At 35.6% G+C, this 54,555-nt stretch overlaps 5 protein-coding genes across 5 annotated transcripts; 1 reads left to right on the plus strand and 4 right to left on the minus strand.

The window, feature by feature from the left end:
* Positions 1 to 2,835: 2,835 nt before the first annotated feature.
* On the minus strand, positions 2,836 to 14,288 carry LOC113238315. The gene is made up of 5 exons (XM_026475153.1): positions 14,001 to 14,288; positions 12,593 to 12,735; positions 7,738 to 7,816; positions 5,408 to 5,617; positions 2,836 to 4,311 (listed from the first exon to the last, which is right to left on the minus strand). The coding sequence occupies exons 1-5, from the start codon at positions 14,286 to 14,288 to the stop codon at positions 4,216 to 4,218; spliced, it is 816 nt and encodes a 271-aa protein (XP_026330938.1). The 3' UTR covers positions 2,836 to 4,215.
* Positions 14,289 to 19,390: 5,102 nt separating this feature from the next.
* On the plus strand, positions 19,391 to 23,149 carry LOC113238318 (general odorant-binding protein 19d-like). Its single transcript, XM_026475156.1, has 5 exons — positions 19,391 to 19,450; positions 20,198 to 20,374; positions 20,737 to 20,851; positions 21,276 to 21,361; positions 23,045 to 23,149. Exons 1-5 carry the CDS (start codon positions 19,391 to 19,393, stop codon positions 23,069 to 23,071), a joined length of 465 nt encoding a protein of 154 aa, XP_026330941.1. The 3' UTR covers positions 23,072 to 23,149.
* A 4,288-nt stretch (positions 23,150 to 27,437) lies between these two features.
* LOC113238319 lies at positions 27,438 to 31,035 on the minus strand. The gene is made up of 4 exons (XM_026475157.1): positions 30,841 to 31,035; positions 29,087 to 29,204; positions 28,079 to 28,167; positions 27,438 to 27,461 (listed from the first exon to the last, which is right to left on the minus strand). Exons 1-4 carry the CDS (start codon positions 31,033 to 31,035, stop codon positions 27,438 to 27,440), a joined length of 426 nt encoding a protein of 141 aa, XP_026330942.1.
* A 3,433-nt stretch (positions 31,036 to 34,468) lies between these two features.
* On the minus strand, positions 34,469 to 38,333 carry LOC113238264 (general odorant-binding protein lush-like). The gene is made up of 5 exons (XM_026475076.1): positions 38,217 to 38,333; positions 37,765 to 37,944; positions 37,188 to 37,302; positions 34,974 to 35,053; positions 34,469 to 34,606 (listed from the first exon to the last, which is right to left on the minus strand). Exons 1-5 carry the CDS (start codon positions 38,271 to 38,273, stop codon positions 34,598 to 34,600), a joined length of 441 nt encoding a protein of 146 aa, XP_026330861.1. The 5' UTR covers positions 38,274 to 38,333; the 3' UTR covers positions 34,469 to 34,597.
* Positions 38,334 to 43,630: 5,297 nt separating this feature from the next.
* On the minus strand, positions 43,631 to 47,832 carry LOC113238269. Its single transcript, XM_026475081.1, has 6 exons — positions 47,702 to 47,832; positions 45,463 to 45,648; positions 44,811 to 44,925; positions 44,273 to 44,352; positions 44,055 to 44,175; positions 43,631 to 43,742 (listed from the first exon to the last, which is right to left on the minus strand). Exons 1-5 carry the CDS (start codon positions 47,756 to 47,758, stop codon positions 44,170 to 44,172), a joined length of 444 nt encoding a protein of 147 aa, XP_026330866.1. The 5' UTR covers positions 47,759 to 47,832; the 3' UTR covers positions 43,631 to 43,742; positions 44,055 to 44,169.
* Positions 47,833 to 54,555: the final 6,723 nt, after the last annotated feature.

Here is a 54,555-nt window from a genome sequence, read left to right on the forward strand (position 1 = left end):
ACAGAACTAGTATAGAGAGGATGGACAACTGAACTAGTGGGAATAGAGGAAATAAAATCTCATTAGTTCAGTCAGGTCAACTGAACTAGGAATAGAGTATATCTGACGCAGCAAAGTAAAGCAAAAATTTTGAAGATATTTTATTAAGAGATTTTATGTAAAAATTCCCTTTTATCTTGCTGACTGTACCATTTTTTCAAAATCTGTGAATGCCAATCAAAATATCTTCGAAATTCATGGAAAGTCTTATAGAACCATTATCCTGTAACTACAACGATTTAGGTAGCTGGCCTTGCTGCCCAGTCTCAAATTTACACCCTGTATATATATATTATTAAGGGTAAGGGTCGTTAGATGCCGTTTTGTCGTGTATTTTATATATAGAGAGGTACCAATTTATTTATAGACATCCTTTTAAACATATATTTAGTATACGATACCATACTTTTAACGCAGACTCTAGGATGAAAAATAACAATAAGTTGTCACATAATGAATGTTACTCGACGCTTGTTTCTTTGTTTTATTTCACTATTTCAATAATAAAACTTGTTTAATTTCATGTACTAAATATGTCCTTGAAAAGAAGTCAGTTAATAAATTACAATCTAAAACATTAAAACGTTGACACATTTCTTGGTCTTGAGCGATATTTTAAAGAAGTTTACTATATGAAATGGGTTCATATATGTGGCAAATTCAATTTAAAATTGGTTTCTCTTTTGAAGGTACATTCTATATTGTAACGAAAAACTAAAACAGCAATCAGCTCATAGGATAGTTTTCTTTACACCATTACACTCCACAGGAAGCATTATAATTTGTAGGTATTAATTATTTTATTGATTGCTAGGAAGTAAAGATGAAATATTATTAAGAATAAGTCCTATACCTTTCAAAGATAAGCGTTGCTAAGCGTAACTATAAGCGTTACTATGCTGGAATAAAAGTATTCTTAAATCCGTTTCCGTACTCACAAAGCACAGTTTCACAAAGTGGTCCCCACCTAGTGGGCGTTGAAGTCCTAAGGGGCCGGTAGAGGCCTCGGAAGCAATTGGGGGGAAAAAAATCTGAATAATCTATTATAAACTACAGTACAAATACATTTTTTTCCTTGTGGTTTTTTGTGACAAGTTGTAGTCGATAAGCTGAATTTTTTTATCTTGCCTACGTCGGCGGTGAGCCAAAAACTTGGGAACCAATGCACTAAAGTGTTTAAATATATGCTGCTTGGGCTTAACACTGAAGCGTGACAACATTCGTAACGGAGACGTTTAGGAGGGGCACTGTGCTGATACGTGTTTTGCTAAAGTGAGGTCGCTCACTAAGATTTGTAAAAACTGGTGATTTTTCTTATACAAAATCACTTCTGCATTTAGAGTACGTACCAGTTAAAATAGACACCCCATGTCACGTATAGAATGTTAAATACGAGCACTTTTTAATTAGTCTATATTTTTCGCTAAACATATAGGCACCCATTTGATATAGCGAACTACCTAAACATATTATTATTCTGTTTAAAAGATATATAAGTCAAAAGAACTTAAAAAACTAATCTAACAACACACAATAAAACAGAATAATAGAGAATATAAAAATTACGTAAAGAATGAAAAACAACTACTAATTACAAAATATTAAATTCACACTAAATCTGGCATGATTATGTAAACTAATAAAGAGTAATGTACTTCCTATTACCGTAATAATAATTCAAATATTATGCCGCTGTTATTTCCGATCGGTCGGTCATGATAAATCTATTAATGTCTATGTTAAGACGAAATTAATCGCTTCAATTATTAAATAACAATTTATTTTATACTGCGATAAAATTATTGCACAAATTTTCATGAAATATTGTTTTCATGGATCCGAAATAGTTTACTTTAGATCGACCATACTCAACCTGCGGTCCACGGGCCGCATGCGGTCTGTCAAGCTTTCACGTGTGTCCCGAAACACTATTAAGTATTTAATAAGTGTTGTTTTTTAAACTGTGTGTTTCTAAAAATAAAATCTTGAGCGAAATATACTCAGGTGATGTGTTTTATTTGTTACATGGGGATTTTATTTGTGACGTCAGATCCCTACCAATTTCAAATGGATGACCTAAAACAAAAATGTCGTGGCCCGTATAACATAGCAAGCATCGTATGTGACCCGAACAAAAAAAGGTATATTTTTTAATAATTTATGAGTACAGTGAAAAAATACTATACTCCCGACCAATTTATGGGTATTATGCCTAGTTTTAAAGCAATTGAAACTTTTAAATCGAACGTACATGTACATTATTATATAAGCATGCGTTCAAATCTGGTGAATCTGCATGTGCGCCTCAATAGTCATGTCTTATGCAAAAAAAATCAAGCATAGACTTTGAACGCGAACGTAACGCGAACGGCACGCGAACAGATCGCACTACGTAATGCACGCGCGCAGCTCGCGAGCCTTTCGCAAACAAGCACATTCGCCAGATCTGCACGCACCCTAATACAGAACAAAACAATACATAATATATTAAAGTGTAGATACACACGTGCCAATTTTATTTATATGTGACATTCGTTGAGAAAACGTTCCACGTTCGTGATCTTTTTTAATAAACATTTTCTTTGCTTATTAGGCATAATAAGTTTCGAAATTCGTGACAATTTTTCGCAACTAATGCAATCTTGCTGGAAATACGTCTCAGACACGCTACAGTAGCCATCTGTCTGCTTCTTTAATGTAATTAGGTAGAGATGAATCTGAATTATGTTTTTTTTAAATAAATGCAAATCTACAGAATATACATTGGATTTACATTTTTTTTAATAATAAATTTAAGAGTGGAGGCTTACTATTCGATACTGATAAAAGGTCGCTAATATTCGGTAAAAGAACAGGTAGTACTTTAGGAGACCGTTATAAATATTTTCGTTCTGATAAAAATGAACGTACATATAAACTAATGCCTATTTCAATAATTATTAAATATAATATCACGTACATTTACACACTATCCAAATGTAATAATATTATTTACTATAAACGAAAATTCAAATGTAATATACAGGATATAAGAAAAGTTCGGGTCGTATTTAAGGTGATTGGCTCATGATACCTACCAACTTTAGCAAAAATAAAAAGTTAAAAGTTGTAAAACAAAATATGAGTTCTCCGTATTACAAATAAACGATTGTTCAAGCCACGTTTTCTAAAAGGGGAATACGTGACTGTATATGTAAACCATTTAGTTCCATTACAAATTGACTATGAGCTTAATTATGACATAGTAGTAAGGGCGTGCAGTCCTATTGATGACACTTCAAAGTATAAGTTTGGTATAAAAATATTTTAAAGGTGCAATGTCACCAACTTAACTTTCATATAGAAAAATAAGAAACTACCGCTTTCTGGTTAAAATAATAATAACGCGCACACACTCATAGCCCCGTTCTAGGGAAACACTACAGTGTTCGCTACAGTATCGCGGGTGCCATAGACATACACATAGACAACCAGAAATTACACCCAAACTCACGAGAGAAATAAATGTAGGCCATACATATATTTTACATTATACAAATTTATAAAAGACATCAAACGAACTTTTATTATGGTAAATTAACTCCATCATGAGTAAAGATATTATCGTATCCATTATTTAGAACAAAATTTGTAGATAAATTCATTACATTACACACAAAATACGAGAAGTGGCCATCAAAAGGTTGTTTCGTGATTTAATTACATTAAGAAAACAAAACGTGTTTTCCAAAATATCGACAATAAATTGAATAGTGGAGAAACGCAAATCTTAAATTGAAATAATTACAATCGACTTACTTGTAAAAATATCATTATGTGATGAATTTGTAGAGGCTTTACACATTGCATTGAATAGACTACTACATCCAAAAGTATATTTATAAAAAGCAACCCCTAGAGATTCTTGCTCATTATTCTCAGGGGAATGAGAAGTAGAGTTTAATTAATATGACGTTTTCAAGTGGAATTTATGTACCTATGAAAAGATTATTTGAGTTTAAAACTTAGTTTTGACATTACAAGGTACCATTATCCGTAGGTTGACACATTTAAGAATTTAATTTAAGTTCAGAGTTATTCATATTCAGATTTCTCCCTACCACAATACTAACACAATTGCTGTTGTATAGGGTTTCACTCGACGAGAACGAGTTGTCCCTCGGACAGATCCCGATGTTATATGCTGTCGTAGCTGTTAGGGTCCGGAGAAGTCACGTGACCCGATGCTCGGGGTGGTAGCTTGAAGCCGGAAATAGTGAACGCCCAACCGTCCTGCAAATGTAAATAACTGTTTTAGAATTATAGCTATAATAACTATAATTTTTAATAAAAAAAAAACCGACCTCAAAAGTTCGTGAAATTACATCCATTTGCCAAGTTTTAATGAAATCGGTTACCGGAAACCGGATTCATCCCCTAGTTTGCCACCCTTAGAGGTGGAATATGTTCATCAAATTTAAAAGGGACCAATACCGAGATACCTTCTTTCCAACAAAAAAAATCATCAAAATCGGTTCACAAATGACGTTATCGCCTAACATACATACATACATACATACAAAGAGAATAGTGGAATTGAGAACCTCCTCCTTTGAAATCGGTCACATCCAACCCACACGCACCACTCACAATTATCAAGACATGCACACACATACAGTACAATTATCTATCTCTACAAACAACTTCTGATGTCTCAGACTGAGACGAAACACGTGTCAGGTATATTTTTGGTGGTAAAGTTTGTAGTTGCCTTTGTGTTAGTAATTTTATTAATGTTGTACCAGGATTTAACGTAATTTACGTTAAGCAAAGTAATTTACTTTAATTTTAGTACATTACCATTTGAAAGATTAGAAAAAATTTTCGGTTCAGCGTGGCAATTGAAACTAGTTTCTACGCTCCTCTGTCAAAATTTAAGACAGTGTTGCCGTTTAAACCACAATTGTTCTACTTAATATCTATGAAACTGTTTAAGTTACTCAGAATCTCAACTATATATACACAAAGTTTTGTTTATATTTACTACAACAAACATCTCAAACATAAGAAAAAAATATATATTTTCCCATTTAATTTTTTATGTATTATCATCACCTGAAAATGCTCAGTTTTTGGTTACAAGCGGTGTATTAATCATTTAAATATATCCGGGATGACAATACACTCCCAAACATATAATTCGAGCCACCTGTATTTTTATTTTAAAGAATTAGAACACAATAATTAATCATAGTAAAAAGTTTTTGAACAATCAAACATTGTTTAAACTTAGGGTATTTGATACTGAAAGTTCAAAGCGGCTCGAATTATATTTCTGGGACTGTATATATAAATGAAATAAACAAAAACACATTACAATTAGGTTCACCTTAATAAGATTAGGTAGGTCCGTCCAAAACGCGAGATTTGGCACGACTTCGAGTCCTGTCGCTCCCATTAGGAATTTCTTTGTACAAACTCCGAGAACGAGGTAGAAAATGACGCACGAGAAGAACACTATTAACAGTGTTGATCCCAATGACCGACCGGGTGGTTCAATTTGCTTGAGACACGCATTTCTTGAGTAGAATGAAAGGACCTGGAAATTCAAAAAGTGCATATACCGTCCAATGAAGGCAAAAAGAGAATTTTCGTGTGGAGATCTTAAAGACCTAAGTAAGCGTAGTATTAATATAGTATAAATGTAGTAAAAACAAAATAGTGTGATTCAACAAATCGACGGCCGCGGTGACCCAGTCGTTTAACGCTATGGCCGCTAGGTGAGGGAATCCCAAGTAAAGGCTTTCGAAAAAACTAACTCTTCTGAATTGGTCCAGGGGATCTACTTCTGTTCTCCGTCCAACATCCATCCGAAACAATTACTAACATATTCAACCAAATTAAAAGGCGCATGATGCGAATGAAGCTTGATACTTTACATTGAATAGAACAGAATAGAATAGAATCATTTATTTCATAATATCACAATTCGAAATATAATATCAATGGATAACATGATTGTCATTAAGGTAAATAATAATTTTAATGTTAATATATATTAACAAAATAATTAAAATAAAATAATTAAAAGAAATAAAGGAAAATACAAACTACAACTGTAAAAATAAAAATTCAAATATTTTTACAATCCAAACGTCCAAAATTAAAGATATAATTACAATTTCTTGAAAGGAAATTCCTCTACACTGTAGTATTCATTATCCAATAAAAGGTCTTTCAGTCGGGAACAAAACACTTCATCATTTGTAACACATTTTGGACTTGTGGGTAGGTGTTCGTAAAATCGGGGCCCGATTACTCGCGGATTTTTAGTTGCAAGTTCGGTTCGATGAGCAACGGGTTTCAGTATTCCTATGTTACGTAACAGTCCGCCTCCGCCTGTGCATCGCTCGTAAATCTGTATGTTTTTACGCACAAAAACACTAAAAAAACACGCACAAAACACATTGTCTTTCAATTTGGTAAAGTATTACTTATAATTATTAATACAAATATCGAACACTCAGAAAAAAATCCTTCGATTCGGCCGGATTCGAAACGATCTTCGTTCGTCGTTCGTCTTCCAGCATCTTTGTATTAATAATTATAGCAAACTAGTGACGTTATTTCACAAAAAAAAATTGAATATCAATTCAATAAAAATTTTAAGTATTACTTATTTGTCAGTAATTGTTTTGGACGGATGTAGGACAGAGAACGAGAGAAGACCCTTTTGGTGTGGGTGGTTCGGGTGTCTCGTAGTGCAAATCCGTTGCTCTGGTGTTTATACTGTGTGACCAAAGTGTGGTTGTCTAGCACTACCTAAACGGCTAACCATGGACTCTCGACAAGACTGGATTATCACCCCACTGACCCTTGCATTGGTCAAGTACCTGTCCATAACTGTGCTGTCATCAGCATACGCGAAGGTACCTAGTATTAACATATCATTGATATGCATCAGAAAGAGAATTGCAAACAGAACGGAAACCTGAGGAGGCATCTATCGCCCGATGTTCGGAAGAGTAGCCTTCTAAGGTCACCCGAATCGAACGTCCCCTTAAGAAACCCGAGATCCAATTGCAAAGGTCATTGGGAAGCCCATAAGAGGGAAGCTTGCTTAAAAGGCTTGCGTGCCAGACCCTGTCAAAGGCTTTAGAAATGTCCAAAGACACTGCAAGTGCTTCGCCTTGCTTTTCTATAACCTCGCTTCAAGTGTGACAGGCATATACAAGAAGATCGCCAGCAGATCGCCCTCGTCAGAATCCGTACTGGCGATCACTGAGGAGGTCGTTGTCCTCAAGGTACGACAGGAGACGGTTGTTAAGTACACGTTCCATAGTCTTACAGAGTGTAGAAGTGACTGAGATAGGTCTATAGTTAACAGGGTCAGATATGCTTCCTTTTTTTGGCACAGGTTGCACGTTTGCAAACTTCCACGACCTAGGAACTACACCAGTCTCAAGTGACAGGCGAAACAGTCGTGTTAAGACAGGAGACAACTCTGGCGCACAGTTACGTAGGACTTCAACTTGTTTTTACACTTCAAATTATTTAATCTGGTACGTGTAGGTAAAATTGCTAATGAAAGGTATGCCACAGTTCGTAACTACGTTTAGTTCAAATTCCTTGAGCCGCATCGGCGCGTCGTCGTTGAGTAATTAATAACGAAACATTCTCGTTTATCGTATTAGTGTAATGTTGAATAAGAAAACTTACAATTGCATTAGGTTCCAATAGCGAATATATGTGGAGGTCATCTTCAGTATCAGCGCACACTAGTAGGACTTGCGTAGATCTGTAAAATAAAAAAAAATAGTTTACAAACTACTATGCTCGAAGTGGAGTTTTTTTTTTGCTGAACAATATTAAGCAATGGGTCGCTGAGAATTTTTATAGAACAAAAATACAATGCAATAATTCGGAGAGCACGGAAGGAGCCTTCCCGCACGACGTATCATTCCTTTCCAGTACGTCCGGGGCACCTTGGGACAATCAGCAAGCACCTTACGCGGATTGGCAAAATCCTTTAGGCCTCTCCACCCTCGCGCGAGATTCACGCGCGAAATCACGGCACGAATCGCGGTATGAACTGCTACAGTTCCACACTCGCAGAGGTTCACAGTATAGTTCGCGCGCTTGACGAAGATGGACGCCGAAGTTACTGTTGCTACTGCGACATTACTTTGCGATTTGCAATTAGGTATGCTTTCATAAAGAAAAAACGGTTACTAAAAAGAATTGCTAGAACAATGTAAAAAGTTAGTTCTACTTCATGGGACAACCCATCCACGGCCATTTTAAGCACGTTCAAATCGTCAACAATAAACATATAAACACAACCGTCCGCGGCACTTACTTATCGGCACGCGAATGTGGAGCCTTGTGGCGGTCACGCCAAGTTTCAAGCATCGCGAACCCTTCATTGTGGACCAAAATACCGACAACAATCGGGAACGAGCTGCGAACGCGATGCGAAGCTAGTGGCTTCGCGCGTGAATCGCGCGCGATTGTGGAGAGGCCGTTTCACCACGGTGACAAACATTACAGTGTATGCCATCGATACAATAAGAAGCTGGGGTTTTGGCTGCGTCTCCGGACAAACAGGCGAACTAAAGGCTCTAGTATTTCGCGAGGAATACGATTTCATTTATACAAAGTTTTTTGAGCTAAATGCACTAAATACCACGTGTACTTAAATACCACTTGTGAAAAAATGTTATAGTAGTTCATATATTTATAAAGTATTATTTCAGTATCTTACAGTGAAGGAATTTTCTTTGAAGCGTTTATTGAGATCTATATAGTTACATGTAAAAATAACTTAAACTACACGTCGGAAATCTTATAATCCATTACAATGACCTACCAACAAACCTATTATAAATATATGTACACACAAACGTGCACCAAATGAAAGTGTTGGGAAGCTACGTTGTATTAGCAGCTATCAAACCAGTTTACAAACCCGGTTATTAGTTTTTAAACTGCGGTCTCATTACACATTTTTTTTTATTATTAATCTCTGAATATACAATTTGACTGCGGACAATATGAGCCGTCTAACAAGTTCTTAGATTAGGGAAATCCACTGATAAAAAATAAGAAATGAAAGACTTTATTCATATTTATCTCAAGTTAGTAGCAGGCCGAAAAGGGTTAATTATCAAGTTAAAGGGCCAAAATTAGTAAATATACTAGATATCGGAATACGCAAAGAACATTTTGTATATACCACTATAATATACCACAATATATTGTGGTGAAACTTTGGTTTATGGACAGTGTCATTTCAGAAAACGTGAGTGTAATTTTGAATCCAGTAAAGCCTATTTATTTATCTGATTGTACAAAAAATGTATTATTAATAGGTTTTTGTAATACCGTATTATATATTTTCACTTACTACCAGCGATGTCAGTTATAAATAAAACAATAAAAGAAGAACTAAAAAACATCATTTTAGCCTTTTATTTATAATTATACGGGATTTTAGAGAAAATTATTATCTCCCCTGTGGGTTTTACTTAAAGTTCATGGAAATGATTTCCGATCGATAGTAATCACAAACAATAATACAAACAACCCAAAGTGATGGATGGATAGATTGGTCGAAATTGGGGGAATAACAGTGAAATTAAAAAAAACCCGATACAAAACAATTTAGTACTACAAAAAGCCAATAAAATCACCATCTATAAACTAACAATTCAGTGAGACCATTTTAATGTGCCCAAATACAATATACGATGGTTCTACTGTTGATAATTGAGGGGTTGGGTAATCTATAGACTGTCCTGGGGGTCGACTCCCGTCTTCCGTCCGACATCCGTCCAAAACAATTACAGTCATATAACAGTCGGCCAAATATGTAATACTTGAGCAAATGAAAAGGCGCATGATGCGAATGAACCTTCAATCTTGACATTGTCCTTTGATTTAGTCAAGTATTTGCTCATTTGACAGTAAGAGAGTTTGCACACTACGTGGCCCTGTAATCTCGTTCACCGTCCGACATCCATCCGAAACAATTACTGTCCAATATGTAACACTTGAGCAAATTAAAACTCTCACTGTCTGTTAATTTGGTTGCGTATTACTTATTTGACAGTAATTGTTTCGGACGGATATCGGACGGAGAACTAGAGTAGACCCCTCCAGTCCCAAATCCGAGAAATGACGTGCTGAAACGCACAGGGATTATTTTATCTCTAAGTGTACAAGTGATACTCGTATTTTCTCGAATTCGAATCGGATGCAGTGCGCAAAACGCGGTAATTGGTTGGAATGTCGAACGAGAGTAGAGTAGTCCACTGATTGCAGCATGAGATCAAGGTTTATACATATATTGTAATGTCACTGGTTGATCCACAATATAACAAATTTCAAGTCATTGCAAGTCAAAAAATATTCATTTTATAAAAATTTCAAACATCCCTGCACTTCCTGGCCAACGGCTGATAACCTTTAAACAGCTGAACAGACGTTTATCACATATAGCTAAGAAACGTCCCGATTAAATTAGCCTCTTTGACATCAGTCCACCCCTTTGGGAGCTACAATGGGCACAGACAGGCTGTGTAACAACGGTTTTCAAACTTATTTTTCGCACACGAGCATCAAGATCAACGCCATAGAAAAATGGCAAACGTCAAGTAAAAATGTAATGATTATATATTTGAATAAATATACTACCGATCAATCGTTAAAAGTGTTATCAAAGCTAACTTCAGACAGAGTATAATATTGCCTCATTTTTCTACCGAAAAACAAGAAAATGTCTGCACGCGCCCGTAACAATACGTAAAAATTATAATTTTTTTAGTGATAATGATAAAAACGTATACAATCATAGCCCCGTATTAGGAAAACCCTGTATCGCGTGTGCCATGGACAACACACATAGACAACCACAAATCACACTCAAATTCATGAGGATATTTCTTCCGGCCCAGGTATTGATCCCGGGTCCTCTGTGTGGCAACCCAGTATGGTAACTGTACGGTAAGGCAATAAATAGCGACATATTTCAAGCTTGTGTTCTCGCAACTCACAAACTTAAAGTACTTTTTAACCGACTTCAAAAAAAGGAGGAGGTTCTCAATTCGACTGCATGTTTTTTTTTTGTATGTATGTTACGCGATAACTCCGGTATCCATGATTCTTTTTTTGTTGGAAAGAGGGTACCTCCATAGTGGTCCCATTTAATTTTGAAGAAAATCATCCACCTCTAAGAGTGGCTGTTGACGCATGAAGATTCATTTTTATGAATAGCGCCTATTTATATGTATTTCCACGTACTTTTGAGGTCGGTTTGTTTAGTACTCTGTATTTCATAAGTACTCTTAAAATTATTTAAAATAATAATAAGTTAGCATAAGTGATATTTGTGAGTTTTGCCTGTGTTGTAACATGTTACATGGAAAATAAATGGAGCAATGGTTATGCAATTTGTACCCAAATATTTTAAATTTATTTCTATTATATTGTATAGTTAGTAGTAAGATCTTAAGATTAACAAGTGAAGAAGTTATTTTGTAGAGATAAAGTTCAAAGATATCCCTGGAGAGTTGAACAGACAAGAAACAGTTTGTTTAATAACAAAAATATAGTCAAAATAATATGTATCGTACCTCGATGTTTCCAGGGAATTGCTGCATAAAGAAAATATAATCATATTAATTACAGATTCAAAAAAAAATTGGAAAAAAATGTGAATTTTCAACATTACAGGTCTAGAAAGGTTTTATTTAACTTACATTTTCAAGTAAGTTAATAATTATGGAATTCGACTCATATTTAATAATGTACTAAAATAATATCTTTGACTACATAAATAAATAAAATATAACATCTAAATAAAAATTATTTTATTGAAATATGTACATATAATTAATCATATGATGACAAATCGCACATGATATTGTATTTTATTAAGTTACACGTCTACTACATGCCGTGCAAAGTACACATGCTTTCTTAAAGTGAGTTAAGAACAAGCTGAGTGGATGATGGATACACAGCGTACTCTGTTATGCTCATTATTTATTTGTTAAAAAATTATTTATTTCAGTTAGATATTTACATTGATTATTTATTTATATTAACTATACTATAATGAGGCAGGCCGTGCTTTTCATTTGTTTTAAATATTGTGTTTAGTCTAAATTATATAATATAGTGTTTTACAGTGCAGGAGCAGCTAATAAAACATGGTCCACAGCAAAACTTGTTACAGTAATAATAAATGAAAGTAGGAATAGCTATTTTTACAACTTGCAACACATGATCATAGTAGGGATAAGTCCTTTTCAACAAATCTTTGGATTATGAGAAATAAAAATGGCACCTTTTTTACATCATTTGTGTTTTCATTTGAATGTTTTATTAGTTTATAAAATTTATTCAAAATAAGTAAATTATATTTTACTCATGTTAAAATGCAAAAATATCCAACAGCTTTAACTGAATTCTATTACTGTAGTTGAAATTGACATTCTTCTTAGTTGGCTGCTCAATTTAATTGGTGTTGTAGCTCTATTATAACAAAACGTAAATTGTAAATTGTACTTACGATGGGCCATTCATGTATTTAATTGAGCGACCATCAGGCAAGAACTCTGAGACATTAGAAGTTCCCATGAAGTCATTGCGCCCTCCATCAGAGCGATATATCCCTGTACCATTTAAAACTAATGTTTCTAGGCTTCGACATATCTGTAAAAAATAAAACTTAATTTAATATTGACCAAATCTCCAACACTTATATGGACACATCTACACACTTGGACATATTTAGAAGAATGCTGAAAATGGTTGCATTATAATAACAATGTTCATATAAACCATTGACCACATATGCCAGAACATTTAATTTGAAAAAAGAAAGACTTTAATCAACATTTTATTTAGATTAAAACCTCCATGGCTCAAAATATACATGTGGTCAATGGCTTATATGAAATTTGTAAACATAATTCAACCTTAATTTAGCATTCCTCTACACGCAAAATAGGTGCCTTGATGTCGAGTTGCAGGCACCAGCCCATTACACTAAGTACCAAGTAAGTAGCATTCGTCTAAAGCCCATGAGTGTATAAATGTATTAACTACGACCCCTCCAACAAGTACCAGATCATGGCCAGTTTTAAATTCAAGCAAGGTCCAATTATGGTGCCCACTCTTGCTTCCCTGCATGCCAAACATGAAACCTAAAAAATCTCAAGAAGATCTTAAGTGTTTGCCTATTAGTCATGGTTATTGTGTGAAAACATTACTGTCAGTTGGCAGTGCACCACCTTACACAATAAGGTCATTCACATACAAGCCTTAAACTTTCAAGCAGAAAATCAAAAAGTGAAGAAAAAGTTGTATTTTTTATTTTATTTTGTCTTTACCACTGAGGCATCACCATAGACGAGTGCCTGGAGTAACATGTGCTTTCACTCCTTGGAGTTGGCCAAGTCTCCACAATTATAAATAACTATACAAAAAAGTCATTTATTTAAATTATTATAGGCCAGCAGCCTAAGAAACGTGTATTAAAATTTGCAGTAACACCATCTATACAAATATATTTTAGTACTGGCACCTTACCTATTCCTACAGCCAAGAGGTAATGTGAGCATTACTGTGACCTGTTTTAAAGGGTAAGGGCGCTGGTGACAATACAAGCACATGAGGCTTGTCAATTTATGTCTCAGGGTGACGGACACAGTGGCAGTGCCCCTCAGATATTTGCGATTTAAAGCTCTGAGTGGCACTGCAACTGTTATGCACAGGCGTGTCGCTTAACACCAGGCACAAATTGTTCGTCCTAATACTTGGTATTATATAAAAAAAACAGAAAAAAACAATGAAAAAAATTCCAAGTGAAACTGAGTTTCCTGTTACAATCTATCGACGTCAAACGTGCAATTTAGACACAACTTAACTAGAAAATAAAGTAGAACCTTGGTTCTAGTTAGCTACTTGTAACTTACCGACAAAGGAGCTCCACACGTGTCAGTAGGTTTACTCGCGTTTATTTTTGGAAGTATATCGTAGCACGGGTGGTAATAATACGTGGACAACTCGAGCTGCGTTCCATTCATTTTAGATTGATAAATTTGCGCCGTAAAAAACTTATTATTTGCTGTAGGCGTTAGGTCGAAACCAGTGCCATTGGAAAATTCGCATGTACAAGGCCCCTTCTTCACACACTGATCTGCTCTTAGAGGAGAAAATATAAAACCTAGATAAATAAATATAAAGCCCACAAAGAGACCCATCTTCACAAAATAATCGAAAATATCACCCTCGAATAGACAAACATGCAACAGCTGTCAAGCCAAGGCTGTCAACAAACCACATCATTTTTTAAATTATCCTTGGGGAATAGTAATGAAAACTGTGTACATACAGCCATGTCCGTAGTACATTATAATTTTTTCCGGAAAAATTCCAAAATGGAAAAAATTTAAAAATATTATTTCGAAGGCTCATTTTCTGATTATAAATATGTTTTGAAGCTTTATTTAGCATGAATTATAAAATAAACTTCATTTTCATTCAGTATCTTCAACTTTTGACAGGTATCAACGTCAAATATTAAAGGAAAAAAATTAGAAAAATATCCGGAATAAAATATTTATTTTTCTGAAAAATATGACATTTAAGTGTTTTATTGAATGTCAAGATGTTTCACCACCACGATATTCAATTATTTTTATGCGAAATTACTCCCTAAAATTTATTGAAATTATTAATACAAAGATCGCGACATCTCTAGCCGTAGCTGTAAAGGTAACTGGCTGACGAAATACTTTCATAGATTTCTCATAGATGGCGCTACGGTTAAAAAGACGTTAAGAACTAGTTACAAAGATCATCATCATCATCATCATCAGGCACATGGAAAAAATCGTGAGTTCCGCTGGTTAATTCCGTGGCTTAGTTGGCATAGCGTCTGCCACGGTTTGCTACAACACGTCGATTTCAATCCAGCCGGATCGAAGGATTTTTTTTCAAGTGTTTAATCTTTGTATTAATAATTATAACAAAATGTGATTTTTTCAAAATGGAAATTTTTCAGTGACTTCTCACACTGTGCTATACAGAGATATGGCAGAGATCAACATAGTATTCCATTCCAAAGAGAAACTTTTTTTTTAAACTTTTTGTACTTACAATGATCTATTTTTAAGCTACAATGATCTTTTATACGTGTATAATAAAACTTAAGGATGGAGACTAGTGTGAGGTATAGGATCATTGGTTAGCTATGGTAATACATTTTTATTACTTATTCAATTATTCTTCTTCTTATTTAATAAAAATGAAGATAATATACATTTCTTAATTGGAATTGAAATTGCAACACTCTTGCAACGAAAAAATAGTGCTAATAAGTTTATATAGAATCAAGAGTACGATACGATAATGTTGATACTCGCACTTTATTAAATTCAATTATATACCAAGAGCCCAAAACCCAATGTTCAAGATGCTGCGCTCTTGACTGTCCAATTTTTATTTAATAAGAAGACAAAGCAAATTTTATTCAAGCTTGTAATATAATAATTGGAAGAACGTAGTACAGTATACTGCTAGGTATTTAAGAACTCTAGCCCTGCTACCTTCGATATGACAGGCACACTACTGCTTAAACCGGCCGCCCTCTCCTTAAAGGAGATCCATACCTAGCTGTGGAACATATTATAAATATATAATTTTATGATGATTATGTTATTTTAGCAACATCAATTCAATATTAGTACGGGCCATAAGGGGCCTTCAAATCTGGATAGTAGATCCTCATATATGTCCCAAATATGGAAAGACCATGATCATGAACGTCATGACGTTCAGGGCTAAGTAAACCCTACGCACCCCTCATGGAAGAATAGAATAAGTGGAGTTATGTGAAAAACGTTCATTGCTCCATTAGATACAGAAAAATATAACCTACATCATCTCCAATTCTTGTAAATTTAGCGACTAGTATTGTAGATAGATCAACAAGAATTGAAGAGGATGTGGGTCATATTTTTCTGTATCCAATGGAGCAATAAACATGTTTGACGTAACTCCACCTTGCTGTTCTTCCATTAGGGGTGCGCGTGTCTTACCGAAAGTAGCAACTTGTACTTCACACCGTCCTTATCAATAAAAATGATAACATACAAATAAATGTTATTGAAAAAGAGCTCCGCTTCAGTTGGACCATACTAGACTCTAGCCCCGTGTCACAGATTACAGAATATACAGATACACGGTCCCATACAAGAAAATGAGTCCCTGCTAAGTTTTTAGCTTCCAGGAGCTATTTTGATTCGTTTATGGTACACTAGATGGCGACTATAACGCAACGTCAAAGTAGGAGGTAGAAAGCTTATTACCCTGCATAGTAACTAGATGGCGTTTTTATTTATCACTAGCTAGATTGATTCGTCGAATTGATTTAAACTTAGGCCTGCTGCGTCTTAAAATTTACGTAGATATACTTACGTAAAACCACATAGTAAGTTCTGTCACATATTGTGTACGGAAATAAAACCACGTTACTGGTTTTTACTAAACTATTGCTTTTTATTAAATAATGTGTGTAAAAGATATCAGCTGGGTACACTATCTAGACGGTGCGTGACGCAATATTTTACCCTTGTTTTTGAAGTCAAATATCACAGTAAATTAAAGTTAGGAAGAAGATAATATTTTAGGGCATATATTATATAACAGAAACTTCATATATTTTAGTACGTACCAATTGTGTGTTATTTAGTTAACTTTTTAAAACATTAGAGTGAACTGTTGCACGCTCACACTCTCATAATGTGAACTCTGTTACGGCATTCATAAAATAAGAGTAGTTCAGTAAGACATATGTGGTATTTATTATCAATGACTCTCGACATCACATGGCACTTCTGCCAGTCTTGGTATTTTCAAATTTACGTCTGTGGCTATAGCATGATCAAACAATTACAATTTACCCCTGGACTCGTGTCAATTCGCAAAATTTTGCTTCCAAAACAAACAAACAAGTAAACGAACGATTGCGCGTTTTGTTCAATTCAATAAAAAAATCTACGTTTTAAAATAATAAATAATTAAATAATCAAAACGTTTTTAAGTACTAAAACCATTCATATTGTTAGATATTTAATTTAACAACTTTAAAATAAAAAATAAATAAAACAAAATTAAGAAATAAATAAACTGAAGAAACGTTTCAAAATAGAGGAACAAAACGCGAAGTGTATTATGTTTTTTAATAACAGGGCCATCAAGCGTGACCCGCAGGCTTATTACCGAACTTTAGCAACCGGTTGTTAATTGTACAATAGCAACGCGATTGCTACCAGTTGCGATTGCTAAGTTGGTATTACGGTTCGGTAATACGAAAAAGCAACCGGTCGCTTTCTGTCAAAGCATTTTCATGCAGTTTTAGTTTATTAGTTGCTCGCGGGAGGCGCTGTAGTCGACTGGTCGCAATTGTTCGATCCGTAATACGAATTTATGTTTTGACAGCGATAATCGTGCAACTATTGCTAAAACGACTGGTCGCTAAAGATCGGTAATAAGCCTGCAGGTCAAAATAAAATGACAATGCATTAGCTAAATGACAAATCTAATGATAATGATCCATTAGCTAAATCAATAGAGCTGACGGCGCGTATGGACCATAGATGGCGTTGACTTGATAAACAATAGCTGTGTTAAAGTTTATTAGTTGTGTATTTTTCTTTTAAAAAATGTGTTGATTGAGAGGAAATATTCATTTTTATCATGAAATATTTTAGTTTTTACTTGTAATTACGTAACTATGACTTAAATTGCCATTTTCGCTTACTTAATATCCAACAGGCTATCCATGGCGGCATCTATGATTATTTTTTTGTACTAAAAATATTTTGTATGAGTTGGGACCCCATGCCCGTGTGCTTTAGCGGTTCATCGTAGACAGAAGCTTTTAAAATTTTCTTGCCTCGCTGCTAGAGAAGCTAGCTTTTATAATGAGGGAATTTTCATATCCCTTTGCAAACCTTTTTTATTTTTGCCGAAAATTGGACGACAATAGCAGAACTGATTTTTCCCAAATCTATTGTAATGGAGGCGGACTTTTGGTAAGTAAGCGAAATAAAAGTGGCATCACATAATTCTAAAGAATGCTTATATGCAACAAGGCACTAACAACTGCTAGCTAATGATGATTATACTAGTTTTTTTATTTATTATTTTTTATTATGTAACCCAAAACAGCCTATCATGCGTCCTATTACGAAGCGCGGTGCCTCTAAGTGCAGTTGATAAAATACAAAACAAGTGAAGTAAGCTAGCATATTTTTATTTTTTGTTAAAATCAAATCATTTAGGCGTTACAAGAATACCTACATTCCGAATCACTGATCCGCCTTGCAGATATTGTGCGGTCTGTTGTTGTAACATCGGCAAAAGTTCGTCTTCATTGGTGAAAACGGCTCATTTGACCTATTTTAAAGCCATTTTCCTATATTAAAATTCTTCGTATTGTTATTATTGTTTTTTATCCATAAAATCACACAATCTATAGTTTTCTGCATGCTGTGTATATGTGTGCTACACGCCTGTTCATAACAGTTGCAGTGCCATTCACGAGCTTTAAATCGCAAAGGTCTGAGGGGCACTGCCTCTGCGCCCGTCACCCTGAGACATAAGTCGACAAGTCCCATGTGCCTGTTATTTCACCAGCACCATTCAAAATCGGAACCACGTAATGCTGACATTACTGCTTAACGGCAGATGTCAGTAGTAATATACAAAAACAGGGTGAAAAATATATTAATAAAAATATATAATATAAAAAATAAGGTGGCGTGGTTATATACAGAGCAAGACACAAGAAATTGGTGGTCGTCCGCGCCGTCGGGGAGGACGCTTGCACGTTTGAATTTCCAACCAAATATATCTAAACAGTGTCAGGTAATATCTACAACAAAAACTGAAAATTTATTTTTGGTAAATTTATTATATTGTAAATTGTCATAGAATAAAAGTTGTTGCTTATTTGTAATGTAGTTGTGCAAGGTTGTTAGAATTTTACAAATAACCCTGTATTATGTAACATCAAACAGATGACTTTATGTACCAAACACTTCATGCCATTAAATAAACAATTTACTGTACACCTTTTTTCCTTAAAAACAGAAACAAAAAAATTGATGACGCCTTGTTTCTTTAAATTGTCACTGTAAATTGGCAAATCGCTTACGGTTCTAATCGAAGGATACAGGATATTGGCATTTTATGCGACACCATTGTTTAGTATAAAATCCTACGAGGCTTCGATACTACCATCATTATCATTGAAACCTCTATAGTGTAGCAAAGGCATTATTAATTATTCTTTAAAATGTACACCTTGAGAGTTTTCTTCGTCGCCTTCCTTGGAATCCTTGTCAACTCTACTATTGTAAGTATCAATGCTATGTGTAAAAGTTTCTGTCTATGTACCCGACCGTGTTAGGATATAGCGACCACTTTGACTCCTAGTTGGGTTGGCGCTGATATACTCAAAGAGTACTAATCCTCGTGCACATTGAGGGCACGTAAGTATACACCGTCTGCGTAATTATAGTCAATGGCAGGTGGGCGGACCTTTATCTCGTCACGTTTAGCATCGAGTTCAGCTTTACGCTGCTCTTCAAACTCGTGGACTTGCCTATTCACAATCTCCCGCCATTCAGGGCGCAGTGCTGCTAAATCTACCCATTAAGACGGCTCAATATTCTATTCTATTTCTATTTCCATAATGGCGGCCACTAGGCTTGGGTCAGTGTAAGTTACGATTAAATGATGTCAGTTAATATTGATCAATAACGTCAACGTTTCGATAGCAGCAAAGTATTTATTTTTAGATGAATCTCTTCGACGGAATTCTGTTGTGGAGATTATACCTGGGGTACAAATAAAAACAATCATGGACAAACAACGGACTAAGCATCTTCTAATACGTCGCTTGTAAATGTCATAAACCAAAATTAAAAAGTTTTTGACAAACAATATTGAAAATGTTGAACATAAATAAAAAGGCCTTTTTATGGCGTTTTCGTTGTTACGTGCACATTGTTAACGGTTAGCCAGGATGCTAAATATATTCTTGTTATTGCACGTCTTGCTTTATATCATTTTATAAATGTGCACGTTTGAATAATTCCAGGCCATAACTGACGAACAAACTGCCGAAATCCAGTCTAAGTTTGTGGAAGTAAGCAAGGAATGCCTCAATGACAACCCCTTAACTGCTGATGACATTATAGCCTTCAAAGACAAGAAATTCCCTGACGGAGAAAATGCCGGCTGCTTTGCTGCTTGCGTCTTTAAGAACCTTGGCATTGTAAGTAGTTAGCTATCACTATCTCAAGGATTGCTGAATACTTTCTGAGAATCGTCATGCTTGTGTTTAAAGGTGATCATGTGAAGCTGTAATCTAATTAAAGAAAAAAATGCTATCCGTCTCCTGGATTTATTCTTCAATAGCTTTTAGTTTTGACGACCTCAGTGACCCAACGGTTTATACTGTGGGTGCTGGATGAGGAGGTCCCAGGATCGATTACCGGTAAGACCAATATAGGAAACTTTTGTAAACTGGTTCTGGTCTGGGTATTCGGGGAGTATCCCAAAGTGAATTTCGTTGCTCTGGTACTCAATTTTGTTATTAGGCAGTACACGAATAAATACTGTCCAATGTACTTTTAGATGGATGAGCAGGGACAACTCTCACACGCTGGTGCTCTAGAAGAAGCCAAGAAAGTGTTCAGCGATGAAGAAGAATTGAAGAATATTGAAGATTTCCTCTCCACCTGCTCCAAAGGTATTATTAGTATATGAAATTTCCAAGTTTCAAAGTCATTCATTAGTCATTAAAGTCTAAAAGAGAGTTGACAGCGTAGGTACCGGTCAAGTAACTGGCTCACTAGCGCATATTTATAAAGTTTGTAAGTTTCTTCCTAAGGCATCTTCAAACGTCAACTGAAAATAACTAAAATCTTTTTGAATAACAAGCTGCATTTTGGTAATGAAACTATTTTTAATTCGCGTACATATGCTAATTTGTTTTTTTTTTTCAAACAAACTAACGTTTCCACCATGATGTTAAAAAAAGTATTTCCAATGTGTAACGATCGCGAAACCTAAAAACGCGATAAGATGCATTTTGTCAGCAAACTTTTATATTTGTTTGTCCATATAGATGGAAAATAATATGAACTAGTAAACACCGACTTTTTTTTGTTCAGTAAACCTTGACGACGTGACAGACGGCGAAAAAGGTTGCGACCGCGCGAAGTTGGTTTTCAACTGCTTAATTGAAAACTCTGAAAAGGTAAATAATAAACTCCTTACAAATAAACCGGGTCATTTATATGGGATGGCAGTACAAACTATTTGTATTAGTAGCAGTAGAACTACTTCTGAAAGAGTCCGTTCAGGGCCACTGCCACCTCACCTATTTCTACCGACAAGCAGTACCGTGAGCATTAGCTGCGTCAGTTTTAAAAGGTAAGGTAAGGTGCTGGGGAAATTATAGGCATATGAGATTTGTTACCTTATGTCTCAAGGTGATGGGCGCTGTGGCATTGCCCCTCAGATCTTTGTGATTCAACCCTCTGACTGACACAGCAACTTTCATGGACAGGCATATCGTCTACTACCAGATGCATGACTTATTCTTTCCTTCACTTGGTATCAAACGAAAGAAATGAATTAACGTCTCTTGTCTCGCCACCTCAAGGGCTATCCACACATATCCGGGCCATGCCCGGGACGTGGACGGGGCGGGCTACTTTGTATGAACTGCGGGCCCATCCCGGCCCCGGCCCGGACACGGACATGTGTGAACGAGTTCATACAAAATATACACAACGATATTTTTTTGAGCCCCTGACGAGCACGGCCCGTCCACGTCCCGGCCACGGCCCGGGCACGGCCCGGATATGTGTGGATAGACCTTTAGCTGTCATTCGATTAGAGTCAAATATGGTATAATAAATTTTTACTCTAAAAGGGGCTCCTCAGAGTAACCTCTTCTGGGTGGAAAAGATTTACTATTTATAATAAGGCAGCCTTTTGAAACTATTTTGTTCTGTTGCTGTAATGTAACGTCTCTGTTCTTTTTTTTTATACATATAAGAGCTAGATTTTTGTCGGTGAAGTAGTCGCCAATCATCTCTGTTGAGCGCCGTATAATTAGAGTTCCTGATCATCATCAACCCAATTTACACGTCACAAGGCTTGGGCCGTAATCCGTCACGCAGGCCCAATGCGGTTGGGGCCTTCACACGTTTTCCGAGGTTCGTGAACCTTCTTCGACGTCAAGATGTTTTCCTTCACCGGAAATTTCAAATTAAATTTCTTTATCTCGGATTCGAACCAGGACTTCGGACTGCTTGAAAGGCATTAGTAGTAGCGGGTAGAGCGGCAGAGTTCCTGATGTCACAAGACAATAGCTTTTTTGATTATATAACATGTGTTTATGTATGTATGTTGTATAGTTGTATACATATGTGTGAATCTTGTATCGTTTAAATCTCGAAGGTTCTTCTTTGTCTTCTTCTTGGGCTGTACAAAATAATCCACCCGGCACGATTTAGCATTCCTTCCCTGTCCGTCCTGAGCAACTATTGAGTAGTCTGGGCCTGGATTGGCTAATCCTTTCAACACGATCGATGGCAAGGATTACATATAGTGTATGCCGTAGATACTTTAGTAGTTAGTAGCAGTAGCTTGTGAAAGAGTTTGTCCAGGGAAGTACTGCCACCTATTTCTGTCGCCAAGCAGTAATGTCAGCATTACTGCGTTCCGGTTTTGAAGGGTAAAGGTGATGGTGAAATTACAGGCACATGGGTTATTAATATTATAACTGTAATGGACAGGCGTGTATCTTACCATCAGGCGCACGACTTCTTCGTCCCATCACTTAATATTATAAAAAATAAAAGATATGTTATGAAGAATCTCACATTTATTTTTTATATTATTTTTATAAGCATTAGTCTTTATTTTTCAGCACGGATTCAACCTGGACTTCAACTAAAGAATATTAAATTTGACAATCGCAAAATAGAGAAAAGGTTATAAAAATATAAAGTTGCTACGTTTAACGGACTATTCGATTTATTAGTAAATAAGTGGCATATTGGATTGTGGACAATAGTTTTAATAAGATAAGATTATAATACGTTAAATAAATATGATTCATGATATAATACCCTGTTTTAATGGGATTGTTATGCCTCTACATCACCCAAAAAACTAGATACAATGCAGTCTTTGGACTACCTACTTTGCCTTGACTTTAACTATAGAGTCATTATTAATACATTAGAGATTCAAATTAAAACGTATGTACAGCCGATACCCTAAGAAACCTAATCCCCCTGTAGCGGACTGTATCAATGGGTGAAAGGGTAAAGGGTGGAAGCTAACAACGAGTGAGCAAGGCCAAAAGAATGTACTTACAGCTTTTAATAAGTTATTAGAAAAACACCACGTAGTTATCAAAGCAAAACAGAAAACAAACACTGGCTAAAGTCAAGAAAAAGGCGCCAAAAACAAACATTTAAATTTAGAATTTAAATATAAAACTAAAACTTAAAGAGACTACTATAAAACATATACGAAAAGAGAGTAAGTGTTTTACTCCCTAGGGAGTAAAATGTATCATTTAATCCCTAGGGAGTAAAACATGCCCAGATTTGTAATTTATTTCGAGTAACTTAAACAACAATATCTCCGACTTTTACACTACAGCCGACATCAGACATCATACCAAATTCCCAGATACAAGCAACTACTCGTGTTAATTTTCCCCGAAAGGACCGCAATGTATAATATTAAAAATAATTCTAATTGTACATTTATTTTTAACTACAATATTGTATTCGATAAAATCTTTTCGTACTTAATTGACTTATTTTTTCTCGCAATCGAAGTGAAAAGTAAAGTTTTCACCTCAAGACTAAAAGCCTAACCAATATAAACCCTCGGAGTAATAGACACCTCGCTAAAGCTCGGATGATTAACTAGTAAGGGTATATTACATTGGCTCGTTTTGGTCCCTCGATAAAAAAATTTACTATTTCGTATAACTTCCTTTTTGCATCATGTGTGAATGACATTTTAAGAAAGTTTTTAAGCCAATTTGGTCTGTAATTACATTACCTAAATGCAAACAACCAATACGTTGGAATTCTTTTACTGTTTCCTATTGAATGCTTAAGAAGGTCCTGAGAACCAAAAGATCGGCTAGAGGGTCACTAAGGCATCGACTGTACAAATCGTAATAGAAATATAGCAAAAAAAAATAGAATGTTCACAAAATTTAATGAATTCCATTTGTTTTACACGCCATGAGAGCGTACTGTAACTGTAGCCTATGAAAGCAGCATTGAATAAATAAATTATTATTATTGAATGATACACAATAATTGTTTTTATTGTCACTGCTTAAAAAAATTTAAAATTCATAATATTAACTTTAAGTTATTTAAGTATGTATCATAATGTCAACCGTGACCATGGGACCTGTAAAGGGCCCGAAACGTCGGTTTGTTTGAAAAAACAAATATACGCGATTTAAATCCGGAAAAATAGTTTCATTCCTATCATAATATTAATTTAAGATTATCCTTTGGCTTGGTATTTCAGTATTAGTGGTCGTTTTTTTTTTAATTAAAATTAGGCTGAAGAGGTTGTAAACTGCTAATGTGACAAAGATCACGTCAATAAAATACAATACTCCGATCCACATAATTTATTTCTGTAATATCGAAAGAAAAAATGAAGGCTTACAGCAAAATTACGTATAAAAAACAGGTACAATCATGGTACAACGCTATAAAACACTCCCTACTTAAGTACTAAAAACGTGAGACAGACTTACCCCGAAAGGGCCGAGTCATACAATATTACTAGGTTAGATTGGTATTAAAATTGGCACATGATTTAGGTTGGTAAACAAGTGGCCAGGTACCAGAGAAAAGGTGACAAAAAGGCGGAATGACGATGGAAGGAGGTCACATCATCACAAAGCTACTACTGAGCAGGAGTACTGCAGAACACAACCATTCTCCTTTGACACCATCACTTAGTTTAACGGTGAAAGAAAACATCGTGACGAAAAGGCCAGAGCGTGGTAGATATGGAACATCGAGTATATAACCAGAAATAGAGACGAAATGTCATTTAATTTGTTTGAAAACTATTCTGCCATATCATTACTGTGACAACTGCGCTCCGATTGGCTAGCCCGAGTTCGAAACAATTGACGGGTATCGTCAATGGGTGTCGTCAACTGTTTCACTTCAAATCGACCAGTTAACGTGGCCTTTGTTATAATAGACGAAAATTGCAAAATTACATATTTGATATATAATTACCGATGAAATGTAATTCCGTTTGTTAAGTAATTAGATGTTTTGCTGTTTTTCCTACACTACCGAATAGAACAGCACGGCATTGTTAGAGATATTATCTTTGTTACAATAAATACAGAATATTTTTTGGAATATACGGAGACGTACACATAGGTCAGTAGTTGGCCTGTCTATATTTCAGTGCAAACGAGAGTTGATATTTATATGAGCTGTATCGCTAATGTGTTGCCAAGAATATATGGCCCTTATTTCGTCTCTATTTCTGGTTATATACTCAATGATATGGAAGAACCCCTCTCCAGACGAGACTGCACACTTTACACAAAGGCCAACTACACTATGTAACATGTAATACGATTTTTTCTACGCTTCGTTATCAACATAACGAAAAGTTGAAATTCACAGATTTTCGGGTTTCTCTTTCTTTAAAGACAAAAAGGGAACATTATATTTCAAATCAATAGTGCATGTCATCTAGAATTCTACAAATTGATGACAAAGAACCTAGAAAGAACCTAGATTTGTGAAATTATGTGAATACCACTATGCAGCTATGTAAAGAGGCAGCTACATAAATACTACTGTGACGGAAACAAAAGCAAAGCTTCCGAGGTGTAGCTACCCTTTTCGACATTCTTGCTGTGAGGTCTACTCTTTTTCAACGAAAAACGAAATTTCGATCGAAATTTCGCATGTTTCTTACCACAATTACATTTTATTGCGAAATTTCGTTCGAACGAAACTAGTTTGACATTTAGTTTTTCCTTACCTTACTCCTTGAACTTCCTTTCCTTCATTTTTTCCATCCTCTAAGCCTTATTCTAATTCATGAAACGTCCGAACGAAAATTTGATTTTGACAGATTATTCTTCGGTATTATAATGTCAAATTGACATAAGTAAAAGTTCTACCTTTTGATTTTCATAAACGTGATTTTTTTTTAAATTCTGTACTGCAACACTAACAAAGAAAGTAACAAACAATTTCAAAAGTTATTGTATATCATATTGTACATTTCTATTTGAAGTGTACCTATTGCAAAAAAATAATGCCCTCATCACCTTTAAAAGAAAAGCGTCATGGAATCGAGAAGATGAACTCCAAGCTGAAAGAAGATTGCCCCTAAATCAGCTGCTTTTTCAGCTCAAGGCTCTACATGCCGGCCGAAGAGCAATAGAACTGTTAGTGGAAATTTTGGAAAACATATAGAAGATAAAGTTCTACCTAAGAAAATAAAGATTATAAACGACTGGAATAAATGATATTGTGTAGGTGTTTTTTGATATCAACTACGGTAAATTACTGCTTTTACTTTGACTTAAAATTAATACAATTATTTGTAAATTTTACACTGCGCGTCGTCTGCGCGTGTAAAATATATACGTTTTGCACGAGAAATATACATTCCAATGCTGTACTTGATAGTCATAAAAATAATACCAACTGTAGGTCAATGAACTACATAAAAAAAATTGTGTAATGAAATCAAAAAACTTCTAATTAAGAATAAAAAAGTTATCATTTAATTTCGTTTGTGGAGTCTTTAAACTCCTGAAATGTTGTCATTTCCCCTCACTAGGGAAACCCTGTGTCGCGGGTGCCATGGACACACACATGGATAACCACAAATTACACCCAAACTCACGAGAGGTATAAATATAGGCCATGCAAATACTTCTCCCGGCCCGGGAATCGAACCCGGGGACCTCTGCGTGGCAGTCCGGTATGGTAACCGTTCCGCCACGAAGGCAGATATTGCCTTATTACAATAAGGGTGCGTATTTTAAATTACGTACGTTATGCCATTACAATAGCGGGGTACGAAATGGCGAAGAACAAACCCAATTAACAAACCCACGTTTATTTACACATTTGACAAACAACTGAAATAATTTACAAAGAGTCCACTACAATTTAATTACAAGTTATTCTAAAGCTATAAGTACACAGTAGGTGGAATCAATCAATGAATTAAGATATGGTATACTTCGCAGCTGAAGCAATTTAGTTATCATGGGTATTCTTCTAGAAGTTTACATCAAATCCAAACTGAAACAAAAAAATAATTCTGTTTTAATTCATAAGAAACACATTTAAAGCTAAGTACAGTAAATATGATTAAAAATGAATAAAAATCAACTGTTAATGAAAATTATTTTACGGATATATTTTCGGATCTAAATCACGTATTTGTGTATAAAATGAAAAAACAATATACTATATATATATTGTTTTTTGTTCAAACAGGTAACAGGAGAAAATAAGGCATTAATAACTTTTATAACTTTAGGTATGAAAGGGTCCGAAACGTTTCTTTGTTTAAAAAAACAAATTAATTATTAATACAAAGATCGAATACGAAGAAAAGGTTTGAGTCCTATCAGATTGAAGGAATTTCTCTTTGTAATAATAATTATAACAAACTAGTGGGGTAATTTTATAAAAAAATTAATGAGCATTATGAGATTAAAACATTATAATATTCATTACAATACGCGATTTAGACATGAAAAAATAGTTTCATTTCTGAACAAATAAAAATGTTTATAATTCATCTTCCGTAAACTTAAAAGTCCCACAAATGACTGAAGAAGACAATATTATTGTTTCCATTCTTTTATATAGGTATTGTATTACATATAAATATAAAATTAAATTAATCTCACTTTAGGCGCGTTCTCTACCAAGCAGTCAAAAGCATGTTTCGCTCTATCGCAGCTCTTCATAGCCGCCTCATTCAAATCCATGGCATTCACTGTAAACGGATTAACATATAATAAAACATATTTAGAACTGTACCCACTGAATAAACTAATGATCAGATGTAGGTACGGGGAAGCTCGAGGGTACAGGTGGCTTAGGTCCACATTTCTATGGCATTAAAGACTTTCAAGTGACAATATCTAATAAAGTATAATTGGCGAAATATTATTTGCACCGATTCGTATTGTCGCTTCATCTTTAAGAGTACAATAAGACAATTTTTTTTAAACATTTGCACTTCATTCTATACTTGTGAATCTTTATGCAAAAATAACTTGTTGAATAGGAAGAAAAGAGTCATCAGTCGGTATTTTAAGACTTACCTATTAAAAAAACATCAACCTGTTGTGTAAGGAAATAACTCGAAACTAGAATTCAGAAAAAGCATATAGCGCACCGATGCCTGGTAGGTACTATGGAGCAAGGTCGTTAAATCCATGTTTGTTTTAAGTAAAAGAAGTTTTAATGGTTTCATTACCCTATTGTAATAGAAAGAATAAGCCGTTCCAAGAGACAACATTTATCGAAGCAAATAACATTTCTTCAATTATATACACTTCATTCATGACTTTAGGCTACAGTATCTACCGCTACAGGAGGGAGAGAGGCTCAGAGTTTCTCGGTATTTATGTGCGGAATATAATTTGAAATTTATCATGAGCTTTTCGGCGAAGGAAAACATCGTGACGAAACCTGCTCGTCGTAGCAGGTTTACAATCCTCGGGAAATGTGTGAAGTCCCCAACCCGCATAGCGTGACGGACTATGGCGTAAAGTCTCGCCTGAGAGAAGACTCGGCCCCAGAAGTGGGACATATAAATGGACTTATGATGATGGAAAAGAAAACTTCTCAAAGAGACCAAAAGATTATTCTTAAATCAGGAAAGATTTGATTTGATTATTATGTTTCACCTGTTGAACAAGTTTTGACGAACTCTTCAACTTTAGCTATATGTTCTTCACTGTCCTTGAAAATATGCATCGCATTCTCTTTAGCACCAGAAGATGACAACTTTCCCATATCATCCATCTAGAAAGTAATTACGATTGAAATTGGACGTAGTTAAGCAAATAGGATCCAATCTACAAAATTATCAAAAAATAAGTTATTTATGTACCAAATGGTTCCTAAAGTCGTAGCAGATCAGCAAAAAAATCCAATATACAAACATAAATAAATATCTCTGAAGTTACATGACATTATGAGTTTTGACAATAAAACGAGAGTGAGAAACACTTTTAAACTTCTTGAAACTGGACGTACATTGGATCCTTTTTATTTAACTACGGGAAATTATCGTGCTCTTTCTTCATCCTCTTGCTATTAGTTAGCGTTGGTGCAGAATACCTTTGGATCGTACTTACACGGACTAAATTACTTTTGAAGAATTACATTATAAACACGAGAATATCAGCTACGGTGTTTCACACTATCTACAATCATCACAATCAACCGTTTCGCATCTAATACTTGTGATTTCCCAGAGAAACCTAAACCCAAATAAGCCGTGGTACTCGTAGCCAAATGGTGTCACCAACCGCTTCTCAACTTCTGACCTCTGAATTTTTCGGAATGTATGAAGGAAAAATCCTGAGGAAACCTGCACACATCTACAAAACAATTTAATGATGTGTGTGTACTTCCGAATCCGCACCGGGCACCGGGGGAACCACTTTACAAGTACTCCAATGTGAAAGTGAAAGGAAGCCTATGCTCAGCATTGGGACTTATGTATAGGCTATCAATTATTATTATAATATTTTATAACCTAAAATCGAAATATTATATTTGAAGCTATTGAGATAAATATGCTACAGACTACTTAAAACCCTTAATGTTTAAAGCAATATACATCTGTAGGTGAGAGGTAAATAACTTTAAGTGCCAAATAGTCATTTTTACTACAGAACGTTTTAAAGAGAATGAACCCATCTATTTTTATTTATTTCACCTTAATAAAATATATTAAATAAAAAACAAACGACGATACGACTTAATGTCTTTTACCAACGCGTGATTTAGAGTATTCTAAAGCAATGCTTGTAAAAATATTTAAATTTCGAAATATGAACTTAACGTTTTTTACTTCTCACTAAAATTGAACTGGTAATTTCAACCCTTTTATTGAATAATTAAAATTTCACGTTGTCTCTCTGTAAGCAGTTTCATTTCTCATTGGCACAATAATATTCCATCAATGTGCTCCTTTAGAGTCGGTACTGCCTCAGCTTTTTTTCCTTTTTTCATTTTCTTTGGGTCGAGCGGCAGAGACACTGGCTTTATTTCAGATTTTTTTTTTTTAAACCGAAAAAAACAATTTGAAGAATGCATATCGTATACTATACGTATTCTATTAAGTTCAGTTTTAAAAAATTCTATTTAGTCAGTATTAAAAAAATCATTGGTGTATTTAAAGTACCTATTGAATACAGCGGTTTTATAGTAAAATTTCGAGGTGTGTTTTTTCTATCGTGAAAATTTTTAGAAATCGTGTTTTCACGCCGTACTCTAAACCGTGTGCTATCCTCAATTTTACAATATTTCTTTTCCAAAGTGATTGTGTCAACACTTTCACTGTTATGCGGAATCAACCAAAACCATTTGAGGTAGAATCAACTCTTAAGAACTAGTAAATTATAGTGCACAGTACCACCTATCTACTTACAAGTCCAAGTTTCTTAAACAAGCATTCGGCGAAACACTTAGCGTTTTCTCCATCAGGTAACATCTTTTTTCTCAAAGTATTTATGTCAGAAAAAGACAAAGGATGATCCTTAAGACATCCCATTCCAGTTGTAATGAACTTCGTTTGGATCAGAGATTTATGAGCATCGTTTAGCGCCTGGAGAGAAGATTTCATTATACCCTTTTTACGATTCTAAGTGACACGACGAACAAGTCGTGCGCCTGGTGGTATGCAACACACTGGTCAATAACAGTTGTAGTATCGCAAAAATCTGAGGGGCACTACCATGTTTCCCACACCAAATTTGACGCCCATTCGTTGAATCTGGCAAGCATGGCCAATGCCATGTACCAAGTGACGCGATCCGTTTTTTGAGCCTCAATCAAATTGTGTGGGATCCACCGAGAGCACAGCTTTTTCACACCAAAATGTTTGTGTAGTGTTGATTGTATTTGGCTCATGCCTATGCCTAAAGACGCCCGAATCTCATGGTATGTCACTATCTGTTTTGATCATACGGCGCACAGCATCGATGTTTTTGTTGTTCACAGCAGTGGACGGGCGACCATCACGAAATTCGTCATTGAAATTCACACGACCGCGTTTGAAATCTGGAAACCATCTATAAATAGTCGTCTTGCATGGTGCTTCATCGCCAAAAGCAGTTTGAAGCCGAGCGAAGCTCCGCTGAGCCGTTAAATGACACTTAAAGTCGTAGAAAATCATGCTACGAAAATTTTCACGAGTTAAATCCATGATGATGTAGACAACCAATTTCTAAAATGACGCCACAATGTAAAAACAAGTGACAATCAGATGAAACAAACTATTCTACAGCCAAAGAGTTCCGTTTTCAATTGTTATAATTACTTTTTAAAATTTGTTTATGTAAGTGGCCAGTTCCGGAAACTTATAGTGCACCCTATGTATAAACAAAACAAAATTATAAAAGCCTTAAAAAAACAAGTACACTTAAGATACTAAGAAAATATTGTTGGAATTAGAAATTATTATTCTTATATTAACAGGAGGGTAGGGGAAGTGTCTCAGCAGGTGCTGCTGTAGGTACAGGGCAGTCGCCGCGCTGGTTTTCAATAAAATTTAATCAGAACACCAATATATCTTGGGTACCATGCCATATATGTTGAATGATACTATATTTTCTCAAGTACCAAAAATTTGCATAGATAGTAATTTAAAAACATATACATATACTTAGAATAATAACGCATAGAATGATAGTTTCATATCAAACGAACTGTCACAAGTGAGGCAAAAATCAAATTCATGTAGTCTAGTTTTATTAGTAGGTTAATTTTCGGTTTTAGTGAATATTTAAATAAAAATACAAGTTGAAACGCGTTACTTCCTTGTGGAATGTGATGTTAGTATCTATTTTATGTTTGTCTGACGTATTTTTACACTCATTTACCGCACATTTCGTCATTTTTAGCTAAAATTCTTGATCTGTTCGCGGTGCAAGTTGACCTTGAGCACTGAAGGCCCGCCCGCTCGTGTAGGCCCATTGGGCGCGCTTCAATTTGCCTCACTTAGCGTGTGCGGACTAGGTTTCTATGCGTTATTATTCTAAGTACATATATATGAGAGAAAGTTTCATGTCGGTACGTGAGGGATACTTACCAAAATGTCCCTCACAACGAAGCCAATAAAGGCCAAACAAACAAATTCAAACTTTTTCATGGTACAAATACTTTTTCCACGTTGGTCTAAGTACAAACAATCAATTGCTATTGATCATTGTGCTATTTGTATTGCGTTTTATAGCTAATCCAGCGAACTTCACATTCATGATGAATTGACCATGATGGGTATTGATGAAATGACCTTCGATTAGTCCAGGAAATACGGTGTGAATTCCCATGCGGATTTTGCGTTGAAGGTGAGACGAATGATTGTCAATATTGTACTACAACTACATGTGTTTAGGCGTACAACAGGATTTGAACCTTAAGTAAATAAATAAATAAATAAAATGTTTCTTCACTTATGTATACACACATTAATAAATGTAACATCACTTATTACATTACGTTACATAACAATTAAATATCAGTATTTAAGTATTTATTTATTAGCGAACATGCAATAAAATTACATTACATGTGCCCTGTAAGGCGTAGCTAAGAATTAAAAATATACTTAGACATGCAAATTATTGAACCTAAAAATAATTAATAATTGAAAAATAAATTAAATAATAAAAGTATTAAATTCTCCTAAATAATGAAAAATCTTCATAAAGTAATGCAGTATCAATTAAACAATTAATCTATATAATTAATATTATTATAATTGTAGAGCTTAATATATAGAAATCAGAGTTCGTTGTCTTTAACAAAATCTTGTATTGCATATTAGCACATTTGTATCAGGAGGTTTTTCAATTTGTTAAAAAGAAAAAGTTCGGATGCATTCTGAATTGACACCTCCAGAAATTATTTTAGTTCTTAGACGAATCAAAATAAATTAATAAACACAATTAGTTATTATTGTCAATTTAATGTCAGCAATAATAAGAATAAAACATGCCAACGGATTTATATTACTTATTACTATAATGTGAGGTGAAAATCATATTTGTAGTGTAGTTTACATGTATAGGTAATTCAGTAGGACAACTGGACAGCATCAACGCCTCCTAATTACCGTCGAGGACCCTACCCCGTAGAACTCTTCAGCGCCCACTGGGGGCGGTAGGGACCACTTTGGGTAACTATACTCTAGAGATTTGAAACTCTTTGTAAATGACATACTTCATAATTCTAATTGAATGTGTTCTGCCAAACATATTCAAAATACATTACACATTTCAATGGACTGACGAGACATCGCCATTATCCATGGGAGTTTGGCAGTACCTCGCGCTTTGTGTCTCTCTCGCGCAAGTCGCACCTTATCATGCTATTCCTACAGGTCACTACATAGATTTTTCTCATCCAAATATCCAAAAGCTATACGAACCTAGGTGTAAAATTTATTTTTGTTTCACAGTTTAACACCTCGAAAATAACAATTTTTAAACTCACGTTCCCAATCTGCATTGAGCCCGCTTGAACTTATACAACTTTCAAGTTCAAGAACAGAACGGACGTGTTATCGGCCAGTAAAATATGGCGAATGTCTGCAACTGGAGCTCACCCTGACCTTCACAATCGAACCCGAGACCTTGTCAAGCGTCCACGGTATAAACCGTTGGGCCACCGAGGTCATCTACTATGGCTTCAAGAAAGGGATGAGGAGAAGTTTCTTATTTACCATTCCCCGTTTGGTTAGTATTTATTTAAACATTTGTGTGTGAATGTGAAGAACAATGATGAGCATGCTTTATCTGGGCTGTAGTAAGCACTGTTTATCCATGTGACTTTCACTTAGATTGAATCCTTTGAGAGAAATTCAAGTATCCAAGGTTCAAGATGTTGTTGCCTTGGGAAACGGATCCTATTTTTTTCACTGATTGTTAAAACAGAATGACCAACGAATACAATTTTGACATAGAACTAAGTGATGGTGTCAGTGAAGGCGATTAAGATTCTTAGTATAAGAGATTTGTGTAAGAGGATCAGCAACCAATAAAATAAAAGCGTACTTAGAGAATTCATCATCCATTTTTATATTTATTTTTACATAAACTACAAATACAGTTTACTATAGTATTGTAGCCCATCGGGTGCATTGTATTGTGCGCCTTGTCAAAACGGTATAGTGAGCCGCATTCTTACTGATTCTGAAAAATTAACAATACTATTTATTGGAAACGAAACTATTTTTTCCGACACAAATATTTGTTTTTTCAAACAAACCGAAAAAATATATACAGACATTTTATATACGCAAAGTTTCATTTTCAATGTGTAACAAACGAGAGAACCTAACAAGTGGATAAATAAAAGATTCATAAATGGGAAATATGAGTATTCTGTTTCTCTTAAGAAAAAAGAATTAAAATGTGACATTTCTACTTTAGTGTTAAAGATAATAGTGGAATAAAAATTTCACACCACGGAAAGAGACGCAGAAGCATATATGTACATATATTAAATTATTTAGATAATCAACAATTATATTAAACGAAAATGTGTGGCTATACATACTTTTTGCTTCCTGATGCAAATTACAAGATTATAAGCTCTTTCGCATCCCTTGTCCCCGTCACTCACTGCTTGGTCGTTTACTGCAAATTAAATATTGTCATCACTAACAACTAATTCGCTTAATTTTGTGTAAATAAATATAAAACGAGATTATGACAGCTACGTTGTGATGTGGGTAAAAACTAAGATTTAGACATCGACACGAAAGTTACACAATTATCGAATGTTACTTTGATAGATTTATTTATTTTGGTTACAAATTTATGTCATTTATTATTAGTTTATAATAATAAAAATAATACATTTATTTGCCATAATAATAATACAACATGCATAGTGTACAGTAAGTAAGTTATATGTTATAACATATAATTTATTATACAGTACGTTGTACCATTACAGGCATATACAGCATTTACGAAAAAAAATGTTAATTTAAAAAGAAAATAGGAACAAATATACTGTATAGAAAAAAAAAGAACAAATACTACTATCTAAAAAATTATTAAACAATATATGACAAAACCCCTGACACGTGACGTCTTAGGAGTTTAAAGCAGTTGTGACGTTCCGTTTAAACTTATTTAATGAGTCATGGAAGATGTCGAACTCGTCTGTAGTTCTCATGCTACGGTAAAGTGGAGAAAAATGGCCCATATTAATACGAAATACAGGAACCGAAAATATTTTTCGCACTGCGTAACGTGGAAGCCTTCTGGGTATCACCAAGTTAACTTGTGACCTTACAGAGGAAAGTTAGGTCGAAAACTTGTCTCCGAGTCTTTGATGTCTCTAACTTGAAATGTAACAGACGCTCGCCGTGGTCAGCTCTATGCGGGTATTGTCTATTTTTATATGCTAGAAAGCGAGTAATCACGTCCTTGATGTCGTAAGCTTTATAGCTAATTTTAGTATTTATGATTATAATACAAGCCGTGTTAGTTAGGCTAACCTAACCTTTTTTCTTGCGTGGGGAAATCCTCCGAGGATACCTCTCCGCCGCGGGGGCAGCGGGAGGTTATGCCGACTTCTACCGGCTAAAACCCCACTGTGGTCTTCTCGTGTGCTCTAGTGGGAAGGATCCGGCAGCGACTTTGCGCACCGGAATCACCCCAGCACCTAGGAGGAGCTACGTCCTCTCCCTCCTCTCCTCACGACGAAGCGGGGCACACCGCCCCGTCGTCCTCCTCGCGGCTGCCTAACTTACTGGCGAACGAAGCCCCCGCTCCGATCGCCCGCAGCCGCGAAGGTACGCCGCCGCCGAGCAGGATCGGCCCTCTCCCGATCACGCTAGGGAAGAAGGTGACCACCACCCTCTCCACGAACGCAGGGTCGAAGCTTGTCGTCAACGGAGGGACCCATGGCCGGAGCTTGCCCATAACCATTTTGTATGGCTAACCTAACCTAACCTGCCTTGATCTACCACCTCTCAAGCCAAGGCCGTGGGTTGGAATCCGAGCTCGCACCTCTGAATTTCTCGGAATTTATATATGAAATTTAATTTGAAATTTGCCATGGGCTTTTTGGTGAAGGACTGCACTATAACCCTCGGAAAACGTGTGAAGTCCCCAACCCACATTTAGGACCAGGTGGCGGACTATGAGAGGAGACCCGTGACCAGCAGTGGGGCGTATAACTGGATTGATGATAATAATAATAACGATTCTAATATTCGACGCGGATTTAAAAAATCCATAAGTTCATATTATTATAGTTCGTATCAATCCATAATACAACTTATGTAACGACTTGCTTACCAAAAGTTCAAGAATTAGAAAAAACATGTTACAAAGTTGACATTCCGTAACTTGACCAACTCTATCTAACATTCGTATATTCATGGAAATCTGAAATGGTTGCATTTGTATTAAATTTTGACTTCAATCTTCTTGTTAGCCAAATAACACCGCAATGTATCCCAAACGATACTTAGCAACGTTTAGTAAAGTATTGTTAACACGAATGTGAAACATCTTATAGATGAGACTCTCGTGAGATTTCCTGGTCTTAAAAGCTTGCAATAGAGCATTTGAGAAGTCATGTTTTTTATAAACGTTATGAAATATGATTACTTTAATTTGGAGACCAAATGTGAAAACAAAATGGAAATGTTTTGAAAAATACGGAAGTTATTGTCAGCATAAGTCTATACTCCACAAACTATTAAAACTTAGGTGGCTATGACAAGCAGATAGAAATTTAAAGCCAACTAACCCGCAAGACAAGTTTTTGATGCGGCTTCCATAATTTTTAAATCGTCTTCGTTTTTAACGACTTGCCTCAATACTTCAAGTGCTGTCTCCAAGTCAAATTTGCCTTCTTTATTTATCTGGAAATTCAAGTTTAACACGCTTCATTTTCTATACCGACAGAGGGATCAGTATTTAGTGCGATATTAATATTTCGAATTCCTATGCAAAAATTCAAAATGCCTTCAGTTGAAATTTCGTCAAGCAAATTTGTAACAGTGATATTAAGGGTTGCTTAATTCATTGTAATTATGACCCTTTTAAATATCGCACTTTTTACTGAACACCTTGCACATTCATTATACTTGATGACGTCTAGAAGCAGGCGCGGGCGTGTACTGCGCCCATTCCATACACCCAATCTCAAGCTATTTATTTAACATTGAAAGAAATTGTGATGTCTTCTGTGAAACCTTTGTGCAAGATATACTTTTAAGATAGTATTTAAATAATTACATTACAAACTAATTATCACAATTTATATAAATCTTGGCATTGAAATTGTAAGGCACACGTATGATTAAGACACTTAAATAACTTACCGTTCCCTCTTTCTTTAAAACGCAACTAACAAAACATTTGTCGATGCCTTCAAGTTTGCCATTAGTTACATGCAGTTTTTTAATTTCCTTCGCATCCAAATTTAGCTCCTTACCGCACTCTTCCATCCATCCATCCAAATGCGCCAAAAGCGCCTGTTCGGTTTCGTCAGTAACTTTGGCCTAAAAATTAAATTCACGACTTCAGTCCTAATCGCGTAACGATGAATGAAAATTGTGGGTAATCCTATTGAGAGGAACATGTTGAGAATTATAAAGAAAACAGGAATATCATTTTCCTGGTTCGTTACATTGGCCTGATCACAATATTTCCATGATTACTGGTTCCAACGTGGAAGGTCTATACAAATGATAAGTCACGCACTAGATACTTTTACACAAAATGACAGAAGAAACAGTTAATAAATTTGAAACTACAAATTTACAAGACTTACTCTAACATGACTGAGTGAAACAGTCAAAACAGCCAAACACACAACGAATTTGAACATTGTAGTTTTGCAAAAGGTTCCCTTCAAATTGAACTCCAAGGTACTAGGCACCGCGGTAATATGATCACGAAGAGAATCTTACATCCTTATATATATACGACTACGTTCAATATTGACTAATGCTTACTGAATAAAGAAGTCATTTTCGGTAATTACTTTGCACGGTAGATGAGTTTGTTCCTACATTTTATACGACTAAGTACAGGGTCATGTCATTATTATCAAGTAATAAGTAAATATGTATATAACACTTTGAGCCAATACATTTACGAATATAAAATAATAATTATAATAATGAGTAGGTAGCTAGGAATTGCCGGTTCTGGATTACCATAAACACCTAAGAAGTTTTTTTTTATAATACCAATTGACGGGACGAACAGTCATGCGCCTGGTGGTTAGCGACACGCCTATCCATGACAGCTGCAGTGCTTCTTAGAGCTTTTCATCCTAAAGATCTTAGGGGCACTGCCATTGCGCCCGTCACCTTGAGACGTAAATTGAGAAGTATCTGTGCCTGTAATTTTACCAGCACCCTTCCAAAACCGGAACGTAATAATGCTCACATTACTGCTTGGCGGTAGAAATAGGTAAGGTGGCAGTACTTACCTGGACGAACTCTTTCACAAGGAGTTCTGCTGCTACTTATTCTATGACATATGGTAGTGATGTATGTCGACAGATGAGATTATGTGGGTTTTGAGATAAACCAGGCTCAAAAACCACATCAACTTGAACCCGGCTTGAACTAATGTCGGTGTAGTAGGCAGCATTTTATATAAGATGAGCTGATCTCTGAGTGTTATATGTGACTGCGGGTTTATGGTATTTGTGGATATTATTTCGCAAACTTGTCTGTATAAAGTTGTTTTTTTAATAGTAGTTAGAGGATCTATTTATTTTTACTCTAATTTCTTATTTATTAAATTAAAACGACGATTTCCTGTTTGGTACTAGATGTCAAAACTTGAGAACAACCATTTATTTTAATTTGCTTAAAAACAGTATGTTTATCTTTATTCAACAAGGTTATTAAGAGTTGTGAACAGGATGTAGTGGTTAGGTTTTTTACACAAGAACTACATAATATATGGTACGTATAGTTGTTTTAGTAGGGGTTGTCAAGAAGACATCACGTGACACTGACGACAACAATGCGAGAGAAGTGTTCTAGAGACGGCATCGAGTGGCGATATGTCAATGAAAAAGGGGAGCGAAATGTTATAGAGAAGCCAAAAACAGCTTGATTCGTTGAAGTGTGTGGAAAACGATATTCCCATTATCACTCTCTCTATATGACTATCTATTGTTACCGACATCGACATATAAATAGAGAAACTTATTTGTACAACGTAACGAATGAACATTATGGAAAAGCAATAAATTTGTGAGTACTGAACATTCGCGCAATAATAATGCGATAAAAGTAAAAGTCCATTTGATCACATAAACTTCGACCCTGGACGTTTACTTGTCAGTTAACAACATTATCCGTACGAATCATTTGCTAATGATTTTGAAAAATTCAGCTCATTTTAACAGGTTGTTCGACAAATGCTCTTGGTTCGGGTTAGGTGGTGCTATAAGATATATAAGTCGATATCTAACGATACAACTGGTTGCTGCTTCATCATCAGTGACTACAGCTTGATTCACAATCCCAATTCTGGCAATATATTGCCGCAACTTATCGCGTGACGCGATGATCTTGAGTTAACCAATCAGGAGCTGCAACTTTAGCTATATATATTGCCAGAATTAGGGCATTTGTGAATCCACCTAAATACCTTAAATTTAGCGTTGCATCTAACCAATAAGTTAAAAAAATAACCAAGTAAATAGGGCTGTTCTGTTCACTCCGTTCCTGCTACACCCAATCTATTCAACATCTCGCACCTATAGAATGATATTACGACGTTGCATCTTCGAGATTTATTATAATTTTACTAAGTAGTTCACTGTTCAATGTACTAGGCGTCACACAATTTTAGAGCAAAAAAAATTTTATCCTACCTATGAGTACCCCTCCCAGCTATCACCCACGCTCACCTGACTTGATGTTTCATTCTCTGTTTTTGTGCGGGCGTCACAACATCGTTTTAAAATTCAAATTATTTTCTGTGTTGTGTAGTGCGATTCTTATTAATAAGGATAGTTATAAAATATCGTATTAAGTATGAAAGCATGGGTAAGAGAAAACGAAAAGATAAAGACTCGGAATTACGACGAAAGATTAGACGTTTTGCAAAACGTTTAAGACGATATTCGTCTTAAACGTTTACGCCTAGGTCGTCGTCGTAGCAGCGTGCACGATGAAGATTGTTTAGTGAGGCATTTAGTAAGTTTTAGGATTTAGATAGGACAGCTAATTAATGAATATATTTCAATTGTTTGAGTAGGGAGTGGTCATGGTCTGTCCTTTTAGATAGGTTTTTGGCAGACGTAAGCCACAGCCTCCTCGGTGGTTTGCTTGCTGGTAAGGTAGTAGCTTCCGAGCAGTGTGTGGCTAGCCTATAGTAAAGGCTGATCACTTATGTAAGTTGCCTATCATAGGTAGGGCACCAGCTAGGGATGTTCTCCCCTTCAGTTGTGAGGAAGAGGGATGTAGGCTAGGCTCTACTCTATGAGTAGAAGTACTGGCTGAATGAATATAGATTTGTGTTTAGAATGTATTTAAAAAAATAAGATAGAAAAAACAAGAACATCTTGGCAGATCTAGAAGTAGCTCCTCCATAAGTGAATATGTGAAAAACACAATAAATATCTAGTTATGAAGATAATCCCAGTTTGTATTTATAAAGTACCTCTCGCTACGCGACCTGAGCTACGTCTTATGCTAGTAGTACCTACCGCTTCATATTAAATTTATAATCAGTAAATAAATTTATACAACCTCAACAATTTAAGATGGAGGGAAACATATACATTCGTACGGCCATGAAACTGGTTCAAAAAAATTGTTACATGGGAACAATTGATACAAGGGAAGCTTACTATTCTGTGCCAATTGATAAATCATCCAGAAAATACTTACGTTTCAAATCCAAAATCATACTTATGAGTTCCAGTGTCTACCTTTCGGGCTTTCTTTAGCACCTTTTGTGTTTACAAAAATTTTAAAACCAATTGTTTTCCATTTAAGGTACAGAGGTTTTTTATTAGTTATTTATTTAAAGTTCGAGCTGAAAGCTCTCGGGGTTTTGGAGTTGTGCAGGTATTGGTCGGAGCGTAGACTCTATCAGTCGAATTCTTTCCAGCCGGATATTGATATTCAATGTGTCCCGTACCAACTGGTGATGACTTCTTGTTTTAACGGTTTTGATCACAGAGACATCATTGAATACATGCTTTTTCGTCGACATGATAAAGTCAATCTCATTTTTTACTTTACCGTCCGGACTCATCCAGTTGGAGTTGGAGATTTCCTGAAAAAAGTGTTCATCATATAGAGGTTCTCCATGAAATCAACCGACATCCGGCCTGTGGCGTTCCAATATTGTAATAATAATAAGATAAAATAAAATAAGAATTATATTAATTCAAGTCAAGCCTACCTGTGCCTACCTACGTGGCGATTTCGAGCCAACGGGTGTATATTGACATGGTAGTCAGGCAAGCAAACATCTCTCGAATTGTGCCATTGCTATTCCATCCAAGCCTATCCATAAGAGGAGCTATACGGCGTCTCACGATGGCACAGAACGTGTCAATACAACCACACAATTAGCCCTACAGTGCCGCTCCAGTCCCATCAACTGTCTGAATGTGTTATTGTACCGAACACGTAAGGCATCGTGAGACGCCTTTGTGTAGTATATCCAAAATTGACAAGTATAGAACAAACAACTTTAACAAGAGGTCTTGAACAGGAGTATTCTAGCCACAGATCACATTGTAATGTCTGCGGTACATTTTCTAAACCTTCTGGTGATCATGTTACCGACTATAGAGAGAACTCGACGCTGTCTCTCCAAATCCGTTATATGATACGATGTGGCCAACGTATTTGAAATTTTCGACCACCCTAACAACTTGATCTGTTAAATATACAGGTGGAATTACATAAGTACCTTTTCCTGACCTGAAAACGAGCATTTCAGTCTTTTTCTGTTTTTAATTATACACCAAGCGATGAGCTTGGGCGTATCGTTCACATATAGAAATTAACTTCCTCATACCTTTGATCGACAGGCTGAGCAGCACCATATGATCTGCATAACTGATGTTGTTAACAAATCTATCACCCAATCTCAACCCTACCCTAGCGCTGCTCAGCTCCTCAATCAAATCAGTGATGTATTATATATGATATGTTGTATATACATTCAACAGATCAGGCGAAGTCAGACCACCCTGTCTTACACCGCATTTCAATTTAAAGCTGTCAGACAGGACAGCTCCCCACCTAATGTTGCTCTCCTGATGACTCTACCAATAAGCCAACAAATCAACAAGAGCATTTGGTACACCCTGTCTAGACAGCTTCTCCCACAAGATGGAATGGTCCAATGTAACATGAAAATACGCACGCATGTAGTTATCCTGTCAAAAATATTGCCATGTCCGTCGAAAGCCCCGGCCTAAGCCCAAATTGTGCATCGCTTATTTTTAAGCATGGTTCCATTCTAGCCTGAATAAGTCTCTCAAATACGTTGGCCACCACAGTAGCTAGCGAGATGGGTCTGTAGTTGGCTGTATTCTCATAGATATCTCGCGCTTTATGTCGCGCCCTATCGTGCTAGCCCTACTGTTCGGCGCATCGATATTTGCAGCTCTCTCGCGTAGTGTTGTCATGTGACGACACTCCGTTATTATTTCAGGTGTCCATCACTCGTGCTATATAGAAAAGTCTTTTGTTAAATGCAGTACATATAAATATGATTATACGAAGATCGCATACTAGTATCTCTATTATGAAATAGAAATGAAATGCTGAACAATTCTGAGTTTGACTCACTCTTATTCTAACCACTGTAAACGCAGCAATAAACACGTGTACATATCATTTTTTAAACACCGAGTGAATGCTTCAATTCTATAATCAAAGGCGCATGTATCAACCCTCGCTATACAAAGTGAGTGCACCTCGAGATTATACGAATGTGTGCGTCTGTACTAGCCACGATTTTATGGAGTTATCCTACACGTCTTATTATTCTATGGTTTGAGGAAAAGAATGGGAAAATATTCCATTGAGAGGATGCTCTTAAACATTTATGTGCAAATGTGAAGAACAATGCTAAAGCATGCTTTTTCTGGGTTGTTGTAAACGCTGTTTATCCAATTGATTTTCATTCAGTACGAAACTCTTGAGAGAAAACCAAGGCTTCCTCGTGCGCCTCTCATCAAGGTTCGGGATGTCGTTGCAGCCATTAATATGCTAAATCCAATCGCAAAAGCTCGTACATCGGTTAAATACATGTTAAATCTAACGGACAATCGTCGACCGTATGAAACAACACATCCGACCTGTAAAAAAACAATGCTGCACAGAATTCAGCTATAGCTATAGTACAACATTTTACATGGATGACACTAACCACTGGAGCAAGCTACATAGCCCCCAAGTACTGTTGACAGAACGTTGCTACTGCCACTTTTGGTACGAGAGCCATCGAGATCATTAGTTGCTAAACGTGCTATCAACTACCGCTGGCTAGTCCGTGTCGTGAAAATAAAAATAAAACACCGTGGTAAGAACGTTGTAATTAACGATAATCATTTAGTATTTTGTAGATCCTAAATTAATTGGGTCAACAATTACTAAAACAAATAACGTACTTGTAGATTCAACATGCACATTATTTATTTTTGCGAAAACTACAAACTAAACTGTAATATTGTAGTCAAGGGTGTGTTAAATTGTGCGTATTATCAAACCAGGAGAGTATTCTTACTATTTCTGAAAAACGAAAAATTTTCAAATTAATACTTATTAATAATTAAAATTATCGTATTTTGTTGAAAATGTGATACATTTTTCATGCTAAAGTACTTACTTTTTGCATTGTCATACAATTTACGAACTTATGAGCTCTTTCACATCCCTTGTCCCCATCACTCACTTCTTCGTCGTTCACTACAAGAAAATTGAATGTTATTAACAGTAACAAGTTTTTCGTTAAATTAATAAAGTAAACTCTCATAATAATTAGGAAGAGCTGGAAAGTTATTAAGTTTTTAACACCGAAATGGTTGTGTTGAACTTTGAAGAAGTGACTTTTCAAAATTTCTGCAACACCAGCCATTGGTCAATAGCAATAACTATGTTTCAATAGGCAGTAGAGACATTGCTCAATTTGAAAATGCACCTCTTGCTGATTCTCGTGAAATTATCTGGTCTGAAAAGCTTCGGTACATCATCTATTTTTATATTATAGACTTTATGAAAATACTTCAATTTGAAGATCAAATGTAAAAAAAAAGTTAAACGTATTGGAAAGTAAGAAAGTTACAGGCAGCATAGGTTCATACTCTACTAATTGTTACAACTTCCGTGACATGATATGCAGATGAAAATTTTGATGGAAAACTAACCCGAAAGACAAGCTTTTGAATCTGTTTCCAGGATCTTTATATCATCTTCGTTCTTAATAACTTTCTTCATGGCATCAACTTCTTTGTCGTAGTCAATTTTACCTTCTGCATTCATCTGGAAATTTAGATTTATCACCCTTTTTTCTCTAGTTTCAATTAGTGAGATATTTTTTTTATTTAAAAGAGTTATGATTCGGATGAAAAACCACATTTTCATTTATTGGATTTCATACAAAAGTTTAGAATGTCTTCATGACAAGTCGAAATTTTGTCAACTTTTCTAACAGTGATACTAAGAATTTCATAATTCAGTTGATGTAGATGTTGCAATCAATGTTTAGTACATTGCGCCCATTCCATACATCCGGTCCCAAGCCATTTCTTTAGCGTTAAATAAATGAGTAATGTCTGCTGTGAATAGCATTACAGATGATCCGCTATCTAAATGTAGAGCACATTTGTAAGCAATACGTAAGTACAAAGTAAATGTAAAGAAGATTCAACCCCAAATAAAAATTGGGAAAATGGTGCAAGAATCAGCTGATTCTAAATTTCTATGGATTTCAATTAAAAATTAATTATCACAGCTCACTAATAACTAAGTACAGAGATTATAAGGGCCACTTATAATTAAGCCACTAAAATAACTCACCAACCCCCCTTTCTTTAGAATGCAAGCGGCGAAGCATTCGTCCACGGCTTTCATTTCATCAGCGGTAATATGCTTTTCGTTCCAAAGTATAGGTCCCACATCCAAATTTAACTCTTTGCGGCACACTTCTACGAATCCCTCCAAATGCTTTAAAAGTATCCGTTCGGTTTCTCCACTAATTTTGGCCTGAAAATTAAATTCACCATTAGTCCTGACGATGAATTATAAGTGTGTGCCCACACTTCTGATCATCCTACGACAAACGTGATTAGAGTTATAAAGAAAATAGGAAAATGTTAAAATTATCGTTTAGAGTGTCTGATTTCTCGACACATTTTAATCCTCGATTAACCAGAATTCTGCGACCCGCGTTTCTGAAGTTGTTTGAGAAATTTCTGAAACGTTCCAAAATCATTCAACTTTAATAAAATGGAACATAATATACTTAATCGAGTTCTTCGGTTTTTCTCGATTGTTACCACTTAGTAATTAAAACTATTTTATCGATTTGAATAGCGTTTTACCTGCCATTTTACATGTGCCATGATCACAACCAAAAACGTTGGTTCGTTTGAAAAAACAAATATACCCGATTTAGATCCGAAAAAATAGTTTAATTTTCTTTAGAATCAACATGTTTTATTTATTTAAAAGAGCTACATCATTCATTATTAAATCAACCAGACTTTTAACTGCATGACTCGGTGGAACATCTAGATTAACATACATAACCATTAGAACCATCTTGTTTGGTACGTCAAGATTATTGAAAAGTTTAAAAATTAATCAACTAGTTATTAAAAAGTCTAAAAAGTAGTAAAAAATTAGAACTTATAATTATATCATGTCTTATATTAATGAATCTTTCGCAATTACAATGAAAAACAATCGAAAATTAATCGCATTAATTGCTTAAACCTAGCCTGTAACGACGTGAACGTATTTTCGAAACAATATAATTGTAAATCTTGAAAATGCTCTTTAAATTTCTGTTGATGTTGGCTTTGCTTCCATTAAAACATTGTATATTTGTTTTTTTCATATTTTAAGTTTGTTTTCAAGTTGCTTCCAAAAAAAATATTGCCTTTTTATGGCATCTTGCAGTTTTATGATTCTTTCAACAATAATCATGGCAGAATTTCAAATTATTGTTATGTCTAATAATGGGCTTGTTTTAGGGTATACGTTTATATATACCATATACGTTTGCAAAATGTAATTTTTACGAGACTTTTTACAGTGAAGACGTTTCCTTCTTTTCCTCGCTCCCCGTGTCTCATAAGGAGAACGATTGAGAACCAAGAGTGCAAACATGATGTAACTTTTAAATCAATTTCTCTACTTCTCGGTGATATTTTTCTCGTCTAAAAGTTGCCCCAATTTCTCGAAACTTTTCTACTTGAGAAATTTTGAGCGGAAACTCTTGTTACGTTAGCCCGATCATAATTCTTCAGTTAATTTAATCCCAGTTAATTCCCAGTGATCAATGGCTTTACAGGCCACGAATAAGCCACCCTAATAACAATGTACTCCGGACATGTTCTATTAAACAATTGTTTTTATTGGATGAGGAGAGTGAATTCTCCAAATTGCGAAGTGTATGGAACTCTTGAGAATGTACATCATTTGAAGACCTGAATTAACCTATCAGAATATTTAACCTGAATGAATCTACACAGCGCGGTTATCTGCACAGGTAGGTTTTAGTACACTTAATGTTGTGTGGTTTCAATCTGTCTGAACCAACAAGTAGGTGCTGCGAAAATTTCGTATACATGTTAATTTTTATGATGCTAAATTAAGGGACGTTTAAATAGCACAGAGCTTTAAATCGTAAAGATCTGAGAGGTACCGCTACTGCCCGCGCCATCCTGGAATATAGATTAACAAGTAGACTTGTATGTGCCTGTAATTTCACCAGCTCCCTTGCCATTCAACAACGGTACGCAATAATACTCACATTACTGCTTTGTGGCAGAAATGGGTATTCCCTGGACAATTGGACACACTCTTTCACAAGGAGCTGTTCTGATACGAATGTTTGGTTAGGTTTGATTTATCTGTTTGGATTCTACCAAGTGTTTTCTTGATGAATTGTTTTTGTAAAGGGGCTAACATGTTCGTGTTCAATAATGATCAAAGCCCCTGAACAAATAAAGTATTTAAAAAAGTGCTACATAAGTAGCTACTTTCTGAAAAAAGATCGTAAATAAATTTGAAAGAATAAATATAGACTTACTCTAACATGACTCAGTGATATAGCCGAAACAGCAAAACATAGAACGAATTTTAACATTATATTTTTTTATTGCTATTTGAAAGAGCAAATTATTTTTTCCAAGGTACTACGGGGATAATCTGGCTGGTTACAAAATCTTACATTCTTATATATATATATATATATGTATGTATATACAACAACATTATATATTTAAAATTACGACTAATGGTCGCTGAATAAAAAAGGTAATTTCGGTAATAGCTTTGCACGGTACACGAGTTTGTTTAAGCACATTTTAAACAGTGCTACAGGGTCATGTCATGGTTATCGAGTAATAGGTGAATATGTGATAACACTTTTTGTCAATAAGTATTCTATAATATAAATTATAATAATAATATGCACGACATCGTTAAGTACCTGCTATCAATTGCTGCACTTATGGGATGATTTTGCTATATACCAACTGGCCACCTTGGATTCCATTGAGGGATGTGCCAAGAGGCTTATTGGTGACTCGGATTTGGTAGAGACGAAGCTGCAAAGCCTTGAATACTGTATTGAAGGTGCGTCCTTATCAGTATTCTATAGGACATATCAGACTACAGGATATATTACGGAGAGTGTGCGACGGAATTGCATGAGGTAGCGGAATCGCTATCCCCTTTCTACTTTTTTTTTGTAATATCAACTGACGGGACGAACAAGTCCGCCTGATGGTAAGCTGCACGCCTGTCCATAATAGTTGCAGTTTAAATGGCAAAGATCTGAAGGGCACTGCCACTGCGCCAGTCGCCCTGAGACTTAAATTGACAAGTCCCCTGTGCCAGTAATTTCACCAACATCCTTACCGTTCAAGAACGGAACACAGTAATGCTGACATTACTGCTTGGTGGCAGAAATAGGCAAGGTGGCAGTACTACCCTGGATGAACTCTTGCACAAGGAGCTCTACTGCTACTAAATAATATAATAAGACAGGGTAATTCCATACAATCGTAGCAGCGTGGCTTGTATGTGTACACACCCGTCGCGTGCTTATACAGATGCACAGATTTGCATAATTCGTGATGCACTCACGCATCCTAGTGCGGGTCATCTCAAGCCACATTCATAATAGAATTGAGCTCGGTTCGCTCGGTATTTAAAAAATGACTGAATGATGATGAATGGATTCGAACCAGCGTGTTCCAGCAAACCGTGCTAAGTACGTGCGGCAGAAATAGGTAAGGTAAGGTCTACAAGACGTAGACTGGGGTTCCACCCCAATACTGTGGATATTGCCCAAGTTTCGCAAGTGTTACGCTGCCACATTTATATATTATTGAAGTGGATTCCTAGCTTGCAGATTTGTTCCCTGAACACTACTTGCATCTAGGGCCTTTTCAAGGCAAGAGTGAATAGACATAATATAGGTGTGCATGTGCATACTACAACGTCGACCGTGTCGTCACTTTCCATCTTGTTATCGAATCGTGACATTAATTCTTCAATCAATCCTTTAATGAAGGCGTTTTCCCTTATTTATTAGGCTATAATACAACTTCTATTTAAAAGAATTCTAAACCGGATCCTAATAATTATCGACCCATTGCTCTTTTACCCACAGTATCAAAAAAACTTGTATTATAACATTATGGTATGCAATAAAGTATTGAGTATTGAGACTTTATTTTATTTTGTAAGAAAACTTACTTTGCTTTAAGAATTAGTTTTATCGAAATAAGTTAAAAACCCGTATCAAGGGAACGGTGATGAAGGGGGCGGTCACATTTTTGAAAACTATATTTGACGAGAAAGGACGTGGTTTTCATTGTTTGCATTTATAGTCAAAAGACATTATAAAATAATTTGTAACAGTCACTGGAGTCTCATTTCTATGTTATATTGTATATTCTCACAATCGGGTGAGATGGGGATCATTTAATCCAACATCTAAAATCTAAATAAAAAAGGCAAACTAATAATGTGCCACTGCCTTGAATACCTCTGTGGCTTAACGGTTTACATTGTGAGCTTATAATAACTTTAATGAAGTAACTTAGAAGTTTTAAGAACATTGGAATAATATAATGAAGGAATATTTCTCAGTTACACACTGTAGTTACTCTCTCAAAAAGTCGTAATCGTAAACATTTATTGATTTGTAGTCAATCAGCATTGTAATCAATGACTGTTGTAAAAGGTTTTAACAAATATTCAGGGCTGACTACGCACAGGCACGTGCCATTAAACAAACGGGGGCTATAACTTTGGCCGGTTCGGCGCGGATATTTATAACACAAGTCCAAAAAAATTGCTCCATTTTTTAATGAGGTATTTTGTTATAAATTTATTGCCATATTGTATGCACCCGAGCTAACAGTTTCTAAATTTGTAAAAGAACCAATCAATTTGTTTCGTGGTCTCTAATTAGCTACATAAAGATTATTAGTTCGTTGACCAAATAAGTGCTTGTACTTTCTTACAAACTTACTAATTTCAAATACATATATTGATGTCAAAGTCAAAACGTTCAAACTAGAAAAATGTGGTCTACTAGTATCTGTTTCCGTTATGTTTGCCAATACTCTCATGCATTTCTTCTGCAGAATAAAGAGACTGTTTGCATGAGCACTATTACCCCGCAAAATGACACCATAAGTTAGCCAAGCTTGCGCGTAGGCGTAATACGCAGACAAAGCAGTTTTTAAATTTGTACATCTTTTAATTCGAATAGAGCGTATATGAACCTCTACAACTTTCCTGACACATGATACATACATGATATTTCCAATTAACTCCTGAGTCAATTTCTAATTTAATAAATTACACGATCTACACATGTTATTTTACTATTTTCATATGACAAATCAATTTTCATTGGTGGTTTTTGACGTGATTTTTCATGGATTAATTAGGTTTTCGTAAAGTTTAATATTAAAATGTGATCTGTTAACCAGTTTGTAATTTGCTTTAATGTAATATTTAATTTTCGTTTTAATTCGACACTATCATTGCATTGAAATATTATAGTAATGTCATCTGCGTAAAGTATGGTTTCGGCATCTAAAAGTTTTGGCAAAACCATTTATATGTATTAAAAAAAGGATACAGCCCAAAACACTACCCTGTGGTATTGAATTTTTGACTACTTTTTTCTGTGATCTGTAAACAGTTAAATATTTATTACAAAAATCGTAGTGTTCAATATCTACTAATTGTTCTCGTTGTTTAAATAAATGATGTCCTCTCGCTCCTATTACTCTCGCTTACTAAAATTAGATTAAAATTATTAGAGTTCATGTGCAATCTATATATTTTTTTTTAATTTTTTGTGATACGAGTGTCGGGGCGAACGGGTTGTGCGCCTGGTGTTAACCAATACGCCTGTTCATGGCAGTTGTAATGTAAGAGCTTTAAATTGCAAAGATCTGAGTGACACTGCCACTAAGCCTGTCACCCTCAGGCATAGGTTGACGCGCGTCTGTAATTTGTCCAGCACGATTACCCTTCAAAATCGGAAAGAAGTAATTACTGCTTGACGGCTGAAATAGGTTAGGTAAGAGTCCCTTAAAAAATGTTTATCATCTAATAATTAAAAGAGCTGAATCACCGATATACCTGATTTGTAACAAATTGAAAGGTATGGGTCATAATTGAAAATCATTGCTGGGAAACGCACTGCGTTTATATTGGCAATATACCAGCAAATATTGCGTTACAGCAGCAGACACCACACCAAAGTTTCTCTGTATATAGCGTATCTTTTTTTGTATTTTTGTTTTATATTACTTTCACACATTAAAATTTTTGTCCTTGTAACATTGACTTACAATTATAAGTCAATGCCTTGTAATGACAATTTCAATTAAATTTTTTGTTCGGAAGAAAAAACAAAAAGTATCTAAACAAAAACAAAAGGTTACTTTTTTAAGTCGCAGTTGTGTTTGTTGTTATTAATTTGTGGTGTCATTAAATTATTATCACCACAAATTTTGTGGTAATGGAATAAATTACTTTCTTTCTTTATACTTATATAGTATGTACATTTGAAGAAATGTGAAGATGACGTAATGTAAAAGACGATTTCAACGAAAAACTTTATGTCAAGTAAGGTTTAAAAGTAGTCACTAAGTACTCCGGTGAAGAGGACTAAATCTTTGTATTTCTGTATAAGAAATCCTACCTCTCATTGAGCAACAATGACTGTGCAATTCACATTGACTGACGTTACATGGCCAACAATGACGCACGAATAACAGACCTTAGTAAAAAACTAGATTCAAAAAATGTATTAACCAAAAACTTCAACCTAGCACACCGGCGAAAATAGATATCGTGACTTCGCAAATAAACATTACAAAAATTTCCATGCCCGAAACGTTCCCGCTACCGCCTCTGCGTGGCCAGAACATTATCGTTGACATTGTGGTCAGATAACTACCTAAATCTTCCGTACGCCGTATCACAAATTATAACAAGCCAATAAATTGATAGCCCAGTGGAAGAGAATTGCTTCGTAATTGAGAGGTCGACGGTTCGATTCTCTGTCGCGATATAAACCTATGACTACTTATAGTTTCTAAGTTACATACATTGGAATACCTTAAAGGGGGCATTCATTATCCTGCATTGCAGTCCGCCTTGCCGCCTGCCGCGTAATGCAGGATTATGAATGTAGTCGCAGCGTGCAAGCCATCCTATAATCCTGCAATGCGTCCTGCGAGACTCCATAATATGTAGGCCATACGCAGGATAGTGTGTGAGCAGTTTCCTGCCTGCGCGGCGGACTGCCATGAAGGTAGTGAATGGACCGTTTTACCTATTTCTGCCGCCGAGCGGTAATGCGACCACTATTGCGTTCCGGTTTTTAAGGGTAATGGTGCTGATGAAATTATAGGCTCAAGGGACTTGTCCACTTGTGTCTCAAGGTGACCGGCGCAGTGGCAGTGCCCCTCAGAACATTGCGATTTAAAACTCTGAGTGGCTCTGTTCTTGTCACTTACTACCAGGCGCACTCGTCCTAAAAAAAATACCTAACGGTGTAGGAATACATCGTGATGAAACCTGCATGTCGAAGAAGGTTCACAACTTTACAGGTGACACGTGCCCAACATTGGTACCGGGAAATAATTTAAGTATGTGATTAAATCCATTAAAACTTTTGCTATATATGTTTTACTATTTATATAAACCTTAAAAATTGTACCTAACATCTTTTACCTATAGTTATTTGCAACAATTATAAAAACGAAACAGATTTAGCTACATACAATCTCTGTAGATTGTATAGCTAAAAATCCTGTGGATGAAAGTTCAATAAGCATGACTTTCATATTCACGTAGGTGCTTAAATAAAGTAGATAATAAATATCATTACATAAAAAAGTGCGATAACATTATATGCATCATCATCAAGGGTACATCAAGCTTGAAACTTTAGAACTTTAAACAGTTCTTCAAGCAAGCGCAAAAGAGTAGAATTTAAACCTTAAGTGCCAAGCTGTACTGGGCTCTTGCTCACAGTACAAAGTACAAAAAATATCTAAATAATTGTAAAAAGACAAAAACCAAACTGCGTAAAAAATAAAAATACAAGGCCAGTCTTGTTGAAGCATAAGTGCTAATATTGCATAATAAATTTTTAAAACTTAGTGTATTTAAAGATTTTATATTTAAGGTGTGTCATTGCGACTTGTGCCTTTTAATCTTCTTCTGATCCTCGCGACGGTGTACACCATAATTGTTTGCCATCGTGGTGAAAGGATTTGACGACCTCCGTGATCGAGTAGCTTGCACACTGTGTCTGAGGTACTCTGTGGTTCCGGATTAAATCGACGGCCGGGTCAATGTAGCAAAACTAACTTTCCTACTTTGTCTCGGGTCTGGGTGTTTGTAGTACCGTTGTTGCTTCCGATTTCCATAACACAAATGCTTTGATTACTTACTTTGGGATCAGCGCGACTTATAATTAGGTGATATCGATTGTTTCTCAGGGTGCACCACACGTTTCTATAGGAATAGTACGTCGTGCGGAAATACCCCTTTCGTCCACCCGACCTTTCAATGCCTTCGTAAGATTGAGTTATATATAAAGGAAGACAATGAGCCTAGGCGTACCGGGCAACGTCTTATAACTTCCTGTAGGGCTAGCACGACAGGTAGGCATCTCGCGCTTTATGTCGCTCTCGCACAAGTCGCACCTTGTCGTACTCGCCCTACTGGTTCTGTCCAGGTTTTTGCTAAACGTTGAGTAGAATCCTTGCCCAATCCGAGAGTTCCATGAACACCCGATTGGAGGAAGTCTCAGCCGCTAGCAGTGTCGAGGCCTCGATACCTGGGTGCCTCAAGAGAACCTTCTTGCACGCTCTTTCAAGCGGCTCGTTCCAAAACCTTTGTAGGCAGGGAAATGACGGAACATCGATAACGAGACATCGAAACCGGGACATAGATACCGGAACGTCAATACTGGGACAATTGAGCGTCGTCGCTAAATACGTCAACTCAACTATATTCTGTAATCTGTGTATGTAGTGATAATCGAGACTCATACTTTTCTATACATGCCAGTATCTCCTGTTTAATAGTTTGCATTTCAAGATAGTCATGTATTTCCTGAGCTCTTACAAACCAAGGTGATTGGACTAAAGTCTTTAGTACACCATTTTCGAAGTGCTGAAGAATTTCCACATTAGAAGTGCTGGCTGATCGTCGATCGCGTTTTTACATAGAGAAGATTATCAACTCAACACTTAACAGTTTCCAAGTTTAACTTTCCTTGTATATTATCGACAAAATAATCAGTCTCAATAACACTAAACATTCGAACATTCGTCGCTCTGCTACTCGATACTCGATACTCTATATATATATATATGTATGTATGTATAT

The sequence above is a fragment of the Hyposmocoma kahamanoa genome, unplaced genomic scaffold, assembly GCF_003589595.1.
Source record: "Hyposmocoma kahamanoa isolate Upper Pololo Valley unplaced genomic scaffold, ASM358959v1 95, whole genome shotgun sequence".
Lineage (NCBI taxonomy): Eukaryota > Metazoa > Arthropoda > Insecta > Lepidoptera > Cosmopterigidae > Hyposmocoma > Hyposmocoma kahamanoa.

Excerpts from the sequence above, each read along its gene's own strand:
- LOC113238315 (XM_026475153.1), bottom strand. The coding sequence starts at position 14,288 with ATGGGTCTCTTTGTGGGCTTTATATTTATTTATCTAGGTTTTATATTT. Across the intron at positions 12,736-14,000 it reads CGTGTGGAGCTCCTTTGTCG|ATATGTCGAAGCCTAGAAAC; the intron begins GTAAGTTACAAG and ends TATTTTTTACAG. Across the intron at positions 4,312-5,407 it reads ACCTACCTAATCTTATTAAG|GACGGTTGGGCGTTCACTAT; the intron begins GTGAACCTAATT and ends TTACATTTGCAG.
- LOC113238318 (XM_026475156.1), top strand. The coding sequence starts at position 19,391 with ATGTACACCTTGAGAGTTTTCTTCGTCGCCTTCCTTGGAATCCTTGTC. Across the intron at positions 19,451-20,197 it reads TCCTTGTCAACTCTACTATT|GCCATAACTGACGAACAAAC; the intron begins GTAAGTATCAAT and ends GAATAATTCCAG. Across the intron at positions 20,852-21,275 it reads CCTCTCCACCTGCTCCAAAG|TAAACCTTGACGACGTGACA; the intron begins GTATTATTAGTA and ends TTTTTTGTTCAG.
- LOC113238319 (XM_026475157.1), bottom strand. The coding sequence starts at position 31,035 with ATGAAATCTTCTCTCCAGGCGCTAAACGATGCTCATAAATCTCTGATC. Across the intron at positions 28,168-29,086 it reads CGTCAAAACTTGTTCAACAG|TGAATGCCATGGATTTGAAT; the intron begins GTGAAACATAAT and ends ATCCGTTTACAG. Across the intron at positions 27,462-28,078 it reads TGGTAGAGAACGCGCCTAAA|TTTGGATTTGATGTAAACTT; the intron begins GTGAGATTAATT and ends TTTTTGTTTCAG.
- LOC113238264 (XM_026475076.1), bottom strand. The coding sequence starts at position 38,273 with ATGTTCAAATTCGTTGTGTGTTTGGCTGTTTTGACTGTTTCACTCAGT. Across the intron at positions 37,945-38,216 it reads TTTCACTCAGTCATGTTAGA|GCCAAAGTTACTGACGAAAC; the intron begins GTAAGTCTTGTA and ends TTTAATTTTTAG. Across the intron at positions 37,303-37,764 it reads TTTTAAAGAAAGAGGGAACG|ATAAATAAAGAAGGCAAATT; the intron begins GTAAGTTATTTA and ends TTGAATTTCCAG.
- LOC113238269 (XM_026475081.1), bottom strand. The coding sequence starts at position 47,758 with ATGTTAAAATTCGTTCTATGTTTTGCTGTTTCGGCTATATCACTGAGT. Across the intron at positions 45,649-47,701 it reads TATCACTGAGTCATGTTAGA|GCCAAAATTAGTGGAGAAAC; the intron begins GTAAGTCTATAT and ends TTTAATTTTCAG. Across the intron at positions 44,353-44,810 it reads TTCAAAAGCTTGTCTTTCGG|TGAACGACGAAGAAGTGAGT; the intron begins GTTAGTTTTCCA and ends ATTTTCTTGTAG.